We start from the raw sequence: 72,089 nt of genomic DNA on the forward strand, positions 1-72,089 counted from the left end.
AAGAGGAAGGTCGAGTTACCGGCTAGGCCTGGTAAGGGCAAGGATGTGAAAAAGGTGAGGGCGGCCTTGCTTGGGCAAGGGTCATTGAGTGGTGCTAAAGGACCAGAAGCCGGTCTGATAGAGTTTCAAGAGACAGCCATTAGGAAGGACATCGCGATTAATCTGCCGGAGATAGTGATTAATTCTATCGACAGCATGGAGCTGGACCACCCGGTGAGGACGATGGTGGAGTTTGGGAGCAAGGCGCTAATTTGGAGTCGCCGGGTTGGTTCGTTATATCGCCGGGAGGTGAAGGAGGGGAACCGGGAAAAGGTGGAGGAGTTGCAAGAAAAAATTGACAAGTTCGCGGAGGAATGGGCTGCATGTAAAAAGGAGAGGGAAAGGTGGGAGGAAGAAAAAAAGAGGTTAGGAACCTGGAAGTTTCGTTGTCTGGATTCGGAGACTAAACTTAACGGAAGGATAGCAGACCTTGAGGCGGATTATGATGAATTGAAGGAAAAATATGAAGGCGTGGAGGTGGAGCTCGAAGACTTAAAAGGTTGTATTATTCAAGAGCACATCAACGGGTTTCAGAAAGGGGTGAGGCATGCGACCTTCTTTTGCCAAGATATTGATACGGACGATCCAAGATTTGACGTGAACAAGGATGTGGTGGACGACCATCTTGTTAATGAGGTCGAGAGCAGCCCCGAGGAGGAGGAAGAGAAGGGAGCGACGAAAGAGGAAAGGAATGCGGGAGATGCCGTGGAGGGTGATGACAGCAATGCGGCTTAGGACATTTATTGTTTATGATGTTAAACTGACAATGAATTATAAGTTTGTAATAATTCGTACACTATTTTACTTTGCTTTTAATATGATAAATGCTTTGTGTATACTATGTTGTTTGTTTGATGTCGATAACTTGTGTGATGGTGGTATGTTATAATTGTGAGTGGATGTTTGATGTATGTATAGTTTGGCGAGTGCACTTTTTCATTTAGGGTATTCGACCCAGGCTGCTTACTTGTGCTAAGGGTGGGGAACTTTAAACGAATTCACATTAAGTTAAGGGTGTTCGACCCAGGCCGCTTACTTGTGGTAAGGGTGGGGAACTTTAAACGAATTCACATTAAGTTAAGGGTGTTCGACCCAGACCGCTTACTTGTGGTAAGGGTGGGGAACTTAAACGAATTAACATTAAGTTAATGGTGTTTGACCCAGGCCGCTTACTTGTGGTAAGGGTGGGGAACTTAAACGAATTAACATTAAGTTAAGGGTGTTCAACCCAGGCTGCTTACTTGTGGTAAGGGTTTGGAACTTAAACGAATTAACATTAAGTTAAGGGTGTTCGAACCAGACCGCTTACTTGTGGTAAGGATGGGGAACTTAAATGAATTAACATTAAGTTAAGGGTGTTCGACCCAGGCTGCTTACTTGTGGTAAGGGTGGAGAACTTAAAAGCGTGTGACAAGCGAAGTGAGGAATAGTCTTGAGGTTGAGAAACCTTTGTTTATTCATGAAATTTGGGGTGCCTCGTTAAAACCTCCCTGGCCAAAACTCTCCTTAGGAAAAAAAGACCAGGTGAGGAAAAAGAGTACACCCAGGGTTACAAGTATTCGGTACAAAGCATGTCTTTAACTAAAGTAAAACTTGAGATGGGATACATTCCATGTATTGGGTATGTCTTCCCCTGATAAATGTTCAAGCCTATATGTTCCTCTTTTAGCGTCCTCACGTATTCAGTAAGGGCTGTCCCAATTGGCGGAGAACTTGTCATCCTTCTTTCTTGCACTACTGGCCATTCTCCAAACTAAGTCTCCCTTTGTGAATGATCTCGGGTATAGGTTCGTATTGTACTTTCTGGTCGCTCGTCGTTTGGCGGCTAAGTTACACATTTGGGCTTTTTCTCTTAACTCGGGCAGGAGGTCGAGGTGGGTGCTCATGTTTTGATGATTTTGTTCAGGGTGGTATGGTTCGCCAATTTCAACGGGTATCATGGCGTCTGCGCCGTACACTAGGCTGAATGGAGAATCGTTTGTTGCTGATTGAGGGGTACACCTATTGGCCCATAGCACTTTCACTAATTCTTCTGGCCATCGACCCTTGGCGTTGTCCAACTGCTTACACAGTTCTACTAGTATGACTTTGTTTGTTGCCTTAACCTGTCCATTAGTCTGTGGGTGTTCGATGGAGCTGGTTACATGTTTAATTCCTAGGCCGGTATAGAATTTAGCAAGTTCTTTGTCTATAAACTGCCGGCCATTGTCAGTTATGATTAAATGTGGGACGTTATATCGGCATATAATATCCTTCCAAACAAATTGTTGTACTTGTTGGGTTGTAATGGTGGCTAATGGTTTGGCCTCTATCCATTTGGTGAAGTAGTCGACGGCTACTATCAAGAACTTTACTTGGCCTTTGCCGGGGGAGAAGGGGCCAAGGATGTCCATTCCCCACTTTGCGAAGGGCCACGGGGATAGTATAGAGTGAAGTTGCTCTTGTTTCTGGTGGATAAGGTTGCCATGCTTCTGGCATGGTATGCATTTTTTGACGAAGTCTTGGCAGTCGGCCTCCATGGTTGGCCAGAAGTAACCGACGCGAAAGATTCGGGTAGTCATGGTGCGTGCGCCGGAATGATAGCCGCATATGCCGTCATGTAATTCTTTAATTACGTACTGAGTTGTTCTGCCGTGACGCATTTGAGAAGTGGCTAGCCGTATCCGCTTTTGTAAAGGTCATCGCCTATCATCGTGTACCTAGCAGCTTTAGTTATCCAAATTCTATCGGCGTTAGGTGGAGGGTTACCAGTTTGGAGGTACTGGATGTAAGGAGTTGTCCAATTGTCGGCTTGGTGTTAGGTTAGGTTATGGCAAGTATTTGTGACGGAAGGTGCGGACAGTGTTTGTTGTAATAGGGATCGGTGACGGCTTTTTAGCTTGGTGTTGGCTAGCTTGGATAATATGTCAGCTTTGACGTTTTTAGATATGGGAATGTGTTGGATGCGGACTTGTTCAAAGGTGGACTGGACGACTTTCCGGACCAGATGGTAATATTGTAGGAGGGTAGAGTCTTTGATTTGGAACTCGTCATTTAAATGGCCTATAGTAAACTTGGAATCGGTTTTGCATGTTAGCGACTTCACACCAACCTCGCGGGCCAGGGATAAGCCGGCGAGGATGGCTTTGTATTCAGCTTGGTTGTTAGATGTCTTGAAGGCGAAATGGAGGGATTTTTCGATGAGGATGTCATTGGGGCCTTCTAGCACGATGCCAGCACCTGCTCCCTTCGGGTTTGACGAACCATCAACATAAAGTGTCCATTGGTCCTCTTCAGGAGTTTGTTGGAGATCGTTGACAAAGTCTAGAAGGCATTGAGCTTTGATGGGGCCGTGAGGTTCGTAGCGGATGTTGAATTCGGATAACTCCATGGCCCAGGACGACATCCGCCCCGCAAGGTCTGGTTTCTACAGTATCTTCTGAATTGGGTAGTCAGTTTTGACGATGATGTTATGATTTTGGAAGTATGGGCGTAGGCGGCAGGCTGCGTGTACCAGAGATAGGGCCAACTTTTCCACCATCTGGTATCTGGTTTCGGGGTCTTGCAGGGTTCTGCTGACGAAGTAAACAGGATGTTGGGTGCCGCTGACATCTTGGACCAGCATGACGCTGACGGTGTGATTTGTGGCGGTGACATAGACCAATAAGGGTTGATGAATATCCAGTTTATTGAGGATAGGTGGTGAGGTGAGGGTGGTTTTAAGCTTTTGGATTATTTGTTCACAATCATCATTCCATGTGAACTTGGCGAATTTTTTGAGCAGCTGTATGATGGGTTGGGTTTGTTCGGCTAGTTTGGGAAGGAAGCGGAAAATGGCTGTGAGGCGGCCTATGAGGCATTGTATCTCTTTGACAGTGATGAAGCTTCGCATTTCAATGGTCGCATTGCATTTTTCAGGATTAGTCTCTATACCGCGCTGGGTGAGCATAAATCCAAGGAATTTACCGTGGTCGACGCCAAATACGCACTTGTTGGGGTTGAGGCGGAGGTTGTACTATCGTAATGCGGAAAAGACTGCTGATAGGTCCTGAGCATGCTGGTGATGGCTTGGGGATTTGACAACCATGTCGTCAACATATACTTCGACACATTTGCCCATTAAATGACTGAAGACTTTGTCCATCAATCGTTGGTAGGTTGCTCCAGCGTTTTTAAGGCCAAATGGTATGACCTTGTAGAAGTAATTGGTGTCATCTGTGATGAAGGCGATTTTGTTCATGTCGGATGCGGCCATGGGGATTTGATTATAACCGGAGTATGCATCAAGAAAACCGAGGACCTTGTTACCGGTTGCGCCGTCAACAAGTCGGTCAATATTGGATAAGGGGTAGGCATCTCTGGGACAGACTTTGTTAAGATCCATGTAATCAACACACATCCGCCACTTGCCGTTGGCCTTCTTAACAAGGACGATGTTAGAGAGCCAAGTGGTATAGTGAGCTTCTTCGATGAACCCCGCGCTTAGTAACTTATCGGCCTCGGCCTTGGCCGTTAGGCGTCGTTCCTCGCCAAGTTTGCGTTTTTTTCTGGGAGACATACCGGGCTTCCTTGTAAATGGATAACTTGTGGGATGCCACTTGAGGGTCAACTCCAGGCAAGTCAGCAGCTGACCAAGCAAAGAGGTTTGTGTTGCCGACTAGGGTGGATGTTATGATGTAACGTTCTTCAGGTTCTAACCTAGTACCAAGTTTGATGATACGGCTATTTGGGAGCTCCAGGGGGCTGGTTTCTTCAACAGGTTCAAGGCGGACATCCCGACCCACTCTAGGGTCTAGATTGTCACCAGACAGAGCGATCTCAGAGAAGGGTGGTCGCTCAATGTGATTGGTTTGCAGGATGAGGAGCTGTGGGCGTAGGCTGGCCATGTAGCGTTCGCGTGCAAGGCGTTGGTCGCCATGAATGGTGAGGATGTCGCCAGATGGAGAGGGGAACTTCATGGCCAAATGAGGTGTGGAGACGACAACGCCAAGGGTGTTGAGTGAAGGGTGGCCGAGGAGGACGTTACAAGATGTGGGTGCGTTGACGATGAGAAAGCGGATAGGAATTGCCTTTGTTTGGGCACCATCGCGAAAGACGGTATGGAGGTCACTATAGTCGTGGGTGGAAACTTGTTCCCCAGAAAAGCCATAAATCGGTTCATCATATGGGACCATGGCGGTGTCTGGGAGTTGAAGTTTCTGGTACGTAGCCCAATAGAGGATGTCGACGGAGCTGCCTTGGTCGACGAGAACTTTCTTGACTGCGTAATTTTCTATTTCAACGGTGATGACCATAGGGTCATCTTTCTGGTGATCGAGGCCTTGAAATTCGTCGTTCGTGCAGATTATGGGGGGCATGCGGCGTCTGTGATGAGAATGAGTGATGTGATTGATGGATTGGATATGGCGAAGGTGTCTCTTTCTGGCGGATGAGGTAGATCCTGCACTAGCAAAACCACCGGAGATGGTATTGATAGTGCCGCGTAGGGGAGGGTCGGCAAGGGTGACATCGGTGCGAGCCGGTTAGGGATCAGAGTTTGGGGGTTGGTTTGGGCGTTTATCGTGGCGAGAATCGCGGGGAGGGCATCGATGGTCGGGACGAGGAGGATGGTGGGTGTAGGTAGACGTTGTTGGCGAAGGCGCCGGGTTGAAGAATGAGGGCCATGCACTGGAGTATCATTTCTTGGTTGAGGTGTGGGGTGCGGAGGGCAGCCTTACTGAATCGATTAATAAATTCCTAGAGCATCTCGCCTTGTTCTTATCTAACGCCGAGGATTGATATTGTAATAGTTTGATGCGGGTGGCTGCCTGCGAAGTGAGTGGTAAACATGTGGGAGAGGGTGTCGAAGTTGTCGATAGAGTATGGCGGGAGGGTGGTAAACCATTCAAGGGCAGGGCCTTTGAGGGTGGTAGGAAAGGCTTTGCAAAAGACGACATCATGGGAAGTGTAGAGGGCGACATGGGTGATGTAGACCTTGAGGTGTTCATCGGGGTCGGTTTCACCAGTGTAACGCTCCAGCTTGAAGGGTTCCTACTGGGTGGGGAGGGGGGGTGTTAGCGATGAAGTCGGTGAAAGGGTGACGGCGCCTGGGTTGGTGAGATGGGAGTGGGTGAGGAGGGATGGGATGGTGGACGAGGGTGGGAAAGGTGGAGGTGAAGTTGTGAGGAGGGATATGGGTGGTAGGGAGGTTATGAGGGTTGTAGGGTGGGATATGAGTGGTGTGTAGGGTGGTAGGCATGTTGAAGGGTGGGACATGAGTGGTGGGGAGGGTGGCGGCGGGGGTGGGAGCCGTAGTGTTTCCTGGGAGGGTGGAGTGGAAGTGAGTAGGATAGGCTGAGAGAATGGGAGTTTGTTGGGTAGTGGTGAAGGTGTGTGGGGTAGAATTGTACTCGCTTTCTTCTTCAGTAGGCTGGAAAGCTGGGGACCCTGCGACATCAGATGTTTCCTTGGCCTTTTCCTTTTGGGTGGGATCGGCTTCGATTTTTCGCCTTAGGCGAGAATTTTCCTATCGTAGTGCTTCCATCTCATCAAGTCAGCCAGCTCCTGTTGTAATTCTTCAAGTCAGCCAGCTCCTGTTGCATCTTGGCTTGATCGTCTACGATGGCGGCCAGATCCGAGGTGATGTTAGCAGGTCCTGAGGGGCCAGCTTCAACTTGCTTGTTAACTCCTGCTCACTGCGGGTAGAAACCATTTTCGGAGAAAGCAAGTGGTAAAGTATCGTGCCCCACGGTGGGCGCCAATTGTTCCTGTAGAGAACAAACAAGATCTGTCAGACACAAGTATTACCTTACCTTGGTCTGCCATCTCCTCAGTAAGCCTCTTCCCGGTTGATGTATATCGTTTATGGGTATCTCGGATTGGTCGGTTTGGACCCGGGAAGGGTTACCTGCAGAAGGGACTTCGAAGCTCAAGTCAGCGAAATCTCTCAAAAAGTCAAATCTGGTGATTAGGGAAGTAATGAATGTGTACCTTTAATTTATGGGGTCCATGCGTATTTATAGATTATTAATTATGTCTGGCCACATCATGGGCTGGGCCCTTGCTTGGGCCGTAGGTGGGCTTATGCCCTAGTCCAGGCCCTTAGTTCAATTATTGTGGGCTGGTGAATATTATTGAAATGTTCTATTTTTTGCCAAGTCCTTGGTTATTTTCGTGGAGTTGTCAGCCTAGGCCGATTATCCTTTAACGGCTTAGGCCACTATTGTTGTTTTTGGCTTGTTTTATCAATGTCACTTCTTAGTGGTTTTTAGTCTGGGTACCTTAGCATGTATATGGTAATTGCTATTATTCGGCTTAGGCCGACTAGGTGTGGTACAATAATATTTGTGAAATCTCTTTTCACAATGTTTTTGTCGCATGAGCAAATTAATTGTTTAGATGCTTTATTTTTTTATTTAATGGTATCCCAATATCCATTGCATCTAAATGTATTTGAACATTTAAAATCCAATATAAGGAATTATTCCTTGTAATATTAAGGGTCACAAATCTAAATTTTACAACATTTTGCGTGTTTAGAACTAGCATGTAAAATAATAATAATAATAATAATAATAATAATCATCATCAAAATAATAATAATAATAATCATTGTCATAATAAAAATAAAAAATAATAAGATGGAGATGAAAATTGATAAAGTCAAATAATTCTTATCACAAAAAGAAGAATATAAGGCAAAATTGTAAATGGATAAGGGATTAGAAAGAGCCTGGATTGAGACACGCAAAACGTTATCGTTAGAGAGATAAAACTTCCACTAGTCCTTGGTTGGTTGGAGCATGGTGTTGATAACCATTAATTCATAACAATCTATTCTTATTATTGTTATTGTGTATTATTTTTATTATCACCATTATTAATGTTATTATTATTATTATTATTATTATTATTATTTTTATTTTTATTGTTGTTATTATTATTATTATTATTTGTTATTTTTATTGTTATTGTTTTTATTATTATTTTTATTATTATTATTAGTGTTATTATTGTTTCTATTATTATTAGTGTTATTATTGTTGTTATTATTATTATTCTTTTTATTGTTATTATTGAAATTGCAATTATTACTATTATTTTTATTATTATTATTATTATTATTATTATTATTTTTGTTATTATTATTGTTAGTGCAATAATAATAATAAGAATTACTGTTTATTATTATTATTATTTTTATTATTATTATTATTATTATTATTATTATTATTCTTTTTAATATTATTGTTATTGTTATTATTGTTGTTATTATTATTAGTGTTGTTAGTGTAATAATTATTATTGTTATTATTATTATTATTATTATTATTATTATTATTATTATTATTATTATTATTATTATTGTTGTTGTTGTTATTATTGAAATTGTTATTATTATTATTATTTATTTATTTTTTTGTTATTATTATTGTTAGTGTAATAATAATAATAATTATTATTGTTTATTATTATTATTATTATTATTATTATTATTATTATTGTTATTATTATTATTATTGTTGTTGTTATTATTTTTATTGTTATTATTATTGTTGTTATTATTAATTTTATTGTTATTATTATCATTGTTGTTATTATTATTTTTTATTCTTATTATTGTTATTATTATTATTATTATTATTTATATTGTTTATTATTATTATTATTATTATTCTTGTTATTATTATTGTTATTATTATTGTTGTTATTGTTGTTATTGTTATTATTATTGTTATTTTTATTGTTATTATTATTGTTGGAACAACCCAAATTAGTACATAATTATACTAATTTATATCATTACATAAGTAATAATCAACAATACATAAATGTAAATTTATATACTGAGTATTCATAGTCCTCTGAAATGACAAGTTGATTTTTCAAAAATAAGATATTTAATAGGAATGAGGCACTACTGATACTACACACTGTCAATTAACACAAAAATGAATGTAATTTATCTATCTAATATAAAAAAATAATTGAAAAGTAGTGATCATATAATATTTTTTTTCCTTATTTTTATAATCATAATAGAAACTTATGTGATAAATTTACAAGTTTATAATTTTTAAGAAAATCATTGAATTTGTGGTTATTAACATTATGTTGGAGTCATGTCAAAATCATGTTAAAGATAAAAAAAATGTCTTTCAAACTAGACACCTTACTAATATGTGTCGTACAAGTGTGGCACAAATATCAGTATTCAATACATATCGAACACGGAACACGTCATTGATGAGACGTGTCCGGACTTCATAGGTTTTCCTCTTGGAGAGAAATGATGAGACCAAGCTCAACATCACAAAGAATAAAAGTTTGAAGGCTTTCTTTAGTAATCTATTACACCGCTTGGAGAAAAAATTTTGTTTGCTTAGGGCGTTCTCCATACCCCTCATCTGAGTCTTTCCTTTCACTATATCTACACACTTCCAATAAAACAAATCCAAAAAACTATGCTTTTTTGTACGAAAGGTTTCCACCAAAATCGAGTCTTTTTCTAGCAAGATTTGAAAGCCCAGAAAAACAGTTAGAAAAAAAAAAAGCAAGTTGAAATTTTAGTTGTTTCTTAATAACTCTTTAGATGGGGAGGGTTTTGTGAAATGGAATCAGATTTGCACCAAATTATTAAAATCCCATAAACGTTTTAACTAGTGAAAATTATTAAAATCCCATAAACGTTTTAACCAGTGAAGAAAGAATATGGCATAAAAATTAAAAGAAACTAAGAGGCGTATACATGTGTCGTGAGGAAGCAGAGGCTTAAAAAAAAAAGTATTGGTGTCACTCACCATGCCCCAGGTGCTTTGTTACTACACTGCAATGGTTTTATTCTCCACAAAAATCGACTATAACACATATCTATCTCTCAATTTATTTATTATATTAGTATTTTCACATTTTTTTTTCGAATTTCTTTTTAAACTTCTCAATTGAAGCTACCTTGTAGGATGTCACTAACTCTACTTCTAACCGGAAATGTAACCTTGAGACATCCTCTAGAAATACATGCATAATGTTTTTCTTTTATACTGCTAACATGACACTTATCCAATCCTTGTAATCGACCTTTATCTAGGACTAAAGCATGGAACAACTTAAATTTAAATTCTTTCCATACATGTTCATTATAAAAATAATGTTCTTCAAAAGATAACATCTTACATTCACTTAAAGTTTATATTTTTCGATAACTATAAAATGTAAAATCCGTAAAATTTAAATAATTAAATAATTAATTATTTAATAAATACGGGTAGTAGAGCTTTTATGGCATTTAATTCTGACATGTATGACATGAAAAAGTACTAATTCAAATGATTCAAATCCTATGTATGCCATTTATGTACTATTTAATTTATTATTATTTTAAATATGTAAAATTTTCTTAGATAATGTGTTATTCTCTACGAATTACCTACGAAGCAAATTTCGTAGGTATTGAACTGGTAGGTAACTATATCTATGAAAATATACTTTGTAGATAATTTATCTACGAAATTAGAACGTCGATAATTATCTATGAAAGCATTCGTTAAAAAATTTGTTATCCAATATTCGAGTTATCTACGAAATATTTCATAGATAAATTACCTATGAAAGTTTTCGTACATAATTACCTACAAAAACCTGTGTAGGTAGGTAAATTACATACGAAGAATTTCGTAGATAACTCATACAAATAAAAAATTAAAAAATTAAAACATTTTAAAATCATATATATATATATATATATATATATATATATATATATATATATATATATATATATATATATATATATATATATATATATTCCCCCTTTAAACACCCAAAACAAAATAAAATCAATCCAGTTACATTTCATATATATATATATATGTATATATATATATATATATATATTCCCCCTTTAAACCCATGCTAACATTCAATTCTAACTTATGAATAAGGCATGCTCAAATAAGTATAAGCAGCAACACTCTAACAATTTAAGCACATAATCCTATGCACCAATGCAAATTAATATTAACCCACATAACAAATTCTCCACATGTGACTAACCAAAGGAGCATTGAAATTGATAGAGACTTACCACATAACCCAAACATGCTTCATTAGAAGTTACTTGAATTATCAAGAGCTTATTCATGTATTTTAAAGACTCCAAAATCAACAATAGATCCAATTTATTACTTTTAATATTATAATATTATAAATATTATATTAATTAACTTAAATGAACCTGTTACATCTATTTTAAAAGATAGTTTCTTTCTTTGTTTTAATTTAAATCAATATTGTATAATATACTATAACATTAAAAGTAAATGCATTATATTTTATATATATATATATATATATATATATATATATATATATATATATATATATATATATATATATAACGAGTTCTTACATAAAAGATAAATAAAACCCATTAACTCTCGACTAATAAAAGTATAAACAACAATAATCCCACGTGCTTCATTTAATACCAAACATCACAATGAACAATATGCCAAGGGTACTTTATTTACTATTACCTTATTTACCTGAATAATATAATAAATTCTTACATAAAAATTAAATAAATCCCACGTGCTTCATTTATGATCCATTCCTATCACCACTTTCATTCATATTATGCTAATCAACAGGACAACAATACCTTCATTTCTATTATGCTAATCAATAGTACAACAATATCTACCTACTAGCCTAATATCTATAAATATGCTTAAATATACAAAGCTTAGGTGCAATAGTTAAATAGAAACCTAGACCTTCAACAGTTTCAAACAAACTGTGTTGCCAATGGTGAAGACTGAAATCAAGAATATTTGCCAATTTCCTTTATCAAGCCTGGTCTGAATTTTGATAACAAGTTCATGAAAATGGAACACCGAAGTTGGAAAATGTTATTGTTGACAGGACATTGTTCTTTAATAATGACAAGCAAAGATATTACTTGATGGCATTGAGAAACTTGCACCGTGTAAAAAGAAAAATATAGGTGTCATGACCATATTATTATCAATAATATTGAAAAAGAAAAAGATTACAGGGAAAGAACCTTTTCACATATGACTAAGTCAATGCCATTGAACACACAAACAAGAATACTATATGATAGTATCTCACCTCTACTCCTTTATATTTTTCAGAGAAAGGAGATAAAGCTTCATCCAGAATAGCACATGGGTCAAAAGCTACAACTTCAAGTTCAATTTACAAATAACTTAAACCTTCAAATATGATGAATGATAAAACTTCTTAACCGTATGCACATGTTGAATTCAAATTCAAATACATACATATAACCAAAAAAAACAAGTGAGACACTTCTTGATCTAAATAACTAAATTTTTTTATACTCCATTTGAGTTCAATTTATCATAATTAAAATAATCAAAGTAACTTATGATTAATTGAATGTTTAAATGTGCTATTGTGTTTCTGGATTTGTAATCTTACACGTTGAACAAAAAAGTTTGCCAAACAAATGCATTAAAGAAACTTAATACCTCCATTGAGAACCCTCAACACAATCTCACCAAGGGTAGAGGTTGATCGGGCATCAACTATCGACTTGAACTTACAGCTTCAGGTTTCTGATAAAACCACTCATTAGAGATGTTATTTTGCAAGATCAACAATTTTAACCAATGAAAGGAGTACTTACTAGTTCATTTCCAGTAGTTGGGTAAAAGCCATCATCACCGTCCTTTGGCATCAGACTATCCCTTGGATTAACACTACTAATTAAAATTAAGATAATTTTTGAAAGCATCCTCGAGAATGTTCTAATCAAAATACTTTACTTGGAGAATTATAATGTATAGCTAAGCCAATAGGTTCTCTCTCCCTTATCATACTTCAACAACACAAATATCAAATAAGTAATCATCTAGATCTCTTACTTCTACCAAAGTACAAAGTTTGTCATAAGCTTTAAATAATTTTCCCAGCTTCTTACAAAGTCGATGAAAAGTTAAACCAACTCAAGTGGTGGTTAGGCTCGATTACAATTTTTTTATGATAAAAAAAGCTAAAGTAACTTAAAACCATTTTAATAATTTGTAGTTAAATGATATAACTGTTCAAGGTACCAAGCCAATGAAATTATGATACATTGCCATGAACCAACTTTTCTAACTAACTAAGTTATAAGATAGGAACCCAAGAATAGTTAGAGTGGAAGTAAGTGGCACAATTTAACTAGATTAAAAAGGAAAAATAGTACAAACAGAGGGTGATATATTGGATTAAAATAGTACAACAATGGCATTCTTTAACTCTGCTAGCCCAGGTTTCATGTAGGGCTTGTCCTAATAAAAGTTTCAATGGTATATTCCAAACTACATATTAGTCAACGATGGCCAAATCAATAAAAAGAATTGACACTATGATTCATGGAGAAAGAAAAATGGTATTAACATAAGCATGCAGAGCATACGGCACAACCAATAGAAAATAATAATGTTATTTATACCACTTACAAGTAACTTAATAGATTGGGAGCAAGAATAGGAATTAAATTAGATTGCGACAAGAATGCAAGTTTCCGAAACAGATGCATGACCCCCCATTTTGGAAGAGAGAAAGCTTAGGCCAACCAAACAATATAATAGACAATAGTGAAAATTACAAGTTAAGGTATACAAAACGTGTTCACAATTTCGTAAAACACACCTAATACATAAAATATGCGGAAGTTGTAACATCCCATTTAATAGTTTTCCATACTATCAAACAAAACAGTAGATTATGATTAAACATAGCAGATAGTAGGAGCAAACATGCAGACGTAGAATAAACCTATCCAATACAGTCCTCCAACACTGATACATCTATGAACACATATACATCAGGTCAGAGTGGGTATAAGGGATACTAGACTACACCCAAGACCTCAAAATATACAGTAAAAGTCTAACTATAGTGGCACTCCTTGCCAAGCTCCAACTTCTGCTCAAGAGGAAACGTCTCCATCTGGTTTCAGCTCTGCTCCCACCAAACGTAGGTGATCATTGCAAAGGGTAATATGCAAAAGCAGACACATAACAGGAAGGGTAAGCTAACTGAAAGAAAACAAATATCAACACACTTCACAACTTAAGATGTCATTTATAGCATGCAATTCAATCAAAGAATCCTAGACTCGATATCCGGATTGTGTAAGTGACGTTAGAGCTCTTGGTGGCTTGCACCTGTAACGGTTCCTAGACTCTGCAGAGTCTGGACACATGGGGTATTCACCCGACCGTTCCCAGGGTAAGTCCCCTCCACGTCTAAGACTTGATCGAGTCCGACGACGAGGACCTCCTACTACTCCTCACGACATAATCCATTCTACTCTACCTGAGCTTGAACGATTATTGGAGTTTCAGGATACCAACCATTATAGATTCCTTACATCCTTACACACACTACAATTTCTACTCGAATTTCCCTTGAAATTCCATCCAAACTTCATCTCTTCATACTTACATTCATCCAATTAAATCATTCTATACATCAATGGTAACATTCCAATCATACGGAGTCTAAATTGCACAAAGATGCTTTAAAACATATATTTGTACCAAGGAAAACAGATTTTTAAAACACTACTACTGTAGTGCCTCTCGCTCAGGCTAGAAAGTCTAGCCTAGGCGAGAGGTTATCTCGCTCAGGCGAGTCAGTCTCGCCTAGGCGAGACACCAACAGTGGCAAAAATAGAAAAACTGGGCGAACCCTCGCTCAGGCTAGGCTGGTTCGCCCAGACGAGATCGTGATCTCGCTCAGGCGACCCCAGCTCGCCTAGGCGAGGCTTCGCGCAGGAACAGAGGTGCGTTTCATGGTATTTTCGCTCAGGCGAGCGGTACTCGCCTAGGCGAAAATATCAGGACACGAACTTGTTCCTTCATGCAGCAAGCCAGTTTTCCTTTAGCACCATTCAAATACTCATCAATTCACACCATTTCAGACACCGAATTCATAAATCATACATGCAATTCAAGCCTTTTCACGAATTATCTAGAAACTTTAAAGAAAGGGTTAGCTTCCCTTACCTTCCCACAACAAAGCCCAAGCAAGATCAGCTCTCAACAGAAGAATGGTACCACTTCAACACTTAAGGAGCTGAAAGGGAAGTCTAGACATGAGTTTATTCCCAAATTTCGACCCAACCACTTAAAGACCCTAATTTAGAAAGAAGGAAGGTGAACCGAGGAAATTGAAATTCAACTTACGCGTAAGGATGGATCGAACAGCTTGGGGAGGAGGTTCTGTGGTGATCTCAGATTGTGTTGCTGTTGCTGAAAGAATGAAAACAAGATTTAGGGACTGAATTTGGAAATCTGAACTTCTTTGGTGGTTAGAGAGAAGGAGGAGAATTTGTGTAGTAGAGAGGTGTAGGTGAGTGGAGCATAGTATCCTTGTGTGTGTTGGCAGAGAGTGTTCTTAGAAAGGGGGAAAAATAAAAAGAGGGTTCTCACATTCTCCCCAACAACAAGAATTTTCGTCCCGAAAATTAAGACATACCAGAAAACAGGTGTGGATACGATTCCCTCACTTCCTTTTCAAGTTCCCATGTAGAATCCACTGTTCTCCTATCCCAGATGACCTGAACTAGGCTGACCGACTTCCCCTTGCGTTGTCTAGTCTGTCTATCACAAATACTAACCGGTTGAACCTCCACTGAGAGATCTCCTCTAATTTGTAGATCTTCAGACTCTAGCACATGAGAGGGATCAGATACATATTTTCTGAGCTGAGAGGCATGGAATACAGAGTGAAGGTTAGACAGTTGAGGAGGTAGAGCGATCTCATAAGCCACTGGTCCAATCTTCCTCAGGATCTGATATGGACCGATGAACTTAGGAGATAGCTTTCTTGAGCGAATAGCCCTCCCCACACCAGTGGTTGGGGTAATCCTCAAGAAAACGTGATCTCCCACTGCGAACTCTAAAGGTCTTCTCCTCTGATCAGCATAGGATTTCTGTTTGCTCTAAGATGCCTTCATCCTTCCTTGTATCTGCTTGACCTTTTCTGTAGTTTGCCTCAGCAATTCTGGCCCCACAACAACCGACTCTCCGTTTTAGTACCAGCACAAGGGGGTCCTGCATCTCCTGCCATAAAGAGCTTCATATGGCGCCATGCCAATGCTTGTATGGAAACTGTTATTATAGGTAAACTCCACCAGGGGCAGAATTTCATCCCACGTGCCAAGGTGATCTAGCACACACGTCCGCAAGAGGTCCTCAAGAGATTGTATTGTCCTCTCGGACTGGCCATCCGTCTGGGGGTGGTAAGCTGAGCTCATGGTTAGTCTGCTACCCATGGCATTCTGTAACGTCTGCCAGAAACGGGAGGTGAAACGTGGATCCCTATCAGAGACTATGCTCAACGGCACTCCATGCAGTCTCACAATCTCATTGATATACATCTGTGCCAACTTCGTCATGGACATTCTTAGATTCATTGCGAGGAAATGGGCACTCTTGGTCAGGCGGTCTACTATAACCCATATAGCATCATGGTTCCTCACCGTCCGTGGTAAATGGGTAACAAAATCCATAGCAATGTTATCCCACTTCCACTCTGGGATCTCCAACTGTTGCAGCATCCCTCCAGGCCTCTGATGTTCTGTCTTAGCCTTTTGACAGGTCAAACAGGATGACACATACCGAGCAATGTCCGACTTCATGCCCGTCCACCAGAACGATTCCCTTAGATCGTGATACATTTTAGTCATGCCTGGGTGCATGCTAAAACGACTCTTGTGGCCTTCTTCAAGAATCATGCCCTTCACCTCCAAATCCTCAGGTATGCAGACCCTGCCCCTGAATCTCAATACTCCATCACCTCCCATCTCAAAGTCCTTGGCCTTCTCTGTACCCAGACATTCCGCTGTCTCCCGTAATTTGGGGTCAGATAACTGTCTCTCCTTTATCAGGACGAGGAAATCACTAGATACGATTAGGCGGTTGCATCTAATGACGCCCTCTCCCAAAGTCACCTGTAACTGCATGTCTCTGAACTGTTCCACCAATTCCAACTCTCTGGCCATCATATAAGAGGCATGAACTGTTTTTCTGCTTAGAGCGTCCGCCACCACATTTGCTTTTCCCGGGTGGTACAACAGTTCGAAATCAAAGTCTTTCAAAAATTCCATCCATCGTCTTTGCCTCATGTTCAATTCCTTCTGGTCGAACAGGTACTTCAGGCTCTTGTGGTCACTGAAAACTTGGAACTGAGCACCGTACAGATAATGTCTCCAGATTTTCAGTGCAAAAACCACCGCCGCTAACTCAAGATCGTGTGTGGGGTAGTTCTTCTCATGACTCTTAAGTTGCCTGGAGGCGTAGGCAACCACTCTCCTTTCTTGCATCAGAACACACCCTAACCCCTGATGAGAGGCATCACAGTATACCTCAAAGGGTCTACTGGTATCAGGAATCACCAATACAGGAGCACTGGTCAGCTTTTGCTTCAACTCTTGAAAACTATTTTCACATTGGTCAGTCCAAGCAAAAGGCTGATCCTTACGGGTCAGCTGAGTTAAAGGCGCCACAATCTTAGAAAACCCTTCAATGAACCTTCGGTAGTATCCTGCCAGTCCCACAAAGCTTTTAATCTCAGTCGCTGATCTAGGACGCTCCCATTTTAAAACAGCCTCGACTTTGGATGGGTCCACTGATATGCCCTGGGCCGAGATCACATGCTCCAAGAATTGGACCGTAGTCATCCAAAACTCGCACTTAGACAGCTTTGCATAAAGCTGCTTCTTTCTCAAGATACTCAGAACTGTTCTCAGATGCTCCGCATGTTCTTCGTGAGTTCGAGAGTATATCAAGATGTCGTCGATGAAAACCACTACGAACTTGTCTAGGAAAGGCCTGAAGATGCGGTTCATATAATCCATGAACAAGGCAGGGGCGTTGGTCACACCGAAGGGCATCATTACATACTCGTAGTGCCCATATCTAGACCTGAAAGCAGTCTTCTGCACATCACCAGACTTAACTCTAATCTGATGGTATCCTGATCTCAAGTCGATTTTCGAAAACACTGCAGCATCGTGCAACTGATCCATTAAGTCATCTATCCTTGGCAGAGGATATTTGTTCTTAATGGTTAGCTTGTTGAGTTGCCGGTAATCCACACAAAGCCTAGAGCTGCCATCCTTTTTCTTAACTAGCAACACCGGCGCTCCCCAAGGTGACACATTGGGCCTGATGAATTATTTCTCTAGCAGTTCCTCAATCTGCTTTTTCAACTCTGCCAGTTCAGCAGGAGCCATCCTGTAAGGTGCTATTGATACTGGCCCTGCCCCAGGTACCAGATCAATAGAGAACTCGATTTCTCTGGATGGGGGCAAGCCGGGTACCTCATCAGGGAAAACATCAGAGAATTCCCTCACCATTGTCGTCTCAAGGTGTCCGCCTTCCTTCTCAACAGATAGTTGAGTTAGAATCAAGAAACACTGAGATCCCTCTTGGATGGCTTGATCCACCTGTTGTGAGGACACCAACACAACCTCATCCTCTGAGCTGGGAAACATCACCCTCTTCTCTTTGCAATCGATGAGAATGTGATTAGCAGATAGCCAATCCATTCCCAAGATCACATCTAAGCCCTCCAAAGGTAAACAGATCAGATTTACCCGGTATTGGCGTCCCTTAACCTCAATCCTACACCTAGCACACACGGTTGAGGTTCTGATCAACCCAGAAGCAGGCGTGGATACCACCAGGTCATACTGGAGCTCCTTTGCCGGAAGACTCAACTCCAACACTATAGACTCCGACACAAAAGAGTGTGTCGCTCCTGAATCGTATAGTACATATAGGCTCCTACCATCAATCATGCAAGATCCAAAGACGAGGTTACCTGCTCTGTTCGCCTCTGTGCCCATCATGGCATATACTCGGCCAGCTGCCTGAGGTCTAGCACTTCCTCGTGTCTGCTGTGGCTGTGACTGTGTCGAAAGTCTTGGCATTGTGCTCCTGCCAGTGGGACAATCCCTGATAATGTGACCCTCCTGGCCACATTTATAACACATTCGCCTACTACCAAGCTGAGGACAAGCGCTCCTCATGTGGGGCCCTCCGCACTGAAAACACCGAGGTCGGGGAGAAAGGTGCTGAGGGGACTGATGTGGCTGTGGTGAGAATCTCCTAGACCCCAGAGGCGGAGGTCTAGAGTAGGGTTTCCTCCTATCATCCTGTCGGCTCGTGGACCCAGATGGTCCTCCCACCTTCTGTTGAGACCGCTGTTGAGCCTCGACTTCCGCTTTCAGCTTCTCCATTACTCTTGCTTTTTCTACTAAAGCGGGGAACTCCTTTATAGAAAGTGGAGTCACCATGAGTTTGAGATCACCTCTCAACCCATTCTCAAACTTCCTACACTGCCAGTCTTCTGCCATCTTCAAGGTGTGGAATCTGCCCAAGTGCTTGAACTTTTCTGCATACTCGGATACAGACATCTCTCCTTGCATCAACTGTAAAAACTCCATTTCCTTGGCATACCTCACACTGTCTGGGAAGTACTCAGCATAGAACTTCTTCTTGAATAGCTCCCAAGTGATGGTCTCCCTACTGTCTTCTAACATCATCTTCATGCTAGACCACCAATGAACAGCCTCTCCGGCTAGCAAGTACTCAGAATAGGCTAGTCTACTCTCTGATGGACATCTTTTGGCCTCAAAAATCCTCTCCATATCTCGCATCCACTGATCTGCCTCATCTGGAGTGGTCTTGCCATCAAAGCGGGAAGGATGATGCTTGAGAAAGTCCTCCAAACTCCACTCTTGCACTCGTGGTGGTGGAGCTTGGGAAGATCCAGCCGCAGATCGATTCTCTCCTAGCTGATGTAAGGCTTCCAAGTGCCTCTGTTGGGTGGTCTCTGCTGCGAGTCTAGCAGACTCCATCTGCTGCAAGGCCAAGTTGTGTTGGTTCACCATGTTAGCATTCTGCTGCTGCATGGCTGCCAACATCGCCTCAATAGTCCCCACCAAGTGAGAGCTATCCGGGTTAGGAATAGGAGGAGGAGGAGGTCTAGGTGCCATAGCTCTGACCACACAAAGAGAGAGTCATCAGTTTATCTAACAAGCGCCACAAAAGTACCAAAACACTATAAGAAACACGCAACAGAAACTAGGCAAGCTCACACCTACAGACCCGAAAGGAACTACTGCTCTGATACCAAAATGTAACATCCCATTTAATAGTTTTCCATACTATCAAACAAAACTTTAGATTATGATTAAACATAGCAGATAGTAGGAGCAAACATGCAGACGTAGAATAAACCTATCCAATACAGTCCTCCAACACTGATACATCTATGAACACATATACATCAGGTCAGAGTGGGTATAAGGGATACTAGACTAATCCCAAGACCTCAAAATATACAGTAAAACTCTAACTATAGTGGCACTCCTTGCCAAGCTCCAACTTCTGCTCAAGAGGAAACGTCTCCATCTGGTTTCAGCTCTGCTCCCACCAAACGTAGGTGATCATTGCAAAGGGTAATATGCAAAAGCAGACACATAACAGGAAGGGTAAGCTAACTGAAAGAAAACAAATATCAACACACTTCACAACTTAAGATGTCATTTATAGCATGCAATTCAATCAAAGAATCCTAGACTCGATATCTGGATTGTGTAAGTGACGTTAGAGCTCTTGGTGGCTTGCACCTGTAACGGTTCCCAAACTCTGCAGAGTCTGGACACATGGGGTATTCACCCGACCGTTCCTAGGGTAAGTCCCCTCCACGTCTAAGACTTGATCGAGTCCGACGACGAGGACCTCCTGCTACTCCTCACGACATAATCCATTCTACTCTACCTGAGCTTGAACGATTATTGGAGTTTCAGGATACCGACCATTATAGATTCCTTACATCCTTACACACACTACAATTTCTACTCGAATTTCCCTTGAAATTCCATCCAAACTTCATCTCTTCATACTTACATTCATCCAATTAAATCATTCTATACATCAATGGTAACATTCCAATCATACGGAGTCTAAATTGCACAAAGATGCTTTAAAACATATATTTGTACCAAGGAAAACAAATTTTTAAAACACTACTACTGCAGTGCCTCTCGCTCAGGCTAGAAAGTCTAGCCTAGGCGAGAGGTTATCTCGCTCAGCCGAGTCAGTCTCGCCTAGGCAAGACACCAACAGTGGCAAAAATAGAAAAACTGGGCGAACCCTCGCTCAGGCTAGGCTGGTTCGCCCAGACGAGATCGTGATCTCGCTCAGGCGACCCCAGCTCGCCTAGGCGAGGCTTCGCGCAGGAACAGAGGTGCGTTTCATGGTATTTTCGCTCAGGCGAGCGGTACTCGCCTAGGCGAAAATATCAGGACACGAACCTGTTCCTTCATGCAGCAAGCCAGTTTTCCTTTAGCACCGTTCAAATACTCATCAATTCACACCATTTCAGACACCGAATTCATAAATCATACATGCAATTCAAGCCTTTTCACGGATTATCTAGAAACTTTAAAGAAAGGGTTAGCTTCCCTTACCTTCCCACAACAAAGCCCAAGCAAGATCAGCTCTCAACAGAAGAACGGTACCACTTCAACACTTAAGGAGCTGAATGGGAAGTCTAGACATGAGTTTATTCCCAAATTTCGACCCAACCACTTAAAGACCCTAATTTAGAAAGAAGGAAGGTGAACTGAGGAAATTGAAATTCAACTTACGCGTAAGGATGGATCGAACAGCTTGGGGAGGAGGTTCTGTGGTGATCTCAGATTGTGTTGCTGTTGCTGAAAGAATGAAAACAAGATTTAGGGACTGAATTTGGAAATCTGAACTTCTTTGGTGGTTAGAGAGAAGGAGGAGAATTTGTGCAGTAGAGAGGTGTAGGTGAGTGGAGCATAGTATCCTTGTGTGTGTTGGCAGAGAGTGTTCTTAGAAAGGGGGAAAAATAAAAAGAGGGATCCATGATTGACCTGGTTCTAAGGACCCTACTTGTAACCCCTCTGACACATCTTGAACATGTAAAATTTTATCCCTTGAACATGTCTAAATACTTTGGAAAAAATCCTTTGACCAAAAGTTAATCCAAACAAGCCTAATATATTTCGAAGTATAAGATAAAACATTATGGAGGCCAAGTTGAACATTGGTGGACAACAAGATTGTTGGATAAATTTATGCTAAATTCCCACGGCAAGAGTTCATACCCAAGCCTGTGCCTTATCATGTACAATATTCAAAGTTGATCTCGATGGAATAAAACCAAATTTATACTTGGATGGATATATAGGTCTCTCCATCCTCAATCTACTATCAATTAGTCCTTTCAAGAAAAGCACATTGACAATAGTAGTTATACATTTTGAATTAATTCTCGATCACTAAAATGGGACACGGAAGAAAAAGAAACAAACTTACAAATGCAATGAATTCATGGTCTTTTCTACTCCTTGAAAATTTATTTCATAAGTACGACCACAAAGATCTTGCAAAAATACTTCTAGAGCTTTAGCTGAAATCCATTCAAGAGCAATGTCAGCATGTATAAGAGAAACAAATAAGTTGCGGTCTAAATTTAACAACATAGTAAACCACACCAACTTACAAACTAAAATAGGTACAACCAAAGTTACCTTTCCACGGTGAAGGTCTCACTCACTTTTTATTTTCTACACTATCATTCCTCTCGACGACACTGTTCACGATGAACGAAGATGAGGTTTCATCAGTGAGGGTTTGTAATAAGGCTTTGCAGTGGGCTTTGATGGTGAGGGTGGAGGTTAGGGTTCATGATGAGCTTTGTGATTGGGGTTGACGGTGAGGGTTTCAGGGATGGTTCACGGCGAAACCCACGGCGAAACATTCTGCATCGATCTCAACAAAGAAGAAATGGATTTATGGATTTATGGATTTAGGGATTTAAGGATTCATGATTCCTTCCCCGAGATTAGGGTTTGCATCCGCTTCTTTCTGGTTTGTGAATGGGCTTGGTTTTGGGCTGGTTTGTGAACCTTGTTATTGCTCAAGCATAGTCATGAGCTAAGATCCATCGTCTCTTTTCTCGCGTGAGCGTCACTTGACCTGCACCACTGCGATGACTGGTGCCTCAGCCGAATGGAGGACGACTAAAGGTCTCTGTCGGTGAGGGTCATACCGGTGAATGGCATGTTTCGTCTCAGCGAAGGGAAAGGAAGCGTTTTGCAAAGTGATGGTATAACTTTATTTGAACTTAACCGGTAAAAAATATGTTATCTGTGAAATTTGAGCATAGATAAGATATGATTTTTAAATAAAAAAATTATATTATAGTTACCTACGAACTTTTATTTATTTTTTATGATGTTTATTTTCTACATTTTTTTCATAGATAATTATTCGTACATAATATTTCCATCTATGTTAATCTATGAAGTTTTTGTAGATAATTATTTTCTTTTGTTACTTACGAACATTAATGTTATCTATGAAATTTTTTCGTAGGTAAAATAAAATTATCTTTGAAAAAAATTTGATAGATAATTTTTTGTAGATAATAGACAGTTTTCTTGTAATGTATCATGAAATATGAATTAGTTGAATGGTTATGCATTGATTTGGCAATTGACATGGTATGGGTTTGAATCTTGGTGAACCTAAACTAAACTTTCTTTTTGTCAAAATTTTATTTGACATAAAGGTGGAAGGACAAAGGAAACCCTAGTAGCCAAGATGGTTGGAAAACAACCACTAATGGACCTTCAATGACAATTAAACTCTAAGTTTAATGTCATTTTCGTTTTCCTTCATCATTGCCAATTAAGACAACAATGAGTGAACAATTAAGGGAGAGTGTTTTTGGTGGCTGCCATTGTGCTTGGAGAGTAGAGAACGAAATTAGAGAGTATTTTGTTTTTTTTAGAGAGGATAGCAGGGACTGGAAGCAAGCGTGGAAGGAGACAAGGGCTGGATTGTGTTGTGGTGCACAAGAGCTTGAAAAATATTCCAAAACTAAGCAAAGGAATCTAGGTTAGGGGAGCTGAACCCGCAATGTTATGTTGTTGTGATTAATTGCATAATATATGATGTGAATTACATGTTTTCCTTTTGAATCAACTCGTAAATTTTGGGTTTTTGGAAAATTTCCAGAAACTGCTTGGCGGGTGATGAATACCCGCTAGGCGACATATCCACCCATGCCGCCAGGCGACACATGGCTTTGTACCCAGTTTCTGGGTTTTTTGTGAAGGGCCTGGCGGTGATGAACACCTGCCAGGCGACACAAGCCCATGTTGGCTCAATTTTGATGATTTGGGTGTTATGGGGCTTTTCTGATCGGAGGGAATGAGTCAACAATTTATGCTGAACGGGTGGAGTACCATAATTGATCGATTAGCAAGGAGAATTGGATTAATCGAGACAAATAAAATTGTATGAGCCTCTGTTAGGGTTGAGAATTGGGGGTTTGAAATTCAAGATTCAAATAATGGGAGAATATTATAATAATTTTGGGTATGGGAAGCCTAACATATGTTTGGTAATCATAAACGCATAATGGAAGCGAGTTGGATGGAAGATTAGTACACTAGTATAATAATTGGAGTTAGAACTTGCACAAGGTGCGGGACCAATTCTGGAATTGCCCAGAAAAAGATGCACCGCCTGACGGCTTGTAGCTTGCGCCAAGCGATAGTGGTGTCAGTTGTTTTTGGTGACTGGTGCAGTGTGGTTCGAGTAGAAGGGTGCACTTGAGAGTTCAAGTGGAATAGAATAAAGAAAAAATATACTAATTTGGAAATATTGTAATTAGGATGCTTTAAGATGTAATGGTAAGGCATGAGATGGGTTGGAGGTTGAGTGAATATAGCTTTCGGGGTTACATCTTGAAGGTAAAGCAAAATGGATAAGGTTCACAGGTGCTGAGAAAATTTCTGGGTTTCAGGAACAGCAGGAACTGCTTGGCGACACCCAACATACCAGAGATGCATAGTGTTCTAATTCACGAAAAATGCTATTTTTCGTATTTTCACGGAGCAGGAACCACCCAGTGCTGGTTTTGTACCGCCAGGCGCTAGGCTCCTGATTTCTGGCGCTAGGCACCACCATTTTTCTGGTTCGCGCAGTGTTTGTAAAACTGCATTTCCAGTTCGTCAACCGTCTAATTTAGGTGAAATTTTGACAGATGGTCCATAACATGTGGTTCTTCACTTTGAATGGTGGAGATTTGATTTTGAGGTCAGTAGCTAGAGATATACGTTACTCAATATTGCTGATTTTGGAGTCTTTAAAATACATGAATAAGCTCTTGATAATTCAAGTAACTTCTAATGAAGCATGTTTGGGTTATGTGGTAAGTCTCTATCAATTTCAATGCTCCTTTGGGTTAGTCACATGTGGAGAATTTGTTATTGGTGAAGGCATGTGGGTTAATATTAATTTGCATTGGTGCATAGGATCATATGCTTAAATTGTTAGAGTGCTGCTTATACTTGTTTGAGCATGCCTTATTCATAAGTTAGAATTGAAGGCTAGCATGGGTTTAAGGGGGGAATATATATATATATATATATATATATATATATATATATATATATGAAATGTGACTGGATTGATTTTACTTTGTTTTGGGTGTTTAAAAACCAGTATTGCACAAGTATTGGTGTAGCGCCTGGCGGTGGTGTTTGACCACCAGGCGATAGCTACGAAACTAGTAGAGAATTGAAGCGTGTGGCACTTGGCGATAAGGGTTGTCCCGCCAGGCGATACTTGTAGAAACAGTAACATTAGAGGCGCTTGGCGCCTAGTGACACGTGCCTCTCGCCAAGCGGTCTGGAAGCCTTTTGCGTTTGGCGACTCGTGTGGAGCATCAGGCGATTTTTGATGAAGCAGACATTGTGTTTTACCTTCTTTGGATGTGCGTGGTCTACGAGGCTTTGGACGATATCTCAAGGGTCAGATGCTAAAGTATTCCTGGAGTTGTGGCTCAGGATGGAGGGTAACACGAGTATTCTTTAAGTGGTGGCTCAGAATTGCGAGTGTTCCCGCATGTGTTCTACAAGTGGTGGCTTGTACGTTGGACAACAACGATAGCTTGAGATTATCAACCAAAGACGTAGAACATAGATTACATGGTGGCGGCCATGTGTGATGAGACGAAAGGATGGAGTTCCTTTAATGTGTGTGTTTTGGTATATAAATTGTTGCATATGTTTATATTCCTTTAGCTCACCCTATTTGTGTGTGTTTGGCGATGATCGTGTACGCGGTACACGGGAGTAGATGACGTTGCAGGTGGTTCTGGTGGAGCGTAGATCTGGAGCGTGGGCTAGTTGGAAAACTTTGTGGCAACATTTCATCATTTTTTTATGAGTTTTAAGGAGTTCTTGTAATCATTAGAATTACAGAACTTGGCTTTATAATGACACTAATTTGATAATGTATTGTATTTAGGGTTAAATATGTTTTTGGTCCCTCAAGTTTCAACGAAATTTGAAATTAGTCCCTCATCAAAATTTTTGACCAATTTAGTCTTTCATCTTTCAAAATGCATGACTTTAGTCCTTTTAACCAAATTTTGTTAAGTTTATCTGACGTTTCAAGTGTATTTCATGATAGTATTTAAATTATTTACACTGTTTGACACATTTTTGCTTCAATGTTAACTTAAATACTATCATGAAATGTGCTTGAAACGTCAGATAAACTTAACAAAATTTGGTTAAAAGGACTAAATTCACGCATTTTGAAATATGGAGGACTAAATTGGTATAAAGTTTTGATGAGGGACTAATTCCAAAATTCACTTAAACTTGAGGGACCAAAAACATATTTAACCCTTGTATTTATAAAAAATTGAACTTAAGTTGGTTTTATCGATGTAATAAAGTTTTAAATTATTGCGGTCTTGGGAAAACGATTTATAATAAATGGAGTATTATTATTATTATTATTATTATTATTTTATTATTTAAAATCCGTAATATCCAGGCGGGATGCTACATAAAACACCAACAACATATATAAATGTTGTACCAAAAACAACATAACACATGTTATATAACAAATTGGCTACCTTATGACTCACATAGATAAAATTTTAGAATTAAGATAGAGAATTCATTGACTTGAACATGAGTGTGCACCCTCATTACTACATCAAGATTTTCTCTATCTTAATACTTTTATTTTCACAAGTCTTACTCATATCTCTATACCCAAACAATTCCTCATAGAGAGGAAACACAACAAACTCATTACCGTGGGTAAATCCCACGATTGACTGCTATGATTTCTTAAACAACTATGTCTAAGATGAACATACAACAAACGCAACGGAAACACAACAAACTCATAACCCACAACTCATATTAAGGATGAACTGCTTTGATACCACTGTTGTAACAACCCAAATTAGTACATAATTATACCAATTTAAATCATTACATAAGTAATAATCAACAACACATTAATGTAAATTTATATACTGAGTATTCACAGTCCTCTAAAATTATAAGTTGATTTTTCAAAACTAAGATATTTAATAGCAATTAGGCACTGTTGATACTAGGTATATAGGTATATACATATGTACATGTGTCCATTCCTATTCACCAACTCAGTCTCGTTATTGATCCTCAATACTACCTGTAGGACCCTCTACTCATGCATATCGACATAAATATATGATCATCGTAGGTGGAAACCACATCCACAAAAACACAAGGGTAAGCTAGTGAAATTATAATTTACTATAGCAAAACAAATAAAGCAAATAAAATTTCTTCACATAGTGTTAACATAAATCATACTCAAATAATGTCACATACAAATTCTATAAAGTAAATCATTTAAAATTAATCTTCTGTAATTATTTTACCAGAATCTATGTCAACTCAAATGTATTATATTTTGCGGTGGTTAGTTAGGATAAATGAGCTAACAACTCATTTAAATCTCCAAGGTTTACACATTCAACTATAATAAACGTATTATATTTATTATATTTTGTAGTGGTTAGCCAGGATAAATGAGTCTCAACATGGCCAAGAAAGTGTCCTAAGGATAAATGAGTCTCAACATAGCCAACAAAGTATCCCAAGGATAAATGAGTCTCAACATGGCCAACAAGTATCCCAAGGATAAATGAGTCTCAACATGACCAACAAAGTATCCCAAGGATAAATGAGTCTCAACATGGCCAACAAGTAACCCAAGGATAAATGAGTCTCAACATGACCAACAAAGTAACTCAGGAACATCCCATCTTGAGTAATATACTAACTCATTTAGGTCTCCAAGGTCATACCTCCAACCATAGTATCAAATCTTCATATGTCATAAATTTTATTTTGATATTAAAACATAAATAAATAGGATCTGTGCATAACGAAAGAATAAATATGATAAATAAAAAGAATCAGTACGTGACTGGAGATAAATATAAATAAATAAGTGAGAGTAAATATAAATTGAATAAATAGGACAAATGCACAACTAGAGATGAATATAAATAAATAAATGAGAACGGGAACTAAATATAAATTAGAATGAGGTTAGAGACACCTCACTTAACATAGATATAAAAATAAAATAATTATGAACAAATAAAAAAATAATAATAAAGGTAAAAAGATAAAATGATAAATGTCTCTTCCCCTTATCTTAAAGATGATTGTCCTAAAAAAAATAAAAATAAAAGATTCTACAAAATATTTTGTTTTAGACCCAATAAGGATTAACATTGCTCCTACCACCAGTGCAGTAAAGGCTTTTGGCCCCGGTTGTTTTTTATATTTTGCCCTGGTTTTAGAACTGAGGCATATTGGGATGAGGCCAAAAGGGTTGATTTTTGGCCTCGATTGTCAATCGAAGCCATAGAGGCGTTTTTCTGCTCCGGTCACGCCTGAACCGAAGCCATAGATTTGCTTTCCAGATCTGCTTCCCGACATTCCAGATCTGCTTCCCAACATTCCAAATTTGCTTCCCAGCGTTCCAGATCTGCCAGATGCGCGTTTTAGTTGGCTACGTGAACGTCGTTTATGCAGATCTGTGTTGATGATGTAGTTGCAGGAGGTAGACTCTTCGGAGAGGCTTCGTGTGAACGTGGAAGAGTGCTTCGTCAAAGATGTTCGACTCCAGGCGCGGTGGTAGGCTGTGTTTCGTTCGACTCCAGGCGCTGCAGTGGAGGTTTCGTTCTTCTCCTTCAAGGCATGGTGGACCTGCTGCGTTTTTCATGGATGAGGTGCTACAATGGCTTCCTGAATGGTGGTTGGTCTGATGGAGGTGCAGGTGGCTTGGAGAGAAATGGAGCAGCAGAGAGAAATGGATGAGGAAATGGAGGCGACGAAAACCCACGGACGGCGACGGCAACTGGTCGGCGACAGCGTCGGAACTGGTGGTGGCAGAGGGCGGCACGACGTTCGTGCAGAGAGAATTGGGGAAGAAGATGAATAATGATCAGGGTTCACGAATTGGGAATTTTAACAGGCTTTATGGCCTCGGTTATTCAATGAACCGAGGCCTAAAGTGGCTCAATGGCCTCGTTGAAAGGGGACCCAAAGCCAAAAGGGGCGGTGTTGATGAAATTATTAAATTAGGGTTTCTGGGCAGGGTTATAGGCTTTGGTTCTATTTCAACCGAGGCCAAATGTGTTCTCGCTGGTGGCAATTTTAAAATTTTTATTTCTAGGTTGCCTAATAGGCTCCAGTTCTTAATGAACTGAGGCCTAAAACTGCTTATGACACCGGTTGTTTGTAGAACCGAAGCAATATAGATTGATGAAATTGCAAAATTGCCACCGCCTCCTTATAGGCTTCGGTTCCGCCATAACCGAAGCCTATAAGGCGAGGTAAAATATCAAATCTGCACTAGTGTACGTATTTCCATTCAAAATAGAAAATAAGGGATTACATAGTTTTAAATAAAAACAAAGTTATTTGAGTGGAAATAACTGGCTATAAATGTAAAGTAAATAAATAAATTGAATAATAGGTGTGCGTGAATAAAAATAAATATAAATGAGAATGAAATTAATAACATTTCGTTTAATATAAATATAAAAATAATATAAATATATAAATAAAAATAATTATGAGTAGATTATAAATAATAAAAAGATAAAATGATATACATCCATGCTTCTCTTACCTCAACCATAAGAGATAAGTTATAAACTTGCAGTGTAGGTTTTTATTTCTTTCTTTTTTCTTCTGTATCTTATTCTTTTTTATTACTTACTCATTCTTCTTTTATCCATAAAAAAGCAATTCACTCTCTCTCTAATAGCTATATCTTCCCTCTCCCTTTTTATAGTGTTAGGTTTCTATAATCAAGTACAAATACATTAACTACATATCTATTCATATGTGGAGATAAGATAAGGTTGGTAATTATCTGTTTTCTTTTACAGTACGATTATAACTTAAGTTTTTACAGATTTTTCTTTTGTTTTATTTTAATCTTTATTAATAGAGATGTGTTATTTTGTGGTGGTATTTAAAGTCTTGTCTTATTCTTGCAATATTATATTTATCTTATTTTATTTAATGACAATGTAATTATAATATATTTAGATTTATTTATTTATAACTTATATATTTATAATACATATATATTTTATAAATAAACGTGCATATAATTTTGTAATATCATTATTATATTATTATATTGTTATTAGTTAATTAGTTTTAATATTTATGTATATTTTTTATTGTTGTATTTATGTATTCATATTTTATTATAATAAATGCCTCATGTAATGTTCTAAATATTTATATTATTTTCTATTTAAACATTATTATTGTTATTCTTGTTATTATTAATGTTATTATTGTTGTTATTATTATTGTTATTATTGTTGTGATTATTACTGTTATTGTTAGTATTATTATTATTGTTATTGTTATTATTGTTGTTATTTTTAATGTTGTTATAATTGTTATTGTTATTATTATTGTTATTATTATTACTATTATTATTATTATTATTGTTATTAGTATTGTTATTATTATTGTTATTCTTATTATTATTGTTATTATTATTGTTGTAGTTCCAAAAATTTTATAACCTCAAATTAATAAAATGTCGCGTACAGAAATATTCAGAAAGTACGGAGTTTGGAATATGAAGGTATACAATACACCAAACCATTTAAGACTCCAAGACTTGACTATCTGGATATGTATAATGAGGCACCACCACAAGATCCGTAGAATTATGTCCTAACAGTAAGGCACCACCACGAGGCCTTCGTGAAATTACGTCCTGGCCTTGAGGCACCACCACGATACCCTCGTGAAATTACGTCCTGATGTTGAGGCACCACCGTGAACTCTCACCCTAAGGTTCATGGAATTAAGTCCAATAGATGAGGCCCCACCATGGACTCTCTCATTAGGAGAGTCCATGGGATTACGTCCATTAGATGAGACACCACCATGAGCACTCACTACAAAAGTCATGGAATTATGCCTTATTCATACTTTGTACATGTTTCACCAACCAATCAGGATGTTTCCATAAATACTAATATCATGTGAATATGCATATATATATATATATATATATATATATATATATATATAAACAACCAATCATGCAACTCATACCTCCCAACTCATACATAACGTAGAAACATCTTGTTCCCATCTCAACCTCATACAAAAATCATGGCATCATTCATCAAACTTTTCTACTAAAGCATTTAAGTCAGGACAGCAAGCAACCACATCAATAAACCATTCACATTATATAGCACAAAACCTGTCCCAGTCTTGCTCAGGCTAGAAGACCTCGCTCAGGAGAGGGAGGTCCTCTCGCTCAAGCGAGCCCCTTCTCGCCTAAGCGAGGGCTCGAGAAGTGGAATAGTGGCTCCTGCGATTTCTAGCTCAGGCGAGACCTCCATGCCTAACTCATCAAAGTCCACAATGATACGTTCCCCACGAGTTAAGTTATTTACTTCTCTGACCTTCACCTTAATTTTCTTGATAACTCCTTCTAAGTCTTTAACCATAAAACAACTTACTTAACCATAAGTAAAATTTTAAAAATTATGGTCATGTAAAAATAAATATGACATATACTTATTGCATGAACAGTCCAATATGATGAAGATTCACGTTGAACATGTTTTGTAGATGTTTCAGGTTGCTATGAGTTCTCAGTGGGCAATGAGGAATCTATTGGTGGTGTTGTGCTCATTGAAGTGTGTGATGAGGTTTCATTTGTTGGTGCAGGATTTGTTGATGGTAAATAATTAGTTGGAGGCTGAAGTGATGATTTCTGTGGATTTCGAAAACGCTTCACCTTTGGCATGGCTACATATATTTATGAGAAACCAAAAGTGAATGACAACAATGAAAACTAGATATAAAGAATGCATGGGGATTATCATACAAAACAATGACCATAATTCTTTAATATGTATGGTAGTTCTAAATCAAGTAAATTAGATAGTATTTAGGAAAATCAAATCCAAGGGTGAGACTTACCTGCAGGTTGATCACTTTCAATATGGGGGAGTACAACAGGAAAACCAAGGGAAATCCAAGGGTGAGTACCCTCAGACTTATTTACATGCAATGAATTTGTCATTACAAAAGTACACATATAATAGAACCAACTTGTTGCTCATAGTGCAAATACATTAACATAATAACATAGATGGAAATAGAAAAAACAAGAAAATCCAAAATTCTATTATTCATGTCCAACTACAAAATTAGCTGATGTCTTCAATCAAAGAAAACTTCAACACAAAATGATTTTATTTTTTTACCTTACATATTAAAAAGATAGAGGGTTCAAGTTACAAGGTATAATATAAACAGAATGCTGCTTTGGATAGAATAGAAACAGAATATAGAGAACAATTAGCAGAGTTGAGGAGAGATGCAGAAACCAAGGAGCAGAAGTTGATTGAGGAATGGAATGCAAAGCACATGAAGTCAAAAGTTTTATGATGACTTCTGGTATGCTATGATGTCGTGGCATCTTCTGGTGATGGCTTGACTTCTAATGTTTGCCAACAAAGTCTAATATTTATCCGTTAGCTTTGTAATCTATAAAGAAAATGGAAGCTTATCATATATTTATGCTATAATCTGGAAAATCTGTTACATTAGAAACGAAAAAATCTGCAGTCAAAGAGCACAACACTTTTTGCAGAGATTAACCTGAGCAAGTGTTTTGAGACATTATAAATAGAGATTAACCTAGAAGAGGAAAAATAATTTCTAAAACCTTGATGTGCTAATAACCCAAGCCACACACCAGTTGAGAGCAGACACTGTGGTTGAGATGTTGAAGGAGAATGGGATTCAAAAGGTGAAGCTGTTTGATGCAGATGAGTCTTGCATGAAGGCTCTATCTGGGTCAGGGATTGAAGTCATGGTTGCCATTCCCAATAACCAACTTTCTGAGATGAATGACTATGATCGTGCCATGCAGTGGGTGAAGAAGAATGTCACAAGCTACAATTTCAGGGGTGAAGTTAACATCAAGTGAGTTACATAACTTTCTTTCTCCTATTTGTGAATGTGAGATGAGTTTTTAATCTTCAAGGAGTGTGGAATGTAAGTAAGAAGTTATGTAATATGTTTGAATCATGAATCTTGATTTCATGTTTTGCTTGGTAATTTGGATTCTTGCTTGATATGAGGTTCTTTGTGATTAAGGAAAAAAAATTAGATTATTGATATTTTGTTATGGTAAATTTGATTTAAACACATCTCTAATTGTTTGATCTGTATCTCTATTACATTGTTGTTCAACCAAAATTGGAGATTTATTACTTAATAGGTCATATAATAGGTCCACTAAGTAAGGATGAAATATTAGTATTGGAAATTGGAGTTGCCACTTGAAAAAAAAAATCATAAAACTTTTGTCTTGTCTTGGGAAATTTTTCTCAATTCTGATTTTTGAACTAGGTGATTCCAATTAAAAATGAATACATATTGGTTTTGTTTATATTTGAATTCCAATGAACTCTAAGTGTTTGTTTATTTGTCACTCCATCTCAACCAAAATTGGTTTTTCTGCCATAAACTATTCAAAAGTTGTGTTATTAGCCAGTCAAACCATTAAAACAACCAGAGTGGAATGCTGATTTCAACAAAGACATTTGTTAGAGAAAAATAAAACAACCCCATGTTTTTGTTAAGTGTTTTATCCAACAAAAGCATCAAACATGAAGAAGTTCATGCAAAGGAAGGTGTACATACGAGTATATGCTAAAGTTGCTCAGTACTCCATAGTTAGGAATTTCACCAGAAAAGAAATTGATAGTCAAGTTCCTAAGACAGGGAGGAAAAAATGAATCATAAAGTTATTAATATCATTATGCCAAAGAGGTTTAGGCTACACTAACTTACAAAATTTTCAACTGTGAGAGACGGCCAATAAAGCAAGGTATGGCACCTTTCAATAAGTTACTGGATAAATCCTTGTATTTAAATTATGTAGTAAATTCCAGATAAATTAAAATGCAACTGAGAATAAAGTGTAGAAGCAAGTTCAAAGAATCATAAAGAAATAGAAAGAAAAGCAAGGAACAAGGAATTACAATATATTCAAATATGAAATAGTTCCAATGTTTGACGGTATGCCTCATTGGAAAAAGTTACCCCTCAAGTACCTTTGAAGACAATCAGATGAGACACATCATCATGGACATAACATAAAAGCACTGCAATTTATAGGAAATTAATAAATATTTCTTTAGGAGTGAACCATTTCACTTACAGTGCTCTTAAATCAGAACAATTGGTAAGTTCATTAGGAATGGTTCCATGCAAGTTGTTATGATGAAGTGCCTTGATTCATTGCAAGCCATCATATGGAATGAGAATGATAAAAGTCTCATGTGTAAGTTTAGCAATGAAGAGAGAAACTTGTTTTCTACTTACAGTCTTTGTAGTCCACTGAGTTTACCAATGAGATAAAATTATGCCAAGTTGCAAGTATGGCAGATTTTTGAAAAACAAAACACAAAGTGTCATACTCAACTGAGAAAGTGGGGAAAAAAGAAACATAATGAAGTGCATGTGATGTTTGCATACATTATGCGAACTCTCTGTTGATCGCCAGGGTGGCAATAGATACCAGTCCATTTACAATGAGCATTTATAGCAGAGAAAAAGGAAGCTAAAAAAGTACCCAAAATGCATTTATTCTCCCCCCACAAAAAGGAAAAAAAACTAAACAAAAAGTATAGAAGAAAATTTGTAGTAGAGAAAAAAAATAAGAGACTCATAGTTCTAACCATCCAGAGTTAGAGCAAGAGAAGAAGGACAGAAAACAAAAGAAACCACTTGTGGAGCCTTCAATACATGCTCTTTGTTGTAGACTTCAGTCGATTCTGACAAGATGAGGTTTATAAACTCTACAAGGACAAATTAGTGAACATCTTAATTATTGAGAAAAGTCAACAAAGAATATGAAGCAGAAAATTCTAGAGAAAATTCTATAATGACATATTATCTAACTGTATATAATGAGGATTTGTTATGCTTTTCTAGAAGCTAATGAAGTGCACGAAACTGTATATAAGTTATAACCTGTGAAGAGAACCAGAGAAGAAAGAGAACTAGAGAAGAAAGAGAACCAGAGAATAAAGAGTACACTTTTTATTATAGGTTCTTTATATATATGTCCTTCCTAACTTGAAATTGACAAAAGGAAGCAACATATAATCACCTTAAGAAAATAACATTAAGAAATTAAACATGAGTCGAGTATACATGCATTGAAAATAACTTTGACTATAAAAAATCATTACCTTTAAGAAAAAATTTATTACTAATTATTTTTTCAACTCATACATTTGAGTCAAGGATATCACCATCTAAATAGTTTGTAGCCAATTGCACATATTCATTGTCATTACTATAATATTTCTCTAGCTCTTGATCTTGGTATGGCTCATTTTCATATACCTCTTTTACTATTTCTCCCATTTCATACAAATCTCTTGGCTTTAAATGCACAACAACACTCCATCCTTTATTGACCACATCATCTACATAATATACCATTTGTGCTTGAGATGCCAAAATATAAGGTTCATGTTCTTCACGATCTCTAATATGAATTAGTCTATCAAAGTTAACACAATTAAAATTCCATTGATCCTTTTTATATCCTCTTTCTCGTGTAGTATTTGCCGACTTACACTTGAAAAGAACAACATTGAATTGACCATAATAATTAAACTCAATGATATCCTCCAACTTTCCATAATAGGATAAGTCTACTTGCCTTAAGTTCCTGTCAACACTGCTTGATACACAAGTTGTATTAGATGTTAAAAACACACCACTATTTTGTGTTCTCAATCCCTCATCTCGAGTCAATGTTTGAAATTTAAACCCATTGATGTTGTACGCAATAAATCTGTTAGCATTTTCCAATGGACCTCGTGCTAGAAACTTTAAGTCATTAGACATTGTATTTGTTGTTTCTGGATTCATAATCTAAATAAAGAAGTTATGTTAGCCATAATTGAAAGAAAACATAGTAAATAACAGAAAGTGTACTATGTGATAACCCACCCACCTTTGAAACCAATCAACTAACTCTTTAAACACTCTAGTTTCGATCTTAGTGGTTGAAGCTCGCCTTCCCCTTGAACTTCTTTTTATTAGTTGTCTAAATTCACTACATATATAATCAAACAACATGACTAATATAATTTAATTAGTTTAAATACAATCACACACTTAATGTAGATTACTCACTCAACAAATGGTGTGACTATTGCACAATTTAAAACCACATATCGATGGGTTTGTAGTTTTTGCATCTGAGTTAAAGTAAAATTCGAAGAACCTCCTACTGGCTTCCTACCTTGTGGAAAGATAGATAACAGAAAAGGCTCATCCTGTTTTATCACAAACACGTCTTGGTCTATTGAACCTTGTCTCTATATCTTCAATGTATCTAGAACAAAAGGTAAGAGACTCTTAAGCTAAGTATCCCTCAGCTATAGAACCTTCGGGTTTCGCCTTGTTTCGTACAAAGGTCTTTAAATGACCTAATTCCCTACAATAATGAGAAATAATTAGAGTAAACAACTTGGATATTTATGATAATGATACCTTAATCTAAAAGCACTAAGCATTACCTTTCTATAGGATACATATATCGATAATGAACTAGACCTCCAAGTTTTGCTTCCTCTACTAGATGATAGTTAAATGAACCATAACTGTGAATAATGATGGTGGGAATAACATCTCTAAGTGGCAAAGTGTTAGCACAATGCGATCTTAAAGCATTTCAAGTTCTTGTGGATTTAAACTTTTACTACAAAGGACTTTAAAAAATGAGCAAAACTCCACCAAGTTTGTAGTGACATGGTTTGGTAACAAATTACGTATTGCCAGCTGTAGTAATTACTCCATAATAATATGGAAAATCGTGACTTTTTAGCCCGAATATTTTTTCTTGCACCTCATCAACACATCTAGAAATGTTACTTGAGTAACCATCTGGTACTATAACATTTTTCAAAGTTTTGAGAAACAACTTTTTGGTATCACGAGTTAATGAAAACAAAGCAAGATGATATCTTCCATTATCATATGGCCAAAGATCCTCTCTTATGCCCATTTCCTTTAAATCTTTCCTAGCATTTACATTGTCTTTGGATTTAGGCTTTTCATTTAACAAAGTATATACCAAATTGTCAAATACTTTTTTTTTTCAATATGCATGAAATCTAAATTATGGCGTAACAAATTAGACTCCCAATACGGAAGTTCAAAGAAAATGCTTCTTTTTTTTCCATTGTTTAACTTCTTCTCTAGATCTTTTTCCTCTACCATCCAAAATTACTCCTCTCCTAAATGTAACATTAATATTTTCAACTTGCCTAAAAATGTCAGATCCTGATAATTTTAGTGGTGGATTCCTTGTTTCAGTGCTTCCATCAAAGCGAACACGATTCAATCTAAATTTATGATTTCTACTCAAAAAGCGACGATGCCCCATAAAACACAACTTCTTACTATAAGGGAGACGACAAGGTTTTGCATCAAAGTTACAAGTAGGGCAAGCTAAACCTGTGTGTTCCAACCAGATAAAATGACTAGGCCAGGAAAGTCACTGATTTTCCACATAAGAGCTACTCGCATCCTAAAAGTTTCATTCAATGAAGAATCAAAGGTCTCCACACCATCATTTTATAGCTCACGTAACACATCGACAAGGGGTTGTAAGTACACATCAATATTATTTCCTGGCATTTACTTGCCTGGAATGATCATGGATAGGATCAATGAAGTATGCTTTATACATATCCATGGTGGAAGATTGCATGGAATTAAAAACACTGGCCAAATACTATAAGTAGAACTCATAGTACCAAAAAGATTAAAACCATCACTAGCAAGGCCTAAACGAACATTTCGAGGATCAGAAGCAAACTCAGGATGCAATAAACTAAATGTTTTCCATGCCTCACTGTCCCTTGGATGCCTTATGAACCCATCCTAGTTCTCTAAAGAATGCCATCTCATCCTTGTCCCTTCAATGGAAAGTAACGCAAAACTTTTGCAGGTTGATTTTTTTCTTCTTTGGGTTCCATCTAGATGTACCGCAACGTTTGCATGTTTGCATGTTTACAAATCTTTTTCATCATCTCTTAAATATAACATACAATCATTCGGACATGCATCTATTTTGGTATAGTTAAGACCAAGTTTGTTGACGGTTTTCTTAGCCTCATAAAAAGAAATAGGCAAGTTTGCTTCATTAAATGCATCTTTTAACAAATCTAGGATCATAGTCATTGCCTTGTCAGTTAATCCACACAAAACCTTGATGTGATATAATTTGATTACAAACTCTAATTTTGTGTACTTGCTCCCGTCACACAATGTTTGATTTCTATCATTGAGAAACTCAATAAACTCATTATGATCCTCCTTTGGCCTTTCATTCAAAACATCATCTACACCCAATGGTTGTGTTTTGCCTAGATTAGTACCTTCTTGCCTATAGTGCCCAAATGCTTCATTGATCATTGTTTCCATTGGATTTTCATAATGAAATGCCTCTTGTATATCATCTTCATTACTAGAAATATCTTCTATTTGTTTCTCACCATGAAGATTCCATATAACATATTTTGTGGTAAATGCTTTTAAAATCAAGTGCTTCTCAACTACGCCTCGACGACACGACGACGAGCACAACAACTCTAGGAACGAACTAAAGGGTTGAAATAAAAGTGGAACATAACCAAGAAACGGGTTAACAAGAAACCCTAACTAGAAATACGAAGGATGATTAATGTGGATCAGTACGAGCTAGGAAGAGATATTTACGTGGAGCAACGAGTCCTCCTAGTTCAACGTAACAATGGAAGCAAAACCTTAGCAGAGAGGGAGACGACTACAGCTCTAAGGTTTTCTGAAAGAGTAGAATGAGTGAGTTAGGGCAAACTTAGGGTTGGGTTTTATCCTTTGAGCCAGCCCTAGGCCCATCTGATTTGGAATGGCTTTTTAAAATAAGGCGTAAAAGTAAGTGGGCCTTACATTTGTTTTTCAAAACTTTTAGACAATGGACGTTTGAACTACGTTTTTAATAGATTAAATTATAATTTTTTTTCTTAAGTTCATTTTATCGATAATCGTTCCGCTAAAAATGTTCATTTTATATCTTTCTGTAACATCCAAAAAAAAAATCGGGATGTTATATATGTCATGACCTTTTTCTTTTCTGGTTTACATGAGTCATTCTCTCCAATTGGACCCTTTTAGAATATAAGTATGTGCTTAAAGCTTGCTTCATGATTTGATTCGATTCTAATTTCTTTTTGATAGTCACCTATTCAAGAGTTATGCACTCTAGGAAAAACTTAAGATATTTGGTGAGAAAAACACCTTTCTCTTCATCAAGTAGTTCAACCTATGAGATGACTTACACTTAAGCAAACCAATACAAGGTTAAATGGTACAAATTTTGCTTCATGTAGTGCAACATCGACAAATATGGATGACAAGTTCCTGAACAAGGAAAATGAGTAAAATTTAATAGTTTATTTAAGAAATTACATAAGTTTGTTATAATACCCATTTGAATTTTAATAACTTATAAGTTTTTTTTTCTATTCTAGGCCAGATGTTGGAAGTGGTGCTCCATCACCTATTGACATAAGAAGATCAAGCGGGACAAAAAAGACTAGTTAGGAACATAACTATAGAAGTTTAGCAAAATGTATTATAATAATGTGTCTGATCTATTATGGTTTTTGTATTCAATATGTAAACGTACATGCAAAATTTTGGATGGTGTTGGATAATTTCTTTTGCCCATACTTTTTTTCGGTGTCGAAAAATCTTCTACAAGTAGATTTCACGTTAGCATTCTTCATTTAAGTTGGTGATCAATCTTCAGAAAAGTTAAAACATTGCATCTTTTCCACCTTAGATATTTGTACTCATTTTTGGGGAAGAACACTTCGTATCATGTTAGTTTATTCTTTCAAAACATTTAAAACTTGATTCATTACCCAATTTATAAACATGTCACGTAAGTTTCATGAGATAATTTTATTATTAAATTGTAATTTTAGTAATCAATTTGACATGGAATAAGATATTAGTTTGTTAGTTTTCTTTTGCTTTTAAGAAAATAATATATATTTATTGTTATATCTTATAACTATTTGTTCTCTTATTTTCTACAATGCATTGTATTACGAGTAATACAAAACACACATTTATAATTCTCAATAAAAATAATATAAACCATATTGTGTTGTATACATAAATTCATTTCAAATTACATATAGTGAAATCAAATAATATCCTAAATTAAATCATGTTTGTTCCTGCAGAGAACAAATAAGATGAGTCAGGCATAAGTAACACCTTACCCATAGTCCGCCATCTCCTTAGTAGGCCTATTTCCGGTTGGCATATGTCTGCTTGGACCCGGGAGGGGTTACCTGCAAAAGGGACTCTAAAGCTCAAGTCAGCAAAATTTCAGAGAAAGTCAAATCAGATGATTAGGGAAGTAATGAATGCGCACCTTTAATTCGTGGGGTTCATGTATATTTATAGCTTATTAATTATGTTTGACCATTCCATGGGTTAGGCCCTGGTTTGGGCCATAGGTGGGTCTGGGCCCTAGCCCAGGCCCTTAGTCCTGATTATTGTGGGCTTACTGATTATGAGTGTTTTGATTTCATCAAGTTTCTTAGAGTGGTCGATGTAGACCGATTACCCCTTTAGCGGCTTATGCCGCCATTGTTCGTACGTCGTCTTAGGCTGGCTATTCCTTTAATGGCTTAGGTTATCGGTTTAGGCCGGTTAGGCTTAGGTCAGGCTAGGCCGACTACCTGAATTATCTTTGATATAGATGTGGTGATCATTTATTATTATTATTTGGGTGAATCGGCTATGTGTGATACAATGTTTAATTCCATAAAATATTTTCTTTTACAATTCCATTCTTTTCAAATAGAATTTGAATTTCTTATCAATTCAAATTATCTAACTTCATTATTAGAAGTTACAGATTTGACTTGGTGATAAAGTGGACGAGAGAGAAAAATGTTTACATATTCTTATTAACATGAACTGGTAATACGTTAGCCATTAATATTTGATTACTTTCATTAATCTTAATAAATAAGATTTTGGATTCTTAAAGTAAGAAAATAAATAAATATAATAATTCATAATAAGAAGTTGGTTAATTTAAATAGATAATTTATATGTATTCTAATTCAGCACTAACTAACTCACTTAGTTAAAGTATTTTAAACAAAACAAACTTCAATCTATATTTTAAAAATCAACATGAGATGTAAAAGTAATTCAAGTGAATGGTTCACACATTGAACACCCGACCTTTTCCTAAAATTTAAGAAGGAACATTGGCACATACTTCTAGGAAGATTCGAATAAATAATAATAATAAAATTGATGAAAATTTAACACTATCATAGGATAGTTGGCTATATTCACAAATAACAGTGATACAAAATTCCATTACAATGATTGGTTGTATTTTATTTATAGTTTCCACTTAGCCATAAAGGGGGCATAAACCGAGAGAACTACAATGAGAAATTCACAAGCCACTTAGGATATTTGTAGGAGAAAACTCTAATATAAGTAGTCATAAGTCATTTAGGTGAAAACAAAAAAAAAAAAACACTAAGTATTTATCCTTCTATTGGAAAGACTTTTCTTATAAAGTATTATTTGGCAATTACGATTTTGTACGTTGACACCAAGCTTCTCAATCAGGTTGGTTCTTAAGTCAAACCAAGCTAGTTCACCATCATTTGTTTCGAAGAGTATATTGCCCATATTACTTGTTCCAATAGGAAACGAAAGTGACGGTAAAGGTCCAATAGTAAAGAGTTTAGTCCATGTTTCCTTCTTGCCAACTTCAACCAAAATTGATACGTAAAATATAGTTGTGTCTTTATAACTTGACATTAAAGCAATTGACCCATTTAAGAGAAATAAGTGTCTCATCACCAAACAGAAATTAAAATCATTGTATGTTTTTGTGGGTATATCTAAGGGTGTGAGGGTTGTATAACATACCTCATTGCTTATGTCAAACGAAACCAAATATCCTTCATCGCCATTGTTACATAACCAATGACACATTCCCTCTAAATAGAATCTATTATTAATACCTTGACAGTTAAGAAATTCGATATTAAGTTTCCTCCAAGAATTGCTTCTTAGGCTATAAATCTCCCAAAACCGGTCATATTCCCATTCGTTATGATTATTTTCAACCAAGTTTCCTTGTGCATAATAACCTATTTTTCTAATCACTTTATAATCATCTCTAGCAATATCATAACCAAATCCTTCATATTCAATCACAACATCGAAATCATATTGTACATCCGAAACTGGGCTGGGCACAGTGACCTTACATTCATTGGTAGAAGGATTCCATAAATACACAATGTCTGTTGCTTCTAGGTAGAGGCAAATAATTCCATTAATACTAGAAGAACCCAAAATATAAACTCCAGGAGAATGACCTTCTATACGTGGATTTGGCCAATTTAATATTGTCGAATTCTGAAACTTCATACCAAAAAGTGAATATAAGGAAGACTCATCATTATATTGGTCGTAATCTGGACCGAGGCATAGTAGGAGAGAGCTATCATCAAAATAAGAGTTTTGGTTAGATATGAAGTTATTGTAAAAGAGGTTCATGAAATTAGGATTTTCCAACAAGAGAGCCCATGATTTGCATATGCATCCAAATCTTTTAAGAGATTTCAATGACAATTTGAAAAGAATGTTGAATGCAAGATGATCTGGTAAGTGTTTGCCAAGATTTTGAGCCACAAATTTATTGTCCATCTCTTGGTCGTGCAACCAAATGTTAATAAGTTTCCAATGGTCTTTGGTGTTCTCGCTCCAAAGGTAAATAGGATGGGTAATTTGTTGGCAATCTTTGCTAATGAGATTCTTGATGGTGGTCTCCTCCAAATACTCTGACTATTGACAATAATAAGTGAACAAAATATATAACAAATAATGAGAATGACTTAAATTAAACAAAAGAAATGATTTAAAATATGGAATGACTTAATTTGTGTACTTGATCATCCTTGAGGAAAAGGGTAATTTTAGTTCCCCTGGGGAGTCGTTGGTCATTGATATCCGTGGTTAAAAAGCAAGAGGAACTAGGTTGAGATTCCCAAATATATTGGTCATGGTCATTATGCTTGGAGGTGAGGATAACCTTATGAGCAACCAAATAAGTAGAGTAGAAGCCAACACCCAAATTATCGACCAAATCTAAAACAAACACACACATGTGAATACAATTAATGACAATGCAATGCAAATGAAAGTGAAATATCACCACCTACCTACCTGCTTTGGTCATGCCAATACCATTGTCGATGATAGAAAGTGTTTTGTTAGCCTTGTGAATGATTAATCTAACAATTAGTTCATCATTATTTAAAATATTTGTTTTTGTGAGCCTCTCAAATTGGATTTCATCCAAAGCCTGTGCATACATACCGTAATCAATAACAATTACCAAAAATTTACAAATAGAAAATCAAATTTAAATGATAACTTACATTAGAAGCATTGATGATAAGTTCACGAAGAAAAATTCCTTTGTTAGAATAGAAAGTCTTCTTCACCAAGCTCAACATCTCGCTCTTCTCACCTTCTAACACCAAGATCTTATCATTTGCGATTACAATTCCATTGGAATAATAACAATCTGATTGAATCAATTTATCAAACAAAACCACTCACAACCGAACCTTTGTATTTGTTAACCACAACCACCCACTATATCCATTTAATACAAAATCATTATCCATATTTAGTTTTATTGCCTTAAATTAATATTAATTAATTAATTAATTATTAAACTTAATTAATAAATTGGCTTTAAAATTATAAATTAACGTTTATTAATCAATAGTTTTCTTAAACTTTTAAACAAATAATTATTTTTTTCCTATAAATTATTAATGAAGTAATTATTTCATTGGAGCATGAACACATTGTATTTAGTTTTCATTATTAAACACAATATGAATAGATATAAATAGAACATTAGGAATAAAACAAACAGTGAAACAAATACTATTGAAAAATTGAATTAAATATAAAATAAAAGTAGCAAAATATTCTACAATTTAAAAGTTTACAAGCTTTCATAACGTTAAATTTTTACTAATATTAATTGTTATTATTAAGTTCTATATGTCTCAGTTGGATTATATGCTTCATCTGTAAGACACAAGTTTCAATAAGTAACAAATCATGAATACATAAGTGTTTTGTCTATTGGATGATATGACATTATAGACTTACTAGTTGATGAATTCAAATTTTTGCCCTCATTTAATATTTAAATTTGGGGATTTAATTGAATTTTCTGTGCTTAAAGATTGATTTAATTAGGATTTGTGATTATTGGATTTTTTGAATAAGTTTGGTAAAAGTGGCGTAAAAATTGATTTTAGTTGCATAAAATATTATTGGATATTCTAACGTTTGTTAATGCAGTTGGAATTTATTTTTGGTCATTAATAGTGTGGATTTAAAATATTAAAAGTTACAAAATAAGTCCAAAAATCAGGAAATTTTGGAAAAGAATAAATCAAGAGCTAAATGCACCCCCAGTTTTTATTTGCACACTCCTTCTAGAATGGACCACCAAAAACCTGTTGTGCACCCCTAGTTTTCACTAAGTTGCACCCCTCCTACCACTTAAACTCCACTCAACCAGATCATGCCATGTGGCAATCCCCACCTTTTAAAATTAGCCAACCATAAGCTGCCACGTGTCATAATCCTCCACTCACCAAATTGAGCACTCAGATCTTGCCACGTCATCATCTCCTCCATCTCACACATGAAACCCTAACCCTAATTTCCCTTCCACCCACCATGGCAGCCGCCGCCGCCATCTCCTCGCCGGCCACCACTGCAACTCACCGGAAACAGCAGCCTCCATTCCCGCAACCTTCACGCACCATCAGCACCGTGACAGCGCGCATCTTTTTCATTCGCGCCACCACAGATCGCGTAGCTTCCGCCACCACCGCAGACCTGCCACAACTCCGCAGTTCCGTCACGCCACCTCCATTGCAGATCTCCTCCGCGAGCTTTCCCGCACCACCGCGAGTTCCTGTAGTAACGACGAGCAGCCACCATCTTCGTTCGCACAGCAGCAACCTCGCGCTTCCACCACCACCATCTTCCTCCTTCGCGCCACCTTCACCTGCAACGCACATCCAGCGGCGCCATCTCCGTCAACCACCATGAACACCGCAACTCTGCCACATTCGCACCATCTCATGGCAGCAGCGGAGACGTCCGTCATCACCGTTCTCGCTGTAGTAGCGCAACCACGAATCTGCACCCTCATTCTCGTCCATCTTCGCACGAACCAACAACCACCACTTCACCTCGCAAACACACCTGGACCAGATTTGCGCGAGCAACTTCACCATCTTCATTCACGCCTGCACCTGTGAAACGTCCGCAGCAGCAGCCATGGCAGCCATTGCTCTGCCACCGTCAAGCCTCGCCGGAGAAGGAGGAGCCGCGCCGTCAGCAGACGCCATTGCCGTCAACCGCGCCGTCACCCACAAGCCTCCATGAAACCCTAAACGCAGCAAACCCTAGTCTGGAGAGAGAAAGTGCACTCTGCACCACGTGTCAGCATCTGATAGGACAGTCAAACTGGTCAACTCTGGTCAACTAGTCAAAGTCAGCAGTCAACTCTGGTCAAAACTGCAAATATGGTTAAATGAGAGGGGTAGAATTGGAAATTGGACAGGAATTAAGTTGCTAATTAATTAAATAAAAATAAAAGATTTTAGCAACTGACAGATAAAACCCAAAGTCCAGTGGAAGCCTATATAAAGAAACTTAAGGGAGCAGAAGAGGGGACAACTTTCAACGGACAGCTTAGACTCTTAGAACTCTCTGGTTTTGGCAGATACCGTCTCCACCACATCTCTCATTCTTTCTTTTATTTTCTTTCCTTCATATCATCATGTATTCCATCAAAGCCATGGAGGGCTAAGCTTTTAGGGTTGACTCCACTGTAATTTCTTAAATGGATTCTGAGGTTAGATGAATTTATGTGTTTGTTATTTTGATTATTGTTGTGGTTTTTGTTTATCTATGTCCTTTGCTTCTTAATCGAATAGAAAATAATGATTTTAAATCTACATGTATGCTAATCATATGAGCTAAAAGGTTTTTAAATTAAATTGAGACTTTACTTTGATTAGTCAAGACTTTACTTTGATTAATTAAGTTTTCTATTTGGTGAAGAAACAAAGGAATAGACATGATTAGACATAGTAAAATTAATTGAGACTGTACTTTGATTGAATTTACTATGGATAATCTAACAATTCTCACTTTTAATTGAGACTATACTTTGATTGAAAGTGAGGATGCCAACAAATGAATTGAGTCTTTACATTGATTGATTTGTAAATCAACAACAATAATTAATTTAACAATAATCTCTAGATAACCAATGAAGAATCTTATTTAGAAAAAGCAGTGGAATTGACCTATTTACTATTACTGTGTTTACAATCTTCCGTGTCATTTTCTTTGCATATCAAAACCCCCCTATTTTTATAGTTGCTAGTTTTAATTGCATTTTTAAGAATCAAATATTTGAGATCAATTCCGTATTCGTTGTGAGACGACTCAGGGTTATCTTAACCCTAACTATTTTGTTCACTACAAATTGGCAATACTGAAGTTGCTAAAGTAGTGGTAATTTGATCGCCTAACGACAGCGATATCACTAGTACTTTTGATAAGCATTTATGAGCTCAAACGATAAACACGTAGCGTTAAGCAAACATCATATTTTGCGTACAATCATTTACTTATTCTATGTTGTAAAGAATGTCAATTTTCTTCCTATGATCAACAAGATCCTCTTTTAAGCTTTTATCACATTAATAATCCCTTGGAACTCGACCTAAAGCTGGTTTGTCTCACCAACTCTATGATGTCAACTGATGAGTGCAAATTTGAGTAACAATTTAACTTCTAAACTTAGTATAGGTTTAAAAGATCTTTCTAAGCCAAGAAGCGGGGGAGGGGGGTGAATTTGATGAGCATTAAAAAATATGTCCAATTGAAACTTATGAAAACCCTTTTAACATGAATTCAATTGACCAGTAAATATGAGATGTATTGCTGTAGAATCACACTTTTCAATCAATTAAAAATAAAAAGAGTATATTCAATCTTATTGTAATCTTAATTATGGATTTGGTAGTTTATATATATATATATATATATATATATATATATGCATGCAAAAACATAAAAATATTTTGGTTTATGGTTAATCATTTACAATTTTAGTTTCACATACATTTGTGTGTGAAAATGTTTACTAGGTGTTGGTGGTGGGTTTTTGTTTTTAAATACTAATATCAATATATGTTGTGTACAAACTAAAATATTTGAGTGTGAGGATACAATGGGTTTATGAAATGTTGTTATGTATATATTATAAAAACTTGATCAATTAGTGGTTTTGGAAATTCTTTTGCTAAAAAAGTTTTGCAGTTTTTATATTGTTTGAATGACAAGTTAAAGGAATTGAATTTGCAAGGTGTTAGATATTTAGACGTTACGTGAAAAACAATTGGAGGTGCAGGTAAGCTATGTCAAATGTATGAAGTTGTGATATGGTTTATCCATTGAAAATTTAATGTATGTGATGGTTTCAGTCATTAAGTATTGGAAGTAAGAGAAATATGTGGGTGTCGTGTTTCAACCATGTAGCTTATAGTATATGGTCCAATAGAACTAAGTTTGATTAATGAGTCCATGGCAATTTGATAAATGTATTTGTGGATAAATATTTTGTATAGATGTAGAAAATTTTTTATGGTATACACATATGTATTACTTTAGTAAATATGATGGTTAATATTGGAAGCTAAGCTTGTTAAAATTATGAAAGGATGTTGGACTGAGTTACGACTATGTGTTTATATTTTGTTGGGTGTTATAGTATATTTTGTTGATCAAATTGATGAATTGGGAAATAGGTTGTGAGATTTAGTTTTAATGGATGAAATTTTAGGATTTAATCTTTGTGCAGTAATTTGAGGTAATTGAAATTTTAGGATGTTTTATTATTGATGTAGGAAGGGCAATTTGTGGTCAAAGCTCATTTTATTATTAATTATGGATGACAATATTTTGTTACATTGATGAGGAACTGAACGGTTTATTAAGGTCATAAGAGAGTAAGTTAGGTAAATGAATAATTGAGTGGATGCTAAAAGATTAATTGGGAGCTGGAAAAGATATAATGAAGTCATATTCATATGTGTTTCCTAGTAAGTACAATTTTCGAGGACGAAAATTTTTCGGGTTGGGGAGAATGTAAGACCCATGAAAAATAATTATCATGAGTGGGTGGTCAAGAAAAATGGGATAGCTTATATGGTTTAGAGTGTTGCTTGAGTTTTAGGGGTTGTGTGTTTGAATTCTGGCTAGAGGAAAAAAGATGAAATTGTATGTGATTTGTTTTGGTAAATTCGTGGTGCACCTTGGAAGGTGAAGAGTTGGGACAAATACGTTGTTAAGTGCAGCCAATTAATCCTAGTATTATTTATTTTCATCCAATTAACCCTAGTATTTTTTTTACTATGACTGTTAGAGAAATAGAGAGGTTTTATGGATAAAATAAATTGGAGTTGGTGAAGAAAAGAAAAGAGAAGGCAACATGAGATTGAAGAGCAAGGGAGGAGTGGGCAAAGCTAAGGTAGTCTTTTTGATGGAATTACAGGTAAGGGGAACTGATAGAGACCGTACCCTACCAAATTAAAACATATTAAATGCAGTATATGAAAGTGAACCAAGTTGTCTCCCAACGACCAATATTTTCATTCAAAGCGAAATTTCCAGATGAACACAACAATAACACAAGGGGGGGTTGGCAGATTTACGGATGCAACACACAATTGAAAACTTCAATGCAGACATGTAAAATCAATGTAAAAACAACATTGATTCTTTGCTTCAAATGAACATCCACCAATCACGGATTACAACTCAAAAGTGTTATATTAACTCTAATGAGACCCGAATTAATTACTAAGCGCAAATGAACTCGAACTCAAGTGCAATTAAGCAAAGCACACAACCATGAATTTGCTACAGTTCACTAAGCATGAACACATAATGATTCCACTCTACAAATTAAGCAAAAACAGAATGGTTTCTTCATTTAAACCCAACGCAAATTCAAAATTGAGAGATTAACATAACTCCACCGAACAAAACACTGATCTCAAGGTTTCAATCCATTCTCTGCAAAGAATCAACACGCAAATTTAGTTTCTCATGGAATCCGAATAAGGCTTAAACATAAATTTTGATTCAACCATCCAAATGAGTGCAAATTGATGTAGAAAACCTAAATTGGTGCAGGAATCGAAAATGAGCAAGGAAAGAAAGGGGCAACAACGATAACAACAACAAAAAATGAGAATATTTCAATATAAATGTTACTCAAATGGTAGAAAACGTTAATACAACTTCAATGTGCTGTGCAAGGCTCATAAAACGTTAAAAACCAATGGAAAACGTAAAACTTCGCTTGTGCCACCATGGGTCACCTTCCAAAGCTTAATAACAACAAAAATGGAGGTTTGAGAGAGTGTGGAAGAAGAAGGAGCGCTGGTCTCCCCCATGCAGACCTAATTTCGTTGTCATATCACCCCTGCCACTCAGAATTACGAAACTGCCATTATGAGCTGCAGAATTACAAAAATGCCACTCTAGGCCTCAAATGTTGACCCATTGACTTTGCTGACGTGGAAATGACATGGAAATGATGTGGCGACTCTCTTAAAGAAGCTTAATGGGTAGGAGCTCGTAGGGAAGCTTACAAAGTTTTATTTTTTTGTTTTAAAAAGTTCCTTTGGCTAAAATTGTAATAGTTAGCTTTTTCGACGTTTAAACCTAAAGCATTATATTAAGACTTGTTTAGACAATTTATTCAAGTTGGTTGGTTGGACCATACTTGGTTTTTATGAAGAAAGTCGTTTTAGATGGAAAATTTTTGCAATTGTTAATTTGAGATATAATAATTGTGAAAATTCCTACTTTGATAGGATGATACTAGTGATTGTGTTTTGAGTTGGAAAGATTTTTTTTTATATGTGACATCTCAAAAGGTGTTTACAAATGGTCTTGTCGGAGATGGAAAGGATTAATGACCGAATCGTTGGATGTTCTTGGTTTCCCGGGAGGGAGATTAGAGTGGGGATGAACATGTTATGTTCCTTGAGGTTGAGAGTTAGGTGTTTGTGATGATGAAATTGATCCTTGAATATATATATATATATATATATATATATATATATATATATATATATATATATATATATATATATATATGCATAAGGAAAATCGGTGAACTAAAGAAAATGAAGAATGTTCATTCTCTTAAGGCTTGGTAGAGAAGAAGAAGTTGGGCCCAAAATAATTTTTATTTATTTATTTATTATCTTTTTATTTCTTGATGAAGCTAACTAATTAACCTTCTAAAGAAAATTTAATTTTCTCTTCATACACCTTATTTCATTTAATTTTATTTTTATTATCATTATTTACTATTTAATATTTTTTATTTTAAAAAATCATTTTATTTGTCCGGATGAAATTAGGTGTTGACCAATGGTATTTAACTTGATTTTTTCAAAACAGTGCAGTTTTCACAAGGTTTTGAAGCTAGTTGATTTTCACAATAACATGTTGAATTACTGTAAATCATATCCAGGTGTTCGAAATCAATTTTTAAATCGGCTAATTCTGATTATAGCTAATTAACTTTGTTAATGTTTGGACATTTAATTTTGATATGTCCTTCTTTTCCACAATTATAATAAGAAAAACTAGGAGTGTACCTCTTTTGATTACCTTTATTGCCTTTCCTCTTGAGATAATTTCAAAACCTCTTAACAAGTAGATTCAAGTTCTCATTGACACTTGATTCAGCCACCTCCTTCTTGGGTTCATCATTGGTTTTGGTGCTAGTCTTCTAGGCTATATTCCCCACCTTTTTTCTCAGTTGACTCTTTCTCATTTAGCCTTTGCATCTCAATTTCGTGTTCCCTTAGCATACCAAACAACGCCGATGTAGTCATACTAGATAGATCCATTGATTTTGAGATAGTCATGAGCTTGGGATACCAACTCCTATTAAGACACATTAGCACTTTGAGGCTTAGCTCTTCTTTATCAAGCTCCTTTCCCAAGCTTATAAGATGGTTTGTTAGTTTTCAAACAGTGAATTTAGCCAAGAAGGGGGGGGGGGGGTTGAATTGGCTTTATAAAACTTTTTCGAAAGCCTAAACTTCTTTTCAATTGAATCTAATGGACTGGAAAGTTTGGATGTAAATGCAGCAGAGCAATACACTTTCAGTCGATTAAAATATAAAACAACAGACTAAATTGTTCTTGAAGCTATAAAATAGTCGATTAAAAAGATAATTCAGTCGGCTAGAGATTTATACAGAATGCAGAATTCGCGAATTCAACTCAAACAACAATATTTTACATACAAGACTTGTTCCAATCAATATTTTTAACAAGTATACAACCTCGGATTACACAAGAACGTATTAAATCACACCAAAGATCAAACTGCTTGGTTTTCTTGAGTTTTTAAAGAGTTTCAAAGAGAGTGAGATGAGGGAAAGAGAAATGCACAACCGTTTTTATACTGGTTCACTCAATCACAGAGCTACATCCTGTTTACCAGGAAAACCTGAGCCTAGTTTCAACTATATTCAAAAGTTTTACAAATCATACACTAAGATTACACTTTTGAACAACAAAACTCACAAGATTTTTGAATCACAGTAAAATCTAGACACACACCCTACAAGAATCATACTTACAAACCTGAAATCACATCAGGCAAACCAACCAGAGGCACAAGAACATCCAAACCTGATGGTGGTTATCCCTAGCCAACCAGACATGTGTTCTTCAAGCTACTCATAAGCCAAAATGCCTCCAAGATCAACCAAGATCAACAAAAATCTTCAAAACACAAGTTCCAGTTGTGTATTAAGGTTGGAAAATATGTTATAAATCTGCTGGAACCATTCAATAATGCAAACTTAATCAAAAATCTAAAGTTAAATCATATTATTAATGATAGGGGGAGCATATGCATATGTGATATGTATGTATGCTTGTGTGCTTTTGCTTGGTTGTATATTTGGAATATTGGTATCTTATATGCAAAAGGTTTTTCAGGTTTCTCTATGAGTCTTAGCTCATCAATTCAACTCGAGGATGTTGGCTTCATCAATTCAGGGGGAGATTGTTTGCACAAGCAAGTTTGAAGCAAAGAATTGATAAAGCCATGTTCATGAAGATCTTAAGTGTTTGATTAAGATTGATAAAGATTGATGAAGATCCACTTGAAGATTAAGTTTTAGTGTGTTAAATTTGTAATTAACATGTTAAATGTAATGTGTTAGTGTTATATCTTGTTGGTAGGCTATATGACATAGGTTAGATGTCTTGTGTGCCTTAGTGTGTCTCTTTTAATCTATTAAAATGGGTTTTAACAGGTTAAAAGGCTTGTTGTATATAGTTTCTGGTATGAATGCATTTAGTCAGTTGAATTATTTTTCAATCTACTGATTTCACTTAAGTCGGGAGAAATTAGTTGACTGTACAGAAAATTCAATCGATTGTTTTCACTTAAACCAGACCATATATGTTGTGTTTTCGCGATCAGAGGTATGAATTTGAGTTTTTCTGAACGAAACCATGTCATTCATCTCTAGGAAGCGTTCTCTCTGTGCAATACACAGTTGGAAGAAGTGTTTAGAAGATCTTGGTTTGTCTTGGAGTCATTTTGGCTTGTGAGTAGCTTGAAGAACACATGTATGGTTGGCTAGGGACATCCACCATCAGGTTTGGATGTTCTTGTGCCTCTGGATGGTTTGCCTGATGTGATTTCAGGTCTGCAAGTGTGATTCTTGTAGGTTGTGGTTCTAGATTTTTGTGTTAGTAAAAAATCTTGTGTGTTTTGTTGTTCAAAAGTGTAATCTTAGTGTTTGACTTGTAAAACTTTTGAATATAGTGGAAACCAAGCTTAGGTTGTCCTGGTAAACTGGATATAGCTCTGTGATTGAGTGAACCAATATAAAAACAGTTGTGCATTTCTCTTTCCTTCATCTCACTCTATTTGAAACTCTTTAAAAACTTAAGAAAACCAAGCAATTTGATCTTTAGTGTGATTTAATGCGTTCTTGTGTAATCTGAGGCTTTATACTTGTTATAAATATTGATTGAAACAATTCTTGTATGTAAAAGATTGTTGTTTGAGTTAAATTTGCGAATTCTGCATTCTGCATAATTCTCCAGTATTTTAGCCGATTGATTTGTCTTTTTAATCGACTGTTTCATAGCATCAAGAAAAATTTATTCTGTTGTTTTAAATTTTAATCGACTGAAAGTGTACTGGTCTGCTACATTTACATTCAAACATTCCAGTCTATTAGAGTTTAACCTTTCGAAAAAGTTTTATAAAGCCAATTCAACCCCCCCTTCTTGGCTAAATTCACCATTTCAAAACTAACATACATACCATGTAATATGGTCCCATATAACATAAATACAACATGAAAGTGATGTTAAAATATTTGAATAGAAACACATGTATGTTATATTAAAATGAAATGTGTATGCATGGGTCATTGTCAAAGTAAAATGTAGACATATTGTGTAATATGGTTGGTACAAAATAAATAGACATGAAATTGATGTTAAAAATTTTAAGTAGACGTTATTTAGACTAATTAAGCATCTTCCACCTTTTTACATTCTTTTGTACATTTTTACATACCTTCCAAATGGGAGTTATGTTGCACGACTTTTAAAAAAAGCAATTTGGTGTCCAAAACAGTTGTTTGGAAGCTGAAAGGATATGGTGGCTTCCTAATTCCTGTGAAAGTTAATTCATGTGGAATCCAAAAAATTATGATGCTTGTAAATCATTATAAAATGCATTTAGTGGTCCTATGCCTGTAAATCAATAAATAATGAAGCAAGGTTAACCATCTGTAAGGCCTACTTTATTTCTTTGCTTTTCTGCCCTAATTTTTAAGGGCTTATCCTAAGTAGATGGGACTAAAGGCTGACCCATAGGGTGCCAAGGTCCCTAGAGTAGCCAAGGTGCCTCTTTCTACACTAATTGGCAAAAATCAGTGGTCTTACCTTCTCATTTTCTCTCCATAGAGGCTTTGCTAGGGTTTGAATCCCATTCATCATCAAGCTAGCTTAGTCTCGTTTTCTAAGTCACGTAAGTGGTTTTTGTCCTGCCCTTCTTCTCTGGTTTGGTTCTTCGTGGTTACTGATAGGGTTCCTTGTAGTAATCTCGTGCTTCATCTGTATTCGGATTTCCAGCTCGCGAATCTGCTCCACAGATTGTTGTACTGTCTTGCTTGGGTGTCGGGGTTTTTCTGCTAGCTTTTCCAGGTAAGGGAAGCTAGGGTTTCTTATTTTAAGTGTCTCTTGACATAATTGAAGGCTCAAACATGTTTCAAATCACTAAACCAAGATGCTAAGATGCTCAAACATTGATTTGGAGCTTTGACTTGAAAACTCAACCTTTGGGTCAACTCTCTATCAAAAGTGACTTTTATAGTTAATCCTACACCAAAGTTCATCCTTAAGGTTTCACCCAATTCCTCGTAGGCCACGCACATTGTAAGACCTGCAAAATTTAATTAATTAAATAAATAATTAATTAATAAATGCGGGTAGGGAGAGCATTTATGGTAATTAATTCTAACTTGTATGATGTGGAAAAGTACTAGCTCAAGTGGTTGAGAGTACTTTGATTATATGAGAGGACTTGGGTTCGAGTCCTATGCATGTTTATATGTTATTTACGTGATTTTTTATATTTCTAATATATGATCATGTTGTGGAATAATATAGTAATTGGATTATATTAGTTAACAAGAAACATGAAATAGCATGATGGTTTGGCATTGATTTGGTATTTGCATAGTTGTGGGTTCAAACCTTGAAGAACCCAAATTAAACAATCTTTTTGCTATTTTTTGCTTTGGCTTGAATGTGAAGGGTTAACGTAAACCCTAGAGGAACTAGCAGCCAAGGGTGGCTGTAAAACAGGCCATAATGGGACAATGAATAGCAATTAACCACCAATTAAGTTGCATTTTCGTTTTGGATTATTAACCTAGCTTTTAGGCACCCTTTAAAAAGCAAAATTTTGTTAATAGATAGGGTTTTGCAAGGCTGGGAATTTCACTTAGAAACAGAGCACGAAATTGAGGCTTGAGTGAGGCATTGTGGGGCTGAATAGAGAGAAGAATAAGGAGGTCATTGGAGTAGGGAGAATTCAATTGCCACAGTTAAAGCTAAAGAATCCAAGTTAGGGGAGTTTTATACGTTAGAATTTTATTATTTGTTTTGAATTGCATGATATATGTTGAACTGTTTGAGTACTGTTCATTTCAGGTTGTATTTTTGGGATTCTAGAAAAAATTCAAGAAACCGCCTGGCGGGTTGTTCATAGCTGCTAGGCGGCACATCCAGTTCTGGCCATTTCTGGGTTCCTGATGAGGAACCGCCGGGCGGTAAGCTCCTGACTGCCAGGTGACACAAAGCTTTGCACCAGTTTTTTTGGGTTTTTGATGAAGCGCCTGGCAGTGATTGTTGAACCGCCAAGCGACACGAACCAATGTGGTTCGATTTTTGTGATTTTATGATTCTGGTTTGTTTTTTATTGTAGGGAAATCCTGTGAAAGCTGTTAAGTGATGATATAATGTGGTATTTCTATGAATTAAGTATAATTAATGGAGAAAATTGATGGAATAGTACGAAGGAAATGTGACATATAGTATTGAGGCAAATGTGACATTCGGAAATGTGACATATAGTATTGAGGCAAATTACGAGAGTGACTATAGTATTGAGGCAAATGTGAGATTCAGAAATAAGTATTGTTGGCAACTTGTGTTAAGGAGCAACCAAGTTGTTAAACCAGAATGGAGAGGGAAAGCTAGCTAAGTAACTAATCTCGTGATGTTGGAGAAAAATCCAATTTAGTGTGAAGTGTATAGATGTGAACCAACCAAGTTGGGTGAAAATGATGTAGGTTACAAGCTCAAGTTTGGGCAATCAGCGGATCAGAGGATTGGAAATTTCTTATTGTCGTAGGTTACTGGTGTAGCGCCTGGCGGCATAGTAGCACCCGCCAGGCGATAGCAAGGAAACAATGGGGTTCTAGTACAAGTGGCGCCTGGCGGAAGGGAAGGTCTCGCCAGGCGATAGTGGCAGAAACAACAGCCTCTTGGAGAGCGTCCGCCTGGCGGTGTGGACTGTCCCACCAGCCGGTGGTTGCAGAAATTGGTGGTTCTTAGGCACTTGGTGCCTGGCGGTACGTATCCCTCGCTAGGCGATTTGGTTGGTGTAAGTCCTAGTTGTTGGATTCTGCAGGCGTGATCTACAAGGCTTCTGGTGATACTTCAAAGGTGGGATTGTTGGGTTCCTTGAGTTGAGCTCGGAACATATCCCTTGAGTTGAGCTTGGGATAGGGGTTAAGCACGTCACATTCCTCGAGTTGAGCTTAGAATGGCATCCCTCGAGTTGAGCTCGGGATGACGGATGAACATGAGGAACCCTTGAGTTGAGCTCGTGTTGGTGAGTGTTGTCGGTGTGAGTGTGCTGGTTGTGGCCAGTACGGATGGGTCCATATGGATTGCCCTCCTTAGCAATTAGCTGACAAGTTTGGTAGCCTTGGGATGTTACAAACTATGTTCCTATTTGAGAATTGCACCTGGCGTTACGGTGTATGATCCGTAGCATGGTTTCCAGCACGTGCTCTATCGGTTGTGGCCGATAGGTATGGCAGTAAGTCACCTTGGGGTGATCACTAGAAGAAGTAGAACTTGAATAACCTGGTTGTGGCCAGGTGGAATGAATTAGATGGGTTGGACTTCATATGGGGTGAATGTGTTGTCTACATATATTTGTGTGTTATATATGTGTATACCCATTTATATGTTTAATCTGTTAAGCTCACCCTATCTGTTTGTGTTTGGCGATGATCGTGTGCGCGGTACACGTGAGCAGTTGATGTTGATGCAGGTGGTGCTGGTGAGACTTAGCCACGGAGCGGGGATAGCATGGGAGTCTTTTTAATTATTATGTTTTGGAGATGATTTGTAAACTCTTATGAGACATTTTATTTATTAATTCAGTTTTATAAACTATGGTTTTAGAATTACATTTGGCAGTAATAAAAATTTAAATTTCCTGCGTTTTGGAAAATGAAGTATTATTAAATAAAAATGTTTATTATTTCTTTATTTATTATTAAATCCGTAATATCCTGTCGGGATGTTACACACATCCAAATCACCAAGCAATTACTTTAGCATGGACCCAAGATATATGATGCTTCCACGAACCTACCCGCTCGTGGTCCTGCCTTTACGAACCTGCCTACTCGTAGTCCAACTCTACGAACCTCCTGACCCGTAGTCCAACACACGTGATCCAACAACTACGAACCTCACAGCTCGTAGCAGCCCTCAAGTGTGAGCACGAAACATACGAACCTTCCCGCTCGTATCCTCACACGAGAGCATCATAATATGAACCTCCCCGCTCATATTATAACGTGTTCACCACCAACCATGAACCTACTCGCTCATGACACAAACAAGCATCTCTTGGTCCAAGTCCCACATCACAAACACGTAAAACGTAAATCAAAAGAGCACACTGCTCTGTGCTATCGACTGGCGCTACCTAAGCACTATCAGGCAAAATCACAGCACATATCGCCTAGCGAAACCCTCTCTCTGTCAACAAACCAGAGAAAAACATAGCCATTTTCTGACAGTATAGTCGCCTAGCGGAACCACCCTTGCCGTCAAGCGCCACGCGATCCCAATGGCCTCTGTTTGGCCCCTATCGCCTAGCAACTCGCCTCGCGCCGCCAGGCGCCATGCCAATAGAGTTAAGACTACTGTTTTTTTTTTTTTTTGCACTTTGGATAGTTTCTCAATGAACCCAAATAATCCACAGGCAATCCAAAACATCAACCACACTTTTCCAGTCATATTAGCATGACTGAATCACAATTGAACACATTCATATATCAAATGGGTTCACATTTGAGATCATACCATTACTCAATTATTAATAGAATTCACCACATATCACATGCATCAATCCCTATATATTCATACATATACTCCACCATTGAAATCCATGTTAGCATTCAATTTCAACTTATGAATAATGCATGCTCAAACTAAATATAAAGCAACAACACTCTAACAACTTAAGCACATGATTCTATGCACCAATGCAAATTTATATAGCACTTCACACCTCATATGCAACAATTTAATTTATATTGATACACATGCATTCACCAATAAACCAATTCTCAACATGTGACTAACCCAAAAGAACATTCAAATTCATAGAGACTTGCAACATAACCCAATCATGCTTCTAACTCATGCTACATTAGTAGTTACTTGAAATTATCAAGAGGTTATTCATCCATTTTAAAGACTTCAAAACCAGCAATCATGCATAATATATATCTCTAGCTAAAGACATCTAAATAAAATATCCACCGTTCAAAGTAAGGAACATCATGTTATGGATTACTTGTCAAAATTTCACCTCAATCGACGGTTAACGAATCGGGAACCACAGTTTTACGAAAACTGAACAGACCAGAAAAATTTGTGGCACCCAGCGCCCAAATGTCAAGAACCTAATGCCTGGCGATACAAAGCCAATGCCCAGGAATACCTGCTCTGCAAAAACACAAAAAATAGCATTTTTCGTGAACAGAACACCACGCACATCGCCTGGCGACAGCTCTTCACCGCTAGGCGACAGTTCTTGCGTGAGATACATAAGACTCGAACTCAAGTCCTTTCATAAGAACCAATTACGCTCAACCATTTGAGCTAGTACTTTTCCATGTAACAACAATTAATATTTAATATCATAAAGGCTCCCACTACCCGCATTTACTAATTATTTATTTATTTAATTAATTAAATTTCTCGGATCTTACACAAGTAAATTCTCAAGAAGTGACTCAACATCAGATCTTCTGACATATATGATGTCCATTACAAACACTACTAGTATACATTAAACATTAGGAATACTACTAGTTTACATTAAACATAAAGCCATAAGATTGAGGTAAGATAATGAAAGACATGTACATAAGCCACACATGCAGGGTTAGAAGTTGGGCAAGAAGTCTAAAAATCAATGAATTTTACCAAAAATGTTTCCACCAAGTCCAAATAAATATGAACCATATAATTTCAATGTTTTCCTACTCATCCGCTACATAGGGAACAACTGTAGGAGGGTGATGCGAAATTTGCACACAAGAAACTGAGCCAGATGAAAATAACTCACATGAGTGTTAGCATAAATGATTTGATGTTGAAGATTTGATGAAGATATATGAAAACATATTGCATTGGAATGTGATGAAGCTATGATAATTTGATGAAGATATGAAAGCATATTAGCATAAGTTATTGTTTTATTTATTTTAAATTTTAATATCATATATAAGGTTGCAAATTTGTGTATATAATTAAGTTGTGCATGTTGTAAAATGAGAAAGTAATTGGCCTGGTGGTTGGAGAGTGAATTTGTGTGTGCAGGTACATGGGTTCGAATCTTACCACCTTTATGTTTTGGTTTTAATTATTTTATTAATCAATTAAAGCATATGGACCTTGCGTTTATAATATATTGGTGCATCATACATACTAAGAAAGGTCATAGTTTGGTGGTTGTTGCGGGTGCTACTGGTCCAAAAACACATGTGTTCAAACCATGGCAGTGGCATGCGTCGGTTAATATTGTTTTGTTTCCTCTCCTTCTTTAATTGTGGGACCCACGAAAAATGTCTTAAGTTAACTTCTCTCTCCATTGAGATTAAGTGATCACGTGGTGCAGTGTTTTTTTCACGCTGCATCAGATTAACATAACATTCACGCTGCATCATATTCTATCTTTTGCCTTTAGTTTGTTTGTGCAACCACACTTTTATTCTAAAGCCATAAATTTCTCTTTCTTCCTTTCATTTATCTCTAAGCTTGGTTTGTTGTGGGTATAGTTGTAACGTCACATTTAATACATAAACTTGCTTAAATGACAAGTCACACAATATAATAATACGAGCAAAGATACAGAGTATAGACTCACTCCTTAAAGATATCCAAAAGCTTATAAAAGGAAATCCTAAGGCACACCATGATGCCAATACAAGACAGGGTAAAAGGTCTAATGTAACCACAAACATAGTACTAATAATATAATACATGGGCCATAGCCCTAGCAAAAGACATGACGAGTATAGCCCAAGTCCAGTCAACTAAGCAGCGGAACTTTCGTCACCCTGATGACTACGGGTAGTTCTCGCATCTACTCACATCAACAAGTTGATGATCATCGAAAAAAGAGAAAACGATACATACAGAACACAACAATAATCAAAAGGGTAAGCTAGAGTAGAAAACAGTCTATCATGCAATCACATGCTATTTCACAGTCTGATGAGATGCCTCGAGCCAAGGGACCTACAACAAGAGCCATGGCTAGGAGAATACAAGAGGAATGGGCCTTAAATGCGCATGCAAGGCCCAAGATGAACTTCACATGGGCCAAGGAAGATGTGAAGACCTAGCCTAGGAAATTTTGCTTGTAATACTAGATTAGGATTTTATTTTGGGCTTTGTATTTTGGGCCTAGTAGAATAGGGTTTTCTTTGGGCCATGTATTGGGCCTTAGAGGAAATTGGGCTTTAGAAGTAATTTTGGACCAAAAAGAGGAATTGGGCCAAATGGGCCAAGAGTAGTGTGTCTACTCTAGAAAAGCCTAGAAGCTTCTCAAACTTGCTCTCCAAGGATGAGAGTTAGCTTCCCATGGCAAGACAAGTGTGACTTGCTTAGGTGGCAAGTCACACCTCCCACATGCTCCTTTTTGGCTCCAAAATTCAACTTTCTAGACTCCTTTTTCCCTCCACTTTTTGGAGACCCCTTGGTCTCATTTTAGCCTATAAATAGAAGGCTTAGGAGATGTATTTTTCAGCTTGAAATTGAGTAATGAATTTCTGCCCAAATTTGTGCACAAATCTCTTTTGAGCTCACCTTAGAGTAAACTCTTCTCTAGTTTACTCTAGTCTTCTTCCTTAGGAGTTGGCCTCACCTCTCTTAAGAATCCTTTCACCTACACCAAACCAAACACCTTAAGCTTCTTTCCTTCATGCTTCCACATCCAACACCATCCATGGAGCCTCCATTCTTCATGCAAGCATCAATGGAGACAAGAAGAAGCCATCATGTGGTATCATGAGCCTTGGTTTTAGTGAGTTAAGTGCTTCTTCTCCATTTTTTTTTCAATTCCGTGTTGTTCATCCCTTCTCCTACTTGTCTTGCTGTTTTTGTTCATTTTATTTTGAGTATTAATGTCTCTTTACTTTGGTTCATCTTCATTTGCTTCATCTTGAACCATCCTTGTGTGCTTTAGGTGTTCTATTTGGTTTCTACCATTTACTTTTCATTTTAATTGAGTATTTGTTTTTTTTTGTTCAGTTCATTCTCTTGATTCTTGAGTTTATTTTGATTTTAAGATCCATATGTTTTGTCTAGAGTCATGTTTAGTCCATATATGTCATTAATTCCTTGTTTGGCTTTTAATTTTCTTTGAATTTGTTGGTGATGTGTTGCTGAATTTTTTTTCAGATTTGAGTGCAGTTTTTAATCCTTAAAAATTAACACTCTCTTCTCTCTTTGAGCCTTGGAAATGAACCTTCACATCTAGATAACCTTAGTTATCTTAATGTCCAGTGGGAATTTTCCTTGTGCTTGCTTAAAATCACCATAAACCACACTAAATTTCCTTTCAATTAATTGTGCTTTGGTGCTTTTTCATTTCTGTTTTTGAGTTCAGATTGCTCTTTAGATCTTAGCAATGTCTTAGAGTCAATTTCCATTGTGTTTCTTTGTGTTTCATGATCTTCTTTTGATTCCTTTAAGTTTCCTTCTCCTTTGTGCTTTTTGTTTCCATTAAAATGCAAATGATCAAGCATAGTGTGGTGGTGATTCTGTTTTGTGGTGGAAACTAGCTGTTGTAAGAGCTATAAAAAGAAAGAAAAAGAGCACAAAAAGAATCAAAAGAAAAGATCAAAAGAAAGTGGCAAAAGAAGTACACTAGAATCACTACCATCACTTGAATTTGAGAGCATTATTTTGTTGCATTTTACTGCTGTTCCAGTTTCTATCTGACTGCACACTGTTTGTATTTGATTTATCATAAAACAATGGCCGGTGCAAATCCAAATCTAATTTTTTCCTCTTTTAGCTAAGACATAGACGAAAAAGTGAAAAAAAGAATCATTGAAAAATGTTGAGAAATGAAAAAATGAAAAATATCTGAAGCAGAGGCCTGAATTCACGTTTTTGGACTGGCAGTGAGTGAAAAATCAAATTCAGTGCAGTTTTCTAGCTTATTTTGGTTGTTTTTCATCCATTCTAGTGCCATTCATTAGGTAATTCATTTGAGTGTTTATCTTGTTTCTTTACCTTATTTCTAGTTTGTCATTTCTTTGGTAATCCTTTGAGTTTGTCATGGCATTATTCACTTTTGGTTTAGCAATTATAATTTTGTGCTTTTCTTGCTTTATTTCTTGACCTCTTTTGGTTTGGTTTCTATATTTGGTGCATACTTCTTTTTGGAGGTGATCTAATTTTCCTAAGGTAGCATCCTAGGAGGTGGAGTACCTAGTCCCGAAAGAGAATCCTCTTTGGTGAGATCAAGAGGAAGTGCAAGAGTGAAACACTTGTGAGGACCAAGCCAAGAAGACAAAGCCAAGAAGACCTTTTACATTTTGTGCACTTTGATTGTATTCAAATTGAGTTGTAAAATTGTAATGCTTTCCTTCTTGTGTTCATGGCCTAGTTAGGTTTCTTGGGGGAGTCTTAGGTACTCAATCCCATCTCCTAACTAGAACCTCTTCTATACATTAGTGAAGCGCTTTTAGTGGTGAAGTTTGAAGGTTCCAAGTGCCTTCTACTTCTACCAAAACTTAGGCCGCATATAGCTTATAATCTTTCTTGGTTTTAATTTTCTTGTTTCATAGTTTAGTGTGTGTCAACTTAGTCTTTGAATTAATTTCATTTAAGAAGTTTTGTACAAAAGTTTCAAGTTCCCTTGGCTAGGAAAGACTTGGTATGTAAGCAATCCAAATGATTCACCTCTCTTTCCTGGAGGAGAACTAAAAGCTTTTGTTATCTACTTCTTCTTTGAAATTTTCTTTTAAAGACCAAAGTCTTCTAAAAAAAAAATGTCTCAACCTCTTTCTCAATGTATGAGTGCTTCAAATGAAGAAGAAATAAGTTTGAAACAAATTGCCTTTGATTTGAGAGCACTACTACGTTGGAAGGAAGATGAAATAATTGCAAGGCAAAGGGAAAAACAAGAAAGAGATAGGTTTCATCAACTTTTAGATGAAGAGAGGAGGGGAACAAGAAATATGGAAAGGTTGCATGAGAGGATGAGTTATAGGAGTCAACATTTGTACTTCCACACTCCAACACTAGTCACACACTATGAAGAAGATAGTAGACTAGTTGACAACTTCTATCAACCTCCTCCTCTAAGAAGAGAAAGAAAAGAGCCTAGGGAACCAAGAGCCATTAGAATAGACCTCCCTCACTTTTATGGGAAAGATGATGTTGAAGCTTATCTTGATTGGGAAATGAAGGTTGAGCAACTCTTTGCTTGCCATCAAATAAGTGAGGAGAGGAAAGTACCCTTAGCTACCCTTAGCTTCTAGGGCAATGCTATGTATTGGTGGACTGCCCTCGAAAGAGATAGGAGAATCAATCAAAGTCCCGAGGTCAAATATTGGAATGACCTCAAAGGAGCCCTTAGGAGAAGACATATTCCCTCCTATTATCATAGAGAGCTAATGGATAAGCTCCAAAGACTCCATCAAAATAAAATGAAAGTGGAAGAATATAGACAAAAGATGGAGTTATATATGATGAAGGTTGGGATTAGGGAGTCCGAGGATACCACCATTGCAAGGTTTCTTAGTGGCTTAAGTCTTGAGATAAGAGATAGAGTAGAATTGTTGCCCTGCCAAGACTTAAATGACTTGGTTCAACTTTGCATAAAGGTAGAGCAACAAATTCTAAGAAAAAATTTTCGAAATGACTACTCTAACTCTTATACCAAGAAAGAATTCAAGAGGGAGGGTAAACAAGTCAAAGAGGAACCCTCCAAAAGTTTCAAGGAAAAGGAGAAACCAAGGGAAGGCACATCTTCACACACTCGCACTAGTGAAATCAAATGTTTCAAGTGTCTTGGTAGAGGTCATGTTGCATCTCAATGCCCCACCAAAAAGACCATGATCTTAAGGGGTGTTGACCATTATAGTAGCCAAGATGAGCAAGAAAGTGAGAGTGAGACTTCTAGTGAGGAGTCTAATGATGAGGCTAAGGAAATTGCCTATCCTTGTAAAGGAGACCTTCTAATGATTAGAAGACTTCTTAGCAACCAACCCATTCCAAAAGAGCCAACACAAAGAGAGAACATCTTTCATACAAGATGTAAAATTTTAGAAAACACTTGTTCTCTCATTGTTGATAGTGGTTCATGTTGCAATTGTTGTAGTACAAGGTTGGTTGATAAGTTGGCTTTGACTATCATTCCCCATCCAAAACCTTACAAATTGCATTGGCTTAAAGAAAGTGGGGATTTGACAGTCCAAAGTCAAGTGAAGGTCAAGTTATTCATAGGGAAATATGAAGATAGTGTGCTATGTGATGTAGTACGTATGGAAGCTTGCCATGTTTTATTGGGAAGACCTTGGCAATTTGACAAGAAAACCATGCATAATGGTCTTACCAATGAAATCACCTTCACTCACAAGGATAGAAAATTTGTCTTGCATCCTTTATCACCATCCCAAGTGGTAGAGGATCAAATCCAAATGAGAAAGAAGTTGGAAAAGGAGAGAAAAGAGGATAAAAAAAAAAGTCCTCCCTCTCTCCCAAAAAAAGTAACTAAAGATGAATCTGAGGTGGGAGAGATTGGTGTTCCTTCTCCCAAGGTCATTCAACATGAGAACATTTTGACTATAAAATCTTTGAACCAAGTTCTCAATGATGAACAACCTTCATGCCTCTTGTTGTGTAAAGGAACACTCACATGTACTGCCACAACTCTTGAACTTAAGAATCTACCTCCTAAAATTGAAAATCTTTTGAAAGAGTTTGAGGATATATTCCCTAAGGAAGGGCCTATTGGGCTTCCTCCCTTTAGAGGAATTGAACATCAAATAGATTTAGTGCCTGGGGCTAGTCTACCAAATAGACCAGCCTATAGGACAAATCCTCAAGAAACAAAGGAGATAGAGTCTCAAGTCCAAGAGTTGTTGGAGAAGGATTGGGTTCAAAAGAGCCTTAGCCCTTGTGCTGTGCCTGTTTTGTTAGTACCTAAAAAGGATGGGAAATGGAGAATGTGTTGTGATTGTAGAGCCATAAATAACATCACCATTAAATATAGGCATCCAATCCCTAGGCTTGATGACATGCTTGATGAGTTGCATGGGTCCCTCATGTTTTCTAAAATTGATCTAATGAGTGGTTATCACCAAATAAGAATCAAAGAAGGTGATGAGTGGAAAACCGCTTTTAAGACCAAATTTGGACTATATGAGTGGTTGGTGATGCCCTTTGGGCTTACTAATGCACCTAGCACATTCATGAGGCTAATGAACCATGTCCTTAGAGAGTGCATAGGAAAGTTTGTGGTTGTCTATTTTGATGATATCTTGATTTATAGCAAAAAGCTTGCATGAGCACATAGACCATCTGAGGTTTGTCCTTACCATCCTTAGGGTAAATAGTTTGTTTGCTAATAAAGAGAAATGTACTTTCTCTGTAGATAGTGTAGTTTTCTTAGGTTTTGTTGTGAACAAAAATGGGGTCCATGTTGACCCTACAAAAATAAAGGCCATCCAAGAATGGCCTACTCCTAAAAAGGTTGGAGAGGTTAGGAGCTTCCATGGTTTGGCAAGCTTTTATAGGAGGTTTGTTCCTAACTTCTCTACTTTGGCTTCACCCCTCAATGAACTTGTCAAGAAAGATGTATCTTTTAATTGGGGTGAAAAACAAGAGTCTGCTTTTCAACAACTCAAGGAAAATCTCACCAATGCACCCATTCTAGCTTTACCAAACTTTTCAAAAACCTTTGAGCTAGAGTGTGATGCATCCAGTGTAGGAATATGTGTTGTGTTGTTGCAAGGAGGGGACCCAATTGCTTATTTCAGTGAAAAACTTCATGGTGCCTCCCTCAACTATCCCACCTATGATAAGGAATTGTATGCCTTAGTTAGGGCCCTTTAAACTTAGGAACACTACCTTGTTTCCAAAGAGTTTGTCATTCATAGTGACCATGAGTCGCTAAAATATTTGAAGGGTCAACATAAGCTGAATAAAAGACATGCTAAGTGGATGGAATTCTTGGAACAATTTCCTTATGTGATAAAGTACAAGAAGGGCAAAAGTAATGTGGTGGCTGATGCCTTATCTAGAAGGCACACCTTGTTTTCAAAATTGGGAGCCCAAATTCTTGGATTTGATCACATTCCAGAAATGTATAATCAAGATTCTGAGTTTTCCTCTACTTATGCTGAATGTATGGAAAGACCTCAAGGAGGTTTCTATGTGAATGAGGGGTATTTGTTTAAAGAAGGAAAAATTTGTATTCCCCAATGTTCACAAAGAAAACTCCTTGTTCAAGAAACACATGAAGGGGGATTAATGGGTCATTTTGGGGTAGAAAAAACCCTAGGTCTTTTAAAAGAGAAATTCTTTTGGCCCCATATGAGGAAGGATGTCCAAAGGCATTGTAATAGATGTATTTCATGCTTACAATCAAAGTCTAAAACAATGCCTCATGGATTATACACCCCCTTGCCTGTTGCTTCAGCCCTTTGGGAAGATATAAGTATGGATTTTGTCTTAGGACTCCCAAGAACACAAAGGGGTTTTGATTCCATTTTTGTGGTGGTAGATCGTTTTAGCAAAATGGCACACTTTATACCCTGCCACAAAGTGGATGATGCTAGCAACATTGCTAGGCTTTTCTTTAGAGATGTGGTCAAGCTTCATGGTATACCCCGCACTATAGTTTCTGATAGAGACACCAAGTTCCTTAGCCACTTTTGGAAAACACTTTGGTCAAGGTTAGGAACTAAGCTTAATTTCTCTACTTGATGTCACCCACAAACTGATGGGCAAACTGAAGTTGTTAATAGGTCTTTGTCTACTATGTTAAGGGCAATTTTGAAAGGGAACCACAAATCTTGGGATGAATGCCTTCCCCATATTGAGTTTGCCTACAATAGAGTAGTTCATAGGACTACTAAAATCTCTCCATTTGAAGCTGTTTATGGCTTTAATCCTCTCACTCCCATGGACTTGCTACCACTGCGTACATCTTTTGATTTTATTCATAAAGAAGGGGTGGCAAAATCTGATTTTGTTAAAAAAATGCATGAAAAGATTAAAAGTCAAATCCAGCAACAAGCAGAGAGGTATGCTAAGTATAACAATAAGGGGAAGAGGGAAATGATTTTTGAAGAAGGGGATTGGGTGTGGCTACACCTTAGAAAAGATAGATTTCCTAAGCAAAGGAAGTCTAAACTTTGTCCTCAAGGTGATGGTCCCTTTAAAGTGTTGAAAAGAGTAAATGATAATGCGTATAGGCTAGAGTTGCCTGAAGGCTATGATGTGCATGCCACCTTTAATGTTGCTGACTTAATACCTTTTGCAGGTGGTACAGATGACGAGACAGAGACTACAGATTTGAGGACAAATCCTTCTCAAGAGGGAGGGGATAATGAGATGCCTCGAGCCAAGGGACCTACAATAAGAGCCATGGCTAGGAGAATACAAGAGGAATGGGCCTTAAATGCGCATGCAAGGCCCAAGATGAACTTCACATGGGCCAAGGAAGATGTGAAGACCTAGCCTAGGACATTTTGCTTGTAATACTAGATTAGGATTTTATTTTGGGCTTTGTATTTTGGGCCCAGTAGAATAGGGTTTTCTTTGGGCCATGTATTGGGCCTTAGAGGAAATTGGGCTTTAGAAGTAATTTTGGACCAAAAAGGGGAATTGGGCCAAATGGGCTAAGAGTAGTGTGTCTACTCTAGAAAAGCCTAGAAGCTTCTCAAACTTGCTCTCCATGGATGAGAGTTAGCTTCCCATGGCAAGACAAGTGTGACTTGCTTAGGTGGCAAGTCACACCTCCCACATGCTCCTTTTTGGCTCAAAAATTCAACTTTCTAGACTCCTTTTTCCCTCCACTTTTTGGAGACCCTTTGGTCTCATTTTAGCCTATAAATAGAAGGCTTAGGAGATGTATTTTTCAGCTTGAAATTGAGTAATGAATTGCTGTCCAAATTTGTGCACAAATCTCTTTTGAGCTCACCTTAGAGTAAACTCTTCTCTAGTTTACTCTAGTCTTCTTCCTTAGGAGTTGGCCTCACCTCTCTTAAGAATCCTTTCACCTACACCAAACCAAACACCTTAAGCTTCTTTCCTTCATGCTTCCGCATCCAAAACCATCCATGGAGCCTCCATTCTTCATGCAAGCATCAATGGAGACAAGAAGAAGCCATCACAGTCCAAGCAGTATATGTCATCCAAACATGTTATGACTTCTCAAACAATACACTAAGACTCAGAATCGACTCATCCGGATACATATAATTTAGCTGGATTGCACTTGTGGTGGATTTCCCTGCTCACCCCCGAGCCAAGTGTTACAATGTTTCAACCCCCACACACAAGGTTAACCCTTAATGGATTTCAGGCCTCCTGCTACTCTCACCACAAGAGTCAATCCGCTCTAAGTGAGACTAATTGACTCCTTAAAGTGTCAGGATGCAACCTTACCTTGAATCCTTACCAAATTATATAGATGGGGCATCACCATGAACTCCCACTAACAAGGGTCATGGAATTACGTCCCGACCACTGAAGCACCACCATGAGGTCTCACCTAGAGGCTCATGGATTTACGTACTGACCACATACCAATCATACTCAATCAATCAAGTAATATTTATCATGCATATAAATCTCATGCCAGCCTTTATAATCAATCCTCTTTCATATGCCATGTTGAATCCATTTCAACGCATCCTTCCCAATCTGTGAATATAGAAGTGTATTTCATACTGACACCATGCCACTTTGATAACCAACCATTCCATTTAAAATCACATGCCAAGATCATACCACACCTATCATTTACAACCCATGCACCTTATCATTCATACATAATCATTCTCCTCATGCTTTTAATATAACGATTCAAATCAAGCAATTGCCAACCATCCAATAACAGAGAAACAACAAAATATCACAGTACCCTTGCCCAACTCCTCGCTCCGGCTGAAGGGTTTCGTTCAGGCGAGAGGGGCTCTCGCTCAGGCGAGCTCCCTTAACCTAGGCGAGAGCTCGACAATTTGGAATAGTGGCCATTCGCACTACCTTGCTTAGGTGAGATCTCCTAAGCAATAACTCGTGCAGAAGGCCTGGACGAGCCTTTACCAGTCTCGCTTAGGCGAGACTAACTCGCTTGGGCGAGCTTATCAATTCTCGTCCCTGTTCTCACCTGCAGGAGTCACATTTTCACATCCAAATAACAACACAAGGCATCCCGTATGTTCACAACAACGTATAATCCATACAAACACCAAGCAGACTCAAAAACAGGCCAAAAATGATTTAAAACTCGAAACCCTAGCTTCCCTTACTTGGAAAGGGGCTAATATTAGACTTTGACTCTTGAGTCAATTAAACCAGTAACTCCAAGAGCAAATCATGAGCTGAAACTGTGGCACAACAAAGAAGATTGAATTCACTACAGTGAGCCCCAACATAAACCATGAAAACAACATAGAAAGGGGGGTTAGGTTCAAGAACTAAGTTACGCGAATGGAAGAAGGAGGTTGAGCTCACTTGAACTTGGATGGATCTCCAAACCCTAGCAGAGGTTTTGTGGAGAGAAAATGGGAGAGTTAGGGCACTGATTTTTGAGAATGATTTGCAAATGGAGAACCTTGGCTGCTTTAGGGGCCTTGGCACCCTATGGGCCAGCCTTTAGGCCCAATAGTGTGGCAGCCCTTAAACCTTAGAGCACTTAATAAAAGTAGGCCTTACATTCACCCCAATAAGAAAAATTTTCGACCTCGAAAATGAAGACTTACCAGGAAAGTAGATGTGGATGTGACTTCCTCATATCCTCCTCTAACTCCCAAGTAGAGTCACCTATCCTCCGATCCCAAATGACTTTGAGTAGACTGACTGGCTTCCCTCAATGTTCCTTCACCCGACTATCCTCTAAAGCAATGGGTGGTACCTCCATAATGAGATCCTCCCTGATCTACACATCTTCGGCCTCCAACACATGAGATGGATCACACACATACTTCCTCAGTCGTGACACATGGAACATCGGATGGAGATTTGCCAATTAAGGAGGTAAAGCAATCTCGTAAGCCACAGGCCCAATCCTCCTCGAGATCGGGTAAGGACCAAGGAACTTAGGAGAAAGCTTCCTTGAGCGGAGAGCTCTCCCCACACCAGTGGTTCGGGTCACCCTCAAGAATACATGATCTTCAATTGCGAATTCTAAGGGTCTCCTCCTACGGTTTGCATAAGCCTTTGGTCTACTCTGTGAAGCCTGCATTCTGTTTCTCACCAATCTCACTTTCTCGGTGCTCTGTTCTAACAACTTTGGTCCAACCAATACTTCCTTCCCATCCTGATACCAACATAAGGGAGTCCTACACTTCCTGCCATAAAGAGCCTCGTATAGCGCCATGCCAATGCTCGCGTTAAAACTGTTATTGTAGGTGAACTCTATCAAAGGTAGTACGTCATTCCAAGCACCCAAATTATCAAGTACGCATGTTCTCAACAAGTCCTCGAGCGATTGAATCGTCCTCTCTGACTGACCATCGGTCTAGGGATGATAGGCTGAGCTCATAGTCAGTTTACTACCTAGAGCAATCTGCAAGGTCTGCCAAATCCGGGAAGTGAACCATGGATCTCTATCTGATACTATGCTCGACGGTATTTCATGCAACCTCATTATTTCCTTAATATACAGCTGGGCCAACTTGGGTATAGACATCCTCAAGTTCATCACCAAGAAATGAGCACTCTTGGTCAGTCGGTTTGCTATAACCCAGATGGTGTCATGTCCCCTAAAAGTTCGTGGCAAATGGCTCACAAAATCCATCGAGATGCTATGTGGGTTCCGTAAGTTTTGGTGATTGGAGAGAAGCATGGTGCAGACCACCATACGTAATTTCATATTTGCCTTTCTCTTCACTTCTTTCTATTTCTTTTCTCTTTCTATATGAATCTCACGGGAATGCATGATATAAATTTGGTTCCACCTTGCTTCTCTTTTCGTTTGCAACCTTGTTGTTTTTTCTCTTTCTAT

The 72,089-nt window shown here is 37.3% G+C and overlaps 2 protein-coding genes, 2 long non-coding RNA genes and 1 pseudogene across 4 annotated transcripts; all 5 read right to left on the reverse strand.

Moving 5' to 3' along the window:
* Window positions 1–11,594: 11,594 nt before the first annotated feature.
* LOC146886755 (uncharacterized) lies at window positions 11,595–15,303 on the reverse strand. The gene is made up of 4 exons (XR_014994387.1): window positions 15,222–15,303; window positions 15,042–15,111; window positions 12,671–13,992; window positions 11,595–12,599 (listed from the first exon to the last, which is right to left on the reverse strand). It is a non-coding gene; the product is annotated as an uncharacterized LOC146886755 (long non-coding RNA).
* Window positions 15,304–18,214: 2,911 nt separating this feature from the next.
* LOC114172491 (uncharacterized) lies at window positions 18,215–20,139 on the reverse strand. Its single transcript, XM_028056947.2, has one exon. It carries the CDS (start codon window positions 20,039–20,041, stop codon window positions 18,215–18,217), a length of 1,827 nt encoding a protein of 608 aa, XP_027912748.2. The 5' UTR covers window positions 20,042–20,139.
* A 259-nt stretch (window positions 20,140–20,398) lies between these two features.
* On the reverse strand, window positions 20,399–22,720 carry LOC146886756 (uncharacterized). Its single transcript, XR_014994388.1, has 5 exons — window positions 22,613–22,720; window positions 22,398–22,491; window positions 21,701–21,766; window positions 21,521–21,590; window positions 20,399–20,471 (listed from the first exon to the last, which is right to left on the reverse strand). It is a non-coding gene; the product is annotated as an uncharacterized LOC146886756 (long non-coding RNA).
* A 13,382-nt stretch (window positions 22,721–36,102) lies between these two features.
* On the reverse strand, window positions 36,103–37,189 carry LOC146886757 (uncharacterized; annotated as a pseudogene).
* A 4,762-nt stretch (window positions 37,190–41,951) lies between these two features.
* LOC114172490 (uncharacterized) lies at window positions 41,952–44,224 on the reverse strand. Its single transcript, XM_028056946.2, has 4 exons — window positions 44,044–44,224; window positions 43,829–43,967; window positions 43,551–43,750; window positions 41,952–43,447 (listed from the first exon to the last, which is right to left on the reverse strand). The coding sequence occupies exons 1-4, from the start codon at window positions 44,119–44,121 to the stop codon at window positions 42,125–42,127; spliced, it is 1,740 nt and encodes a 579-aa protein (XP_027912747.2). The 5' UTR covers window positions 44,122–44,224; the 3' UTR covers window positions 41,952–42,124.
* Between the last annotated feature and the right edge of the window lie 27,865 nt (window positions 44,225–72,089).

This window comes from Vigna unguiculata, chromosome 4, assembly GCF_037176805.1.
Source record: "Vigna unguiculata cultivar grain cowpea cultivar isolate G323 ecotype 2 chromosome 4, ASM3717680v1, whole genome shotgun sequence".
Lineage (NCBI taxonomy): Eukaryota > Viridiplantae > Streptophyta > Magnoliopsida > Fabales > Fabaceae > Vigna > Vigna unguiculata.

What these genes read in the sequence shown, in the direction of transcription:
- LOC114172491 (XM_028056947.2), bottom strand. Translation starts at nt 20,041, where the DNA reads ATGGCACCTAGACCTCCTCCTCCTCCTATTCCTAACCCGGATAGCTCT.
- LOC114172490 (XM_028056946.2), bottom strand. Translation starts at nt 44,121, where the DNA reads ATGTTGAGCTTGGTGAAGAAGACTTTCTATTCTAACAAAGGAATTTTT. An exon ending in TATTGGCATGACCAAAGCAG is followed by an intron (nt 43,751 to 43,828) that starts GTAGGTAGGTGG and finishes TGTTTGTTTTAG; the next exon opens with ATTTGGTCGATAATTTGGGT. An exon ending in TTTTCCTCAAGGATGATCAA is followed by an intron (nt 43,448 to 43,550) that starts GTACACAAATTA and finishes TATTGTCAATAG; the next exon opens with TCAGAGTATTTGGAGGAGAC.